This window comes from Rattus norvegicus, chromosome 3 (assembly GCF_036323735.1).
Source record: "Rattus norvegicus strain BN/NHsdMcwi chromosome 3, GRCr8, whole genome shotgun sequence".
Taxonomy (NCBI): Eukaryota; Metazoa; Chordata; class Mammalia; order Rodentia; family Muridae; genus Rattus; species Rattus norvegicus.
Genome location: NC_086021.1, coordinates 92,724,982 through 92,786,576, shown reverse-complemented (window position 1 = coordinate 92,786,576; position 61,595 = coordinate 92,724,982). Strand labels below are relative to the sequence as shown.

Sequence of the window (61,595 nt, the reverse complement as noted above, 5' to 3'; positions counted from 1 at the left end):
GATGTGGATGTGGATGTCAGAGGACAATTTTCAGAAATCCCTTTTCACACACTACCTTGTAGACACAGGATATTCCTTTCTACTCTCTCACTCTACTACTTATTTCAGGATAGCTGGCCCTTAAATTTAGGGATTTTCTTTCCTCCTTCGTATCTTGACCCAAGTATACTGGGATGTAGATGTATATTACAAATGAAGTGCATGATACAAGGGCTAAAATACACCACAAACCATTGTGTTAAGCAACAAGCACTCCCATCACGGAGTCACCCTCCTGGCTCAACTCTCTGGCCTTGGATGATGTAATCATTATAAACAGACATACTTATCTGCTCAAATTCATGAAGTACTTAACTCAATTTTTTCACATGTATCAATCTTTCCTACATATAAAACTGGAGAATAGTTACATTGACCTTAGAAAATTTATATTTACATTATAATCAGTCTTAACATTGGGCCAGTGTAGTATAAGTTAACATGAGAGAGGGCACTACTCAAAAACTGTATGTCCCAGATCACCTCATGTGAAAGGACATGGCAGCTCCTAAACACCTTTTTTGTAGAATGGTTTTTAGCTGTTTTATGGTTCTTCATTTTTCACAGTCTTTGTTCCTAATCACAGATTGCTAGCTTTAACCTACATGTCAATTGTTGACTATTAAATGAGAAACCCTTCATGCAGAGACACATTTGATCTTGAACTTTCTGACATGCAGATTAAGTACATTGATAGACCTTAAAATCAACCTCCTATTTTATCTATTTTTCAGTTTTTCAATCTTATTAAGTTACATGTCGCCATCAGAATTTAGAGGATTTAAAAATTAGTCTTTTTGTTTAAACTATTGGAAAAGATTGCTATAATTGTTAAAGAAAGCAAACAATTATAAATCACCACCACCCACTGAAAACTGTTTTACATACTTGTGTGGATTTCCACAGTCCTCACAAGGTGAAGTGGGCATTCGTTGCTCAGAATTTAAAGGTTTGTCAAAGTTAGACACAACAAAACACTCAAATTCCCCTTCCTCAAAATAATAAAGTAATATTTAATTAGTGGTTATCTCTATCATCAGTTTTAATGCTAGCTTCTATGTTTTGAAATAATTGCTTTCTAGTCACTTAGATAATTGAGAAGCAAACCAAAACTACAATTCCAGAAAATCGTACTGACACATCAGTTGTTACACAAATCTCTGACAGGTATATATATGGGGAAGAAGGTATAGAGAGATAGCAAAAGTGTACCGCTAATCTTCTCGCCTAACCTCCTGGCTTGAGAGAAAGGCTAGACAAGACTTTTTCACAAGCCTTTCTACCTATACTGAGGAGGGCTTGCTGGCTGGCCAGTCAAGTGTGAAAAGGCAAGCTCAAAGCCAGAATATTACATACCTACCACAGGAGTGGCCTTTTAGCTTTGTTTTTGTTTTTGTTATAGTTTTTTTTTCTAAACTGACCAATCTCAAATAAGGGAAAGGAGAAAGGAGACACACACTCCTGCCCACCAATTTTTTTTGAGATTATAGTGTAATTTCATCATTTCCTTCTTTCCTTTCCTTCCACTAACCTTCTCATATACCATTTGCAACTACCTCCATATTCAGTACTGTTAAGCATGAAACTGTCTCAGACTTGTTTGATATGTTAGGATCATCTTTGTTTAGTTCATATTTGAGAGGTCAGATCAGTAAAACTTTATGTGAGTAGCTTATAATAGTATTATGAGACACAACATCACAGTAAAAATCTCAATCTTATGACTCTCATACTCCTTGTATTCTTTCTTAGGCATTGCTCTCAGGGACCTAGATGAGTGAGTGTTTTATGGATACATTCTTGGGACTAGACCCCACAGGTCCTTATTCTTATAAGTTGTGTTTTAGTGTGGTATTCTCCATATGATGCAAAGTGAAATTTCTTTAAGAATGAACACTATGATCATCTGTATATATCTGTATCTATCTATAGATTGTTATAAAGGATTATGCTGGCTTAAAAATAAGAGGTTGAAGATTCTCTCCCAATGACTATGATTTCACTAGCAGTGTGTATTTAGTTAGGAACAGGAGCAGTGTATTTCTTGTTAAACAGGTCTTACGTCAAGTTAGAAGTGGTTGATTACTGCCAAAATACCCATTCCACTATTGTACAATTAAGATTTTTCTGCCATGCTGGTCATTAATGTGGATTATACGTGTCACAGATGGGTAGAACTGTTGGCTGCCTTCCTTCTTTGGAAGTTCATATGCTACCTTCTCAGAGAAGAGCCATTCAGCTCAACTTTTCATCTGGACTGACAATGCTCCTTCCAGGAACCAAAGGCTACCTAATAAAACCCCAAAGGAGAGGCATGAGAAGCCTCTGTTAAGCTGTCTAAGGGTTATCTAAGAGACTCTAAAATATGCAATGTTTGCACTTGTTTACCCTCTAAAATGTGAAGTTAGTTCCTATTGCTGAAAACGCCATGCCCCTGGAAATCAGAGCCTAAAATCTCCAGAAATGGAAGTGACCTAAAAGACGTTTAAATCTATTGATTCTGTGTGTTGTTCCTAAGATTTTCTCTGCTGCTACTTGTACTCAAGAGTCTTTTTCTTTCTGATTGAATTCTTTCACGAGCAGAGAAGATGATCAATTTTCTTAGCCAGTAACCTTCCAAACATCACTGAACCTCTACTGTGTTTTTCTCCTATAAGTGCATCCTTCAATACTTTTGTAGTAGTTGAAATCTCATTGAATATTTACAGAAACTACAGAGGCATGTCAAGGAGAAAACAAAGCTCTGCTGTTAGGGTTTATGATTAAATATCTCCTGTGATGTGAACACAAATGGGATGTTAATTCCTACACAAGAGTCAATCATGTTATCACTGTTCATTTTATTTCATTTTCAAGAACTCGGCTAAATCTTATCTCTGCAAAGAATAATTGCCTACACAGTTGTCCATAGGGATGGCAATTACTCTGGGATAATTCCCTACTTGTCATTGACTATAAGATAAATAGTGATCTCCAACAAGACTTATTTTCAAAACCTGTGGAGAAATATTGTCTCCAAAGGAAAATAGGTTTCACTGTTGAAAATCTTAGATGGTGCTGAGGTAAGTGTATTAATCCCTGATCTATCAATGGATATCCAAGGTAAATGTGACAAGCTGATACATATGCTTTTGATAATATGTCTTTATTGATTCCGTATGAGAGCCAGAGTTTATCTGTGCTAAGAGAACAAGGGTCAACAGACAGTGTGATATATCTAAGGTAGCCTCTCCTATGACAATTAAACCAAAACACTGAGTGGTCATTATTAACATACTACCAAGAGAAGATAGCTGACTTTTCATATTTTACAAACTTGAGAACCAATGGCAGAGAATCTCTTTAATTTTGTTCATGGAACAGGAGTTTCTCAATTCTTTAACATTTATTTGAACTTTTTGTTAATTTTTTAATAGATAACAAGAATACAAGAATAACTTTTATTAAGATTTTTATGTGTCTATCCTCTCTGTCCCAATCTTGTGTGGTCACTTGTTTTGTATCTTTTATAAATATCAGATAGTTGGCATTTCATTGTGTGGTACTGGCAGATACAATGGTCATGATGGAACAGAGTAATACAATCGTATAATGAGGAATGAAAGTGCTTCCATATATCCATACTATGTTGCAAAAGAAGGAATAGAGTAGGAACAGTTAAAATAATTGAAGAATATATTCCTTGTTGGGAGACTGTTTTCAAATTATTCAGACTTTTCATTTAAAAATTTACAAATATGGATTAGATATCCCTAAGCCTATACAACTGTAGTTAATATTCTTTTATCTTATAACTGAACCTAAAATTTTCACAGCAGTATAAAACAGTTCAAGATAATCAGCAGCATTGAAGTGAACTTGGATAAATTAATGATATCTTTTGTTTCAGTACAAGTGTGAAAACTGTTCTCTAATATTACATATGACAATCAAGAAATCTAAGTGAAATGAGATGTGCAAATAACTGTCCACTCTCCATACCTCATGATTTATACTAGTTATTTATTGCTTTTATCAGGACCATCATCACCATCATTCTTACCACTTACCATGTGTAAACGGATGGTGTATGAAACTGTACCCAAGCTCTAATTCTTACAAATAGGAATAATCATAATTGAAACAATGGAATATGGATACTATTCAGTGTTGGTTTATTCTTTCAGGGATGGTATTATACCTTATTTTCATATAGTGACATTTGTACAATTATTAATTTGCCTTGCCTGTATTTATGCTGTTGTTTCCAATAAAAGTAAAAAAATATCTTTTGATAAATGTGGCTTATTTTATGAAATTCTAACAGAATATTTTATGAATATACAAAGGGTTCTGACAAATTTCAGAGTTTAAGATATACTTGATCTAATTTTAGTCCAAACTTGTACCCCACCTTAAGTGGGTATTATTATAAGAAAGGAAATAATGATACATAGGTAAAATAATGCAGACTATCTTGTCTATTTAAAAATGTATATATCACATTTAAAATTTCTTCTTACATTCTTAGAAGAGAAAACAAGAACCTTGCTTCATCCATCACAGAGAGAACATTACATTGCTGGATATCATCAACTGCCAATGAGAAAAGCAAGAAGCCCAAGAAAATGCAGTACACGAACTATACCAAGCCAACAGAGTTTATATTTATCGGATTCACAGATTATCTGCCGTTAAGACTCATGCTATTTTTAGTGTTTCTCATAGTTTACATATTAACTTTGGTGGGAAATATGGGCTTAATAATCCTAGTCAATATTGACTTAAGTCTTCAAACCCCTATGTATCACTTTCTTAGCAATCTGTCTTTCTTAGATATCAGCTATTCAACAGCTATTGCACCTAAAATGCTGGTAGACTTCTTAGCCTCCAAGAAGAGTATCTCATTTTATGGATGTGCTATACAGATGTTTTTCTTTGCATGCTTTGCAGACGCGGAGTGCCTTATCCTGGCTGCGATGGCATATGACCGCTATGCAGCCATTTGCAACCCACTGCTTTATTCTACATTGGTGTCTCGCAAGGTCTCCTTCAGCCTTGTTGTATTGGCTTATTTTAGTGGAAGTGTGACCTCACTGGTGCATGTGTCACTCACGTTTATGCTTCCATACTGTAGGTCCAATATTGTCAACCATTTTTTTTGTGACATCCCACCTCTCCTTGCATTATCGTGTGCTGATACTCATATTAATGAGCTTCTGCTCTTTGCTTTATGTGGCACAATCCAGACCAGCACTTTCATGGTCATCCTTACTTCTTACGTCTGCATCCTCATTACTGTTTTGAGCATCAAGTCCTCAGGAGGCAGGAGCAAAACATTCTCCACCTGTGCTTCTCATCTCATAGCTGTCACCTTGTTCTATGGAACACTGCTCTTTATGTACTTGCGTCCCACCACCAGCTATTTCCCAGACACTGATAAGGTAGTTGCTCTGTTTTACACTGTTCTGTTTCCTATGTTGAATCCAATTATTTACAGCTTTAGAAACAAAGATGTGAAAAATGCACTCAAAAAATTGTTTGATAAACAAGGGACCTTCAGGTGAACGAGTATCCAAATTGTTTATAAATGTTAATTCCTGGTTGCCATTAAAGATGTATACTCTCATTATTAAAAAAACAAAACAAAACAACGAATAATTTACTTTTTTCTGTAACTTTATTTTTCTCTTTCATTTTTTAAAATTTACTCTTTTTTTCCAATCCTGATTTTATCCATCTCCAAGTCTACCGTCTGACTGTTCCATTTCCCATAACTCACCCCCCTACCCCTGTCTCCATAAGAATGCCCCAATCCCACTACCTCTACCCTACCAGACCTCCCCAGATCTTGGGGCCTCTAGTATTTCCAGGGTTAGGTGCAACTTCTCTCACTGGGGCCAGACCAGGCAGTTCTCTACTGTAGATGTCTTGAGGGTCTCCTATTAGCTGATGTATGCTGCCTGGTTTGTGGTTCTGTTTCTGAGAGATCTCGGGGGTCCAGGTTAATTGAGACTGCTAGTTTTCTTGTAGGGTTGTCCTCCTCCTCAGCTTCTTCCAGCATTTCCCAAATTTAACCACAGGAGTCAGCAGCTTTTGTCTATTGGTTGGGTGTAAATATCAGTATCTGGTTCTTTTTTCTGCTTGGTGGATCTTTCAGAGGTCAATCATGATAAGACCCTTTTTCATAAGCACACCATAGCATCAGTAATAGTGTCAGGCCTTGGGACCTCCCCTGGAACTGGATCCCAGTTTGGGCCTATCATTGGTCCTTCTTTTCCTTGGATTCTTCTCATTTTTTCCCCTGTAGTTCTTTTAGATAGGAATAATTCTGGGTCACAGTTTGTGACTGTGAAATGGCAACTCCATCCCTCCTCTTGATGCTCTGCCTTTCTACTACAGGACGGCTCTTCAAGTTCCCTTGCTCTACTGTAGGGCATTTCATTTTTGATCCCTGGCTTTAATTTTTAAGAGTCTCTAACCTTCTAGGTCTCTGGTACTTTCTAGAGAGTCCCTACCTCTTACCTCCTGATGTTGCCTGTTTCCATTCTTTCTGAAAAAAAATTTACGAATGTTTTACTTTTATAATATAATTTTACCACTTTATTTACTCCAGATGCAAAGAGATTGATAGGTGTTTATTCTTCCATTAACTGAGATATTTCTCCATTTATTCACATCTTCAATTACTTTCTTTAAGATTTCACAATTTCATTCAATATTGGTTACATTTAAACGAATTATTTGACTGTATTTACTAAGACACTTTTTTTACTTCTTTTTCCAATCATTTGCAACTGGTATTTATGAAGACTATTCAATTTTAACACTAACAATTAGTCTTAAACTTCTATTGCATATATTACAACAGTCATTTTTATAATGTATAAATTATTTTGTGCAAGAGGTCATGAAATTTTTAAACAGAAAAATTTTAATGTTCCACTTTTCAAAATAGAAGATATTTTCATCCTTTTCTGAATAATTATGACTACAAATTGTATTACTATGTTACTTAATAATCGCATATATATGTGTCCATTGAGAAAAATATCAGTTGTTGCTTTTCTATACATAGCTTTAATATGATTTAAGATAACTAATTTTTGATTCAACACTACTGAATTTATTCATATAATTCACCTAAAATATTTTTTGCTACAATTAAAAGTCTTTTAAAGAAATCATTGAGAAAATTTAAGAATTAAATTCTAAATTTAATCTACTAAATCATTGATATTCACCATAAGCTTTCCACTCCAGCGTAAATTGTATTTTTTGTATTTTTAATATTATTAATATTGTCATCATATTTTAATGTCAAATATACAAAATGAATAGAACATTTGTGAGAAATAACTCACAGTTTTAAGTTAAATATGACAAGTACATTTACACATTTGAAATTTACAACATCTGATTGTATGAGTGTCCATATGTGTGTGCATATATGTCAATACAAGTTCATATTCACAGATGTACATATGCATATGCAGTTCAAGGATTGACAATGGGCGTTTCTTTCAGTTGGACAGAATCTTCATTTTTCTCTCCCTGCGATATGGGACTCTCTCAATTCAACAACACAGGTTGACAAGCAGTCCTCAAGGACTCTCCTCTTTACCTTTTTAGGTCTGTGATTTCAGGTTCAAGCCATCATGCTGATCTTTTCTGTCAGTGATGGGATAAACTATGTCATATTTGTGGCAAATAGTTGATTTTTTTTTCTTTTTTGGTTCTAGCCCACAAGCCCCTGTGTATCTATGGCTGCCAATGTTCTACATGCAGAGTATTAATTCCTTGATGCATCTTCATAAATCACACTAGCAACATCACAATTTCACAGCAAGGATACATTATGAACTTTAATGAACATGATGTTATATTCATCATCCTGATCATTAAACTATAACTTGGCATCAAACTATAATTTCCAAAGTCAGAAAAACATAAATTCTCTCAAATAAACAGGGTGATTAACAAAGAAACATAAATTAGCTACTTAGTTGAAGAACTAATGAACAGATATAAACTTTAATAGATGTAAGGAAAATTAAAATTTACACAGTAATGTAATGTGCAGTTCTGTGAAAGTAAATGTGACAATGAGATATTATCTCGTGGTGAAATTTTAAATCCATCCAAAAAGCATTCTGTTCTACTTATTTATCTCACTTTTATAAACCTATGCAGTCGCTCACACCCAGCAGTGAACTGAGTTTGTTTCCTATTGCAATACAAAAATAAAGCAAGGGACAAATATTTTTTAAAGGCCATCATAAGTTTTATTAGACATTAAATTTACTTACATTTCAAATGTTATCTCTTGTCCTGGTTTCCCATTTTGAAACCCTTTATCCCATCCTCACTCCCCATACTTCTATGAAGGTGCTCCCCCACCCACACACCCACTCCCACCTCCTGGCCTCGGCATTTCCCTACACTGGGGTATCAAGCATCCCAGAACCAAGGGCCTCTTTTCCCACTGATGTCCAACAATGCCACCCTCTGCAACATATGCTGCTAGAGCTATTCTTCCCCTCATGTGCACTCCTAGGTTGGTGGTTTAGTCCCAGAAAGCTTTGGGGGGGGGTGTCTGGTTGGTTGCTATTGTTGTGTTTCCTATGGTTTGCAAACCCCTTCAGTTCCTTCAGTCCTTTTTCTATCTCCTCCATTAGGGACCCTGTTCTCAGTCCAATGGTTGGCTGTGAGCACTTGCCTCTGTATTTGTCATGCTCTGGCAAAGCCACTCAAGAGACAGCTATATCAGGCTCCCTTCACCAACCCCTTCTTGGCATCTGCAATAATATCTGTGTTTGTTGTCTATAAATGGGATGGATCCCCAGGTAGGGTAATCTTTGGATAGCCTTTCCTTCAGTTTCTGCCCCATACTTTGTCTCTGTATTTCCTCCCTCGAGTATTTTGTTCCCCCTTCTAAGATGGACTAAGAAATCAACTCTTTGGTTTTCCATCTTGTTGAGCTTCATATGGTCTGGGAATTGTATCTTGGGTATTCTGAGCTATTGGGATAATATCCACTTATCAGTAGGAAGCTACCATGTGTGTTCTTCAGTGACTGGATTACCTCACTCAGGATGATATTTTCTGGTTCCATCCATTTGCCAAAGAATTTCATGAAGTCAGTGTTTTTAATAGCTGAGTAGCACTCCATTGTGTAATATACCACATTTTCTGTATACATTCCTCCATTGAAGGACATCTTCCTTCCCCCCTAGTTTCTGGCTATTATAAATATGGCTACTATGAACATAGTGGAGCATGTGTCTTGTTATATGTTGGAGCATCTTTTGGGTATATGCTCAGGAGTGGTATAGCTGGGTAGTCAGGTGGCACTATGTATAATTTTCTGAGGAATCGCCAGACTGATTTCATAGTGGTAGTATCAGCTTTCAAAGCCATCAACAATAGAGGTGTGTTCCTCTTTCTCCACATCCTGCTTTTACCTGAGTTTTTTATCTTAACCTTTGTGACTGGTTTGTGATGGAATCTCAATGTTGTTTTGGTTTGCATTTTCCTGATGACTAAGGATGTTGAACACTTCTTTAGGTACTTTTCAGCCATTTGATATCCCTCAGCTGAGAATTCTTTGTTTAGGTCTGTACACCATTTTTTTAAATAGTGTTATTTGACTCTCTAGAGTCTAATTACTTGACTTCTTTGTATGCATTATATATTAGCCATCTATCAGTTCTTTTCCCAATCTGCTGCTTGCCGTTTTGTCCTATTGACAGTGTCTATTGTCTTACAGAACCTTTTCATGTGGCTCAAAGAACAAATGAGGTAGTATTCCTTCTGTTTCAATTTTTTGGAATAGTATGAAGAATATTAGTACTAGGTCTTCTTTGAAGGTCTTCTAGAATTCTCACTTAATGCATTCACAGCAAATATTTTCTCATGTTAGAGTCAGGGATAGTGGGATGAGTGGGGTGAAGGAATTTTGAAGGCGAAGGTCTTGTGAACCATTGGTTATGGGGTTAGACAAGAAAGGAAAGGGACACCACATAAGGCTTTCTGATACAGAGCTTGGGATAAGAATGTGGGGAATAGTCCTCAACCATAGTAGGAGAGGCAGAATTTTACCTTTAGCTTATTTTTTTGCCATGGAAGGAAAGGAACTTGAATTAGCACAGCATGCCTGCTGTAGGTCTGGCCTGTCACAAACCCAGGAACTGAGAAAAGGAGGAAACAAGGAAGAGATCAGTAGGATCTACATAAAAAAGGAGGAGAAGGGCAGGGAAGGCTGCCATAGATGTTCTCCTGCATAGCTGTGGCCGATAATGAAGGATTGTATTTAGGGAAACACAGCTAGAAAGCAGACATAAAGATTATATTCAGGGAGAAGAAGTAATGGAGATGGTTTTCAGCTTTAGCATACATGTTTCCCTGTTCTGTTAAACTGGTATTACTTGCTACTGTTGGAGGATATCATAATGCAATGAGTTGGTGTAAAGGATGATGGGGGAGAAGATCTTTGTGATCTATTGGGGATATCAGAAAAAAAAACTGGTGTTCACAGCAGGTTTTCTCTTGCAGAACTATGTATTAATGTATTGGATATTAGTCCTCTATTGGATGTAGGATTCGTAAAGATCTTTTCCCAATCAGTTACTTGCCATTTTGTCCTAATGACAGTGTCCTTTACCTTACAGAAGCTTTACAGTTTTATGAGGACCCATTTGTAGATTCTTGATCTTAGAGCATAAACCATTGGTATTTTGTTCAGGAAAATTTCCCCTTTTTTTGGAGGCACTCCGAGCTATGAGTTTTCCTCTTAGCACTGCTTTCATTGTGTCCCATAAGATTAGGTATGTTGTGGCTTCATTTTCATTAAATTCTAAAAACTCTTTAATTTCTTTCTTTATTTCTTCCTTAAACAAATTATCATTGAGTAGATCATTGTTCCACTTCTATGTGAATGCAGGCTTTCTGTCTTTTTTTGTTTATTTGTTTGTTTTTGTTTTTGTTATTGAAGACCAGTCTTTGTCCATGGTGATCTGATATGGGATTATTTTAATCTTCTTGCATCTGTTCAGGCCTGTTTTGTGACTGATTATATGGTCAGTTTTGGAGAAGGTACCATGAAGTGCTGAGAAGAAGGTATATTCTTTTGTTTTAGGATGAAATGTTCTATAGATATCTGTTAAATCCATTTGGTTTTTATCTTCTGTTAGTTTCACTATGTCTCTGTTTAATTTCTGTTTCCATGTTCTGTCCATTTATGAAAGTGGGGTGTTGAAGTCTCTCATTATTATTGTGTGAAGTGCAATATGTGCTTTGTCTTGTAGTAAATTTTCTTTTATGAATGTGGGTGACATTGCATTTGGAGAATAGATATTCAGAATCGAGAGTTCATCTTGGTGGCTATTTTCTTTGACAACCATGAAGTGTCCTCCCTTACCTTTTTTTAAACTTTTGGTTAAAAGTCAATTTTATATGAAATTAGAATGGCCCCTTCAGCTTGTTCCTTGGTACAATTTGCATGAAAAAATATTTTCCTGCCTTTTACTGTAAGGCTATGTCTGTCTTTGTCACTAACCGAGCAAAATGCTGGGTCCTGTTTACATATCCCATCTGTTAGTCTATGTCTTTTTATTGGAGAATAGAGTGCATTGATGTTGAGAGCTATGAGCAAACAATGATGATTTAATTAAAGTTTTTTTTTTCTTTCTTTTTTTTTTTTTCAGAGCTGGGGACAGAACCCAGGGCCTTGCGCTTGCTAGGCAAGCGCTCTACCACTGAGCTAAATCCCCAACCCCGCAAACAATGATTATTGTTTTCTATTTGTTGTTATTGTTGTTGTTGTTGTTGTTGTTGTTGTGGTCGTGGTGGTGGTGGATAGAGGTGGTATTATTTTTGTGTGGCTATCTTCTTTGGGGTTAATTAAAATTAGATTACTTTCTTGCTTTTTCTAGGGTATAGCTTTCCTCCTTTTTGAAAAATATAGATCACTTCATGAATTTATATGCTATCCTTGCACAAGGGACATCTATTCTTCTCTGTATTGTTCCAATTTTAGTATGTGTACTGCTGAATCACACACTTCTCTTGGTATTGCATGAGCCTTGAGTTGAGTGATTTATTGGAGACATTCCTTTCAGTGCTCAGTGTTCCAAGGTCTTCCACTGTTTGTGTAATAATATCTGTCTATGGATTTCTAAATTTGTTTTTATTTTGCACTATGAAACTTCTCTGTTTATAGGTACATTACACACTGATCTTTGAGTATAGAAAATATGATTATAAATAACTTTATTACTACATATTTTTTCTTCCTTCCTTCTGTTTTTAGAGTGGTATTATTTGGCTTTTCTCTTTCTTTTTTTATCTTTATTAACTTGAGTATTTCTTATTTACATTTCTATTGTTATTCCCCTTCTAAGTCAAGTGTCTATCTAGTCTCTGGTTCTTGGTTATCAATGCAGTGTCATAATAAAAGGTAGAAAGCCAGGTAGAAACCAGAGAGAAAAGAGTACAACAAAAACAGTGGGTACTTTAAGTCAACATGAACATTAGCTCATGAGAACTCACAAAGACTGAACAAGCTTGTTAGTCTCTGCCTATATCTTTCCCTTCTGATTTCATGTTTTCATGGGATTGCTAAGGAAGAAAATGAGTTGTTTTCTTTTCTTTCTGTTGATTTGTCTTGTCCAACTCTGAAGTGATAATTTTTTATAGACTTAGGTTTTTCAAAACCTACTGTAACAAGGGTTGTTAAACATTTCAACCTTCCTTGTTGCCCACACCCTACAAGATGTAGGAGAAAATAAGGGTTAATAGGGCAAAGGGGGATGTGAACCTGTTTAGATATAGTTCTTTGGGGTCTTTTTCCAGCTTCCTTATCAGGATATCATCAGTTCAGTCTGTTAGCAAACCACCAAACATGAATCAGTAGATACAGACTTGTCAACTTAGAGGAAAACACAAACAAATCAGTAGCAGCAGTTCGATCCAGGAGAAACCATGGACCTCCACCAAGTTTAAGCGAGTACATAAAAATGTCAAGAAACTGCCAGAATATCATGAGAAGTTCTTTGTTGTTATTATCTATGAAGTTATGACAAGCTAAGATCAGCAACACTGTGGAAGACCAAACAGTGCCAGAGTGTTGTCAGAGGAGATTAATGAAGCAGTGCAAGAAGTACCAAAGCACAAGCCTGTCACACTCTGTCCGGTCATATTTATATACTTTCTAAACATCACATGTCTTCCAATATGTCTGGTTCAGCAAAATATTTATTCAACTTGGTCTTCTAAGCAAAATTTTTTTCATTTGTCTGCTTTTGCAAAACATCCTCTCACCCATGTTGCCTTCAGCAAATCATTAACATGACTGCCCCAATGAAACATCATTATGTCCTGAGTATCCTAAAATTTTCACTTCAGTTTTTGCTTTATATTATACATTATTTTGCTATATTGTTAGAAGCTGAATAAATAAATGAGTGAGTGGAATGGATGAAAGAAAACAAACATAGTCAGGGAAAGGTTAACAACTGAACAATTTATTATACCTGCTGCAAGAGGGAAAATCAGTTTTCTCCAATAGAGTAACACTAGGTATGTCAAACACTCTAGGACAGGCTTCATGTTCAGTAATAGATAATCAATATAGAATGGACTGCATAGGACTATTTTTGTTTTCTCTTTTGTTTGTGTGTATTTATATTTATTTATATACAGTTTGTTTGTTTATAGCTTTTGTTTGTTTAATGTTAGTTTTTGTATTTTTTGTCTTCTTTTGAAAAGTGGCTTATATAAGTGTGTATATGTGTTTATAAATTATTTGATTTATTTATATCCTAATTGTTGCCTCCCATCTTCATTACCCTTCCCATAGTTCCCTCCCCTTAGTTTCTAAGAGAGTTCTCCCCACCTACCCTCCCCCCATCTCCCCTTTCCTAGGGCATCAAGTCTCTAGTCACATCATCTTCCACTGAGGTCAGACAAGGCAGTCCTCTGCTACATATGTGCCAGGGGCATCATCACATCAGCCTGTGTATGCTAGTTGGCTGGTAGCTTAGTGTCTGGGAGCTCTCAGGGGTCCAGGTGAGTTGAAAATGTTTGTCTTCCTATGGGGCTGCCATCCCCTTCAGCTCCTTCAATCCTTCCTCTAATTCTTCCATAGAGATCCCTCTCTCAGAGAACAGTCATGCTAGCCTCCTCTCTGCAAGCATATTATTGCATCAGTAATAGTTCCAAGGTTTAATGCCTGCCTGTGGAATGAATCCCAAGTTGGGCTGATCACTAGTCAGCCATTCCTTCACTCTATGCTCTACTATTGCCTCTGCATTTCTTTTAGAGAAGAAAAATTCTGAGTCAAAATTTTGAATGTGGGTTAGTGTGCCCTTCCTTTTACTGAGAGCCCTGTCTATTTATTGTAAGTGGTCTCTTTAGGTTCCATTTCCCCACTGTTGGGCATTTTGCATAAGGTGATCCCCATTGACTCCTGGAAACCTTTTGCATCCCAGGTCTCTGGGACTTTCTAGAGGTTACCCCCAACATGAAAACTCTCAAGCCCCATCCATGCCTCCACATGTTTCCCTTCATTTGGCTGGCACTCTGAGCTTCTATCCTTTTTACCACCCACCCATACCAGATCCCCACCTCCCCTTTCTTCTACTCCTGATCTGTGGCACTTTCTTCTGCCTCCCATGATTATTTTGTTTCCCTTTCTAAGTGGGATTTAAGCATCTTCACTTGGGATTTTCTTCCTGTTTAACTTCTTAGGATCTGTGAAGTATGTCATGGGCATTCTCTACTTTGTGCCTAATATCCACTTATCAGTGAGTATGTACCACGTCCCTTTTGGTCAGGTTACTTCACTCAGGATGATTTTCACTCAGGATATTTACTAGTTCCACCCATTCACCTACAAAATTCACGATGTCATTTTTTAATAGCTGAAGAGTATTGCATTGTATAAGTGAATTACATTTCTGTATTTGTTCTTCAAATTAGGGAGATCTTGGTTGCTTACAGTTTCTGGCTATAACAAATAAGGCTACTATGAATATAGTGGAGAAGATGTCCTTGTGGTATCTTTTAGGTATATGCCCAGGTTTCTCCTGGTTTTGTTCTTATACTGTTTTTTATAAAATGTAAAAAAAAAGGAAGAAAGAAAATAAAAGTAAAGAAGGTATTCTCCAGAAAAAAGTAGATAGTAACAATCTACTTTAATAGAAGACCATGTGATAGGTATGCCTAAGCCTCCCTACATAAATCTACCTTCACCCCTAAGCAAGCATATGGACATAATTTCTTACAATTTTACAGGCATGCACACATAAAAAATTTTGTACTTTAACCACGTTATAATTAAGACTTCAGAAATCTGTAAGAACTTTATCTCCCTATATATGTGTAAGATCATGTGTGTTTTCATGTGTTGAATTCAGGAATATGTACGCTATTGTAAGGCTTCTACTATGGAGCCACCTATTGTGTGTGTGTGTGTGTGTGTGTGTGTGTGTGTGTGCGCGCACACACACACACATGTACAAGCACTTAAGCTGTGGCAAAAAAAGGCTGGTAAGTAAAGTCAAAGATATAAGTAATAATCTTTTGACATTTTCACAAATCTAATCTCCAGGGATGATATTAAAAGGTGTTTAATGTGAAATGTGATGCATTGTGAGCACTACTCAAAATTTCTGTTTGCTTGGTCTCAGGAAACAATGCATAATAGTTTCAGGTTTTAAAACTTAAAGTGAAACAAAACTTTAAGGAATACAAAAACCTCTTGGCAAATTGTCTTTGCTATAGTTTTAGAGTCTGCTCAATTTTCTCTATGCAAGAAATTTGTATTTGTCTGTTCCAACAGTGTTTCCTCTAAGACTTTTAACTTGCATATTAAAATGTCAAATGTAAAGAAACATACAATACACACTGGCTTATATTATACCCTTGGCAACTCTCAGAGACTAAACCACCAACCAAAGAACATACAAAGACTGGACTGATGCCCTAGGTATATAAGACTCTCTTGTTTGGCCTAAGTGGGAGAGGATGTGCCTAACTCTGCAGAGACTTGACGGGCTGGGAGACAGGAGATAACTGGGGGATGGGACACATTCTCAGAGAAGAAGGGTAGATGTCATCAACAGAGGGACTCTGGGAGGATGAACTGGGAGGAAAGACAGCATCTTGTATGTAAAAAAATAAATTAATTAATTGTAAAAGGAAAATAAAGTTGTTCATTTTCTTAGATGGTATGTTTTCGATTCTTATTTTGAGTAATATGCAGTGCTTGAGGATGAACTTAATGTACTATTTTGACTTGTTCTAAATCATTTTCCACATACTTATCCCCAGTGATAGGCATAGTGTGCCACTAACTTTCTCAAACTTCATTAAAATGAACTTGTATTCCTCTCAACAATTCCTTGTCAGGATTTAAAATAGTCGTAACTTTATTTACTGAACTTTATCTTCATACCTAAAGATATTGTATCATATTTGTTTATTTCTTATTTCCCCGGTTTTGCTTATTTTAAAAACAGAGCATTGGTAGTCTAAAGGACCAAAGGCACCTACCTATAACTTAAATGGGGTAGACTACATAGGTTTAACTGTGTCATGGAATAATTGAGCACAATTAATTTTATTTCTATATAATCAAGGAAACTCATGAAATATAAGCAAAATTATCAATATTTCCAGGTCCCATGGAAAAAGAACACATGCTCTTTTGTTTTGTTTTTTTTTGAAACTACAGTTTTTCTAACATGCCCTAATTAAGGTTTTTTTCTGCCTGAATTCATTCAGTTTCTTCCTATCTCGACTCACAACCAGATCCATTCCAATTAAGTCCCTCATTAGGGGAAAAAAGCTTCTATGTAATAAAATAAGTTATAATAGAATATAATTTAAAATATAACAACTTAAACAATAATGCAACATGCTAACACTAAACCTGGCAAGTATAATTGGAAAAAAATGAATGATCAGAAGGAAAAATCTCAACAGAAGTCATAAGGAGTACCCCCCCATTTGCCTACTTAGGAATACCATAATAATACTGTACTGGATACTACAATGATCTGGTACAAAACAGTGTAGATTCTATGTTTGTGCTTAGCCTATATCTTCATATTATCTTTAATCATGTTAATGTATAGGATATTGTGTTCTTGGTGTCCTCCATCATCTATGTCACTTCCACTATTTCTCTATCCTCTTCCACGGGATTGTCTGAGTGCCAAGAAATGGATTTTATATACAATTTTATATCTAAATGGAGTGAAGTATTCCAAGGTTCATCTAGATGTTCTCAATGTTTTAAGTGTGTTTCTGTACATATTGTCTGCCCGTATGTCTCTTTATTTCCCCTGCTGCAGAGGAAGGTACTTTGATGTTGTCTAAGAATAGCACGTATCTGCGACTATATAAGATATCTTTAGGAATAGTTTGTATTGCTACACTTTTTGGTAGAAGAGCAGTGTTTAGTTTTACCCTTGGTCTTTTGGCTACCAAATATCAGGATCTTGTTCATGGCAGTTTTATGCATGGATTCTCTCTTTACTTAAAAGGGTCTCGTAACAGTCAAACATATATGGTTACCCAGAAAAATCTCTCTTCTATCCCTAATAGTTTTAATTCCACATCTTTACATTTCCTTTTTACCAAAATTGTCACAATATAGGATTTCCTAGAAGTCAGTTTATTTAAAAATTTGTCATAAACTTTATTTCTTGTGCAGCCATTTACCATACCAATAAAATTGTATGCAAAATGATACATAGTTATTCCACTTTATGGGGACATTTGTAGAAACAAGTTAAAGAATTTATAAAAGCCAGGCTATTTTAAGCACTGTAAGTTTTCTGTGAAACACTAATGTTATTAATAGAGATTATTAGAATATTCCTTTGAATTAAGTTTGTATCTGACTCCTCTAAAGGGACAATATCCCTAAGATTTTAACATGAAATATTTATCTTAAGTATTTTTTAAGTTTCATAATAATGTAGATTTTTGCGGTTTTTTGTTTTGGGGTTAAATTGAAGATTTTTGCCTGATGTGTCATAAGAATGAATCAACTATTGTTTATTTTAGATGTGCCACTAATATAATTTTAAATAAAGTGGGTCTGAATATTCATGTACAGTTTTCAGTAACAGGAAATATTCAAGAGGCACTGTCCTCCCTACATATCAACCTCTCTGCTGCTTACTTCATATTCTTATTTCTCAGCTGTAATCAGAGGGTTCTACATGGGGATGACCAAGGTGTAAAATAGAAAAGTGCTTTTCCTTGGAGTACTGAGAGCTTGGCAGGATATAATTACAAGTGAAAGGCCCATAAAATAAAGTCACATCTGTCAAATGTGAGGCACAATGAGAAGGTTTTGTGCCTTCCCTCAACTGAACAGATTACACCAAGGCAGGGAGGAACCAGATCAAATGAAATGAGATGAAATGAAATATAAAATAAAAAACCCAAGTCTGGTTTATACAGTATTATAGATTGATTCTGAACTTGGTGATGCTAGAACAGTATGTTCTGTATCCACTACTATATTGAAATTCATTGCCAAGAAATACCAAAAATTATGATGTCAATGTACCAAGAAGATATGGTTTTTTGTAGTTCATTAGACTCCATAGTGATCCTATGTTACATTTATACGGGGAACATGATATGCTCACCTGCCTTTCACCATATTCTATCACTTATGAATGTTCTTCTTCATTGCTATCTTGTCATATCTGGGATAACAAAACATAAATTGAAAAATTACCTATGCCAGATAAGTCTGTGGGTCTGTCTGTGGATATATTTTCTTGATTTCTAATTGATATGAGAAGTTCCAGCCATCTGTGAATGATGCATGTTTTAGACAGGTGGTCCTTGGTTACATATGAAAGATACCTTAACACAAGCTTGGACGAAAGACAGACTAACGCAGTGTTTGTATTGTTTAGGATTACTAACTTATTACATCCACAAAAAGCAAAACGTAAGAGAAATTAGTCTCACTACAAGATGTTGCTGTGATGGAATGGAGCATGTGCTTTTTTAAGGATTATGAAAATATTTGGTACATTGGATAAGAAAAGGCACTGGATACTTAGCTTAGTGTGCTGTTATGGGAACCAGGAAGATCATGATGAGAGTAGTTTAGAGAGTGAAAGCTTGTGCAGTTTTAAGTGCAAGCAAAGACTCTATCATCGTCATTTGTATGATATGTTGGATTAACAATCAGTGGGAATAACCCTGTAATTCACTGGGTCAATGTATTTTGGTCTTCGGGGTAGTAATTTTTAGAGTGAGCACAAAGAAACTATAGTCAGTAGTTAAGAGCAGAACTCATGTCTACATCTCCAGCTAGCTGATGAACTAAGTAACATTTAATAACTTCCTACATGGCACTAGTTTTGACAGCATGAAAACTATTAAATTTAAGATGATATCAAGATAACTTGATAGTGTATATCAGGATTAGAGTACCTTAAGAAAGCCAGGAGAGGTGATTCAGCCTCATTAGCAATTGAGGTTACAGGATATTGGATATACCAGAAACATTGGCTATCTGTCCATGGAATCAGCAGGTATGCATAAGAGCCAGCAATAACCTACTAAACAATGTTTGTGTGCTGAGGATATCAGGAATCAAAAAGGGGACCTGTCCAATTCTTTTATAGCCCAGAATGTTTTGAATGACTCTAAGATTCTAAGATGCCAGGCATTGAGCTCCAAGATTTAGAGTTTACAATGCTGTACTTTGGTTTGCAATGTATGATTAGTTTAATGCTCTTGTTTTTCATGTTAGGAATAAAAATATTTTAGCTTAATACAATTTTTATAAGAGCCCACAAATAAGAGACAAAAATTTCTAACATTGAAAAATTTGAAGAATGTGAGACTTTTAAAGTTGACTACGTTTTATATTGGGATACCGAAAGATCTTGGGGTAAAGGAAGGGTTATGGATCAACTGATAGATTTATAGCAAGTTGTCAGGTGGTAGAGTTATTATGAATAATCTGCCTTGTCAACTTGACTATCCCATTGAAAGGCAATCAATTTAAATATTGTGCTCATCTGATTATCCTGGAGATATGTCTGTGAGACATTTCATTGGTGCTCAAGGATGTAAGATGGTCAACCACACTATAGATAGACCTATTACTAGGCAGGAAAAACTATGCCATGTAAGAAAGTTAGCTGATTGCACACCTGAAAGCAAGCCAATGAGCAATGACTTCAATGGTTTCTGCTTCAAGCTCCTCCTTCAAATTTTTGATCTGACTTCTGTGATAATAGACTGTTTCCTATAAAATGAAATAAGCCCTTTCATAATCATGTTTCTTTTAGTCCTGGTGTTTTTCAAAGCAAGAAAATCCAAACTAGATTACTTGGTTAAGATAATATTTGGGGTCTCTATCTGTGCTGCAGAGTTATTTAACCCTGTGGTACAAACAACTTTCCATATTCAAATACTGCCTAGAGAGAGCTGCTCTCTGAGGAGTGCAGTCACTCCTAAGGCCATATGTGAGAAGAAATTATTTTCTCTTCTAACTGGCCAAAGAGGGAATTGCTAGGCGACCACAGGGCTCAGGTATTCTGGACCAACTGTGGCCTTGATCCTTCCAGGATCCATCTGTGTCCCACAGTGAAATCTCTGCCACAGCTCTCTGCAAACCAATTCAGCCAGGAGAAAGGTGGTCTTTCAAGAGTGCTGAAACATTGAAATATTGAAATATCACAAGATCAGAGGCACACAGAAGTGGCAGTCTCCTATCAGAAACAGCAAGAATATCTAACAACAGAGATAATCAAATACTAAGAGGCAAGCACAAGAACATAAGCAACAGAAACCAAGGTTACTAGGCATCATTGGAACCTACTTCTCTCACTATATCAAGTTCTAGATACCCCAACACACACCAGAAAAGCACAATTTGGATTTAAAATCACATCTCATGATGGTGATAGAGGACTGTAAAAAGGACAAAAAAACTCTCTTAAAGAAATACAGGAGAACACGGGGAAACAAGTAGGAGCCCTTAAAGAGGACACACAAAAGTCCCTTAAAGAATTAAACGAAGACACATTCAAACAGATGAAAGGATGGAACACATAATAATAATCAAGACACTAAATACACAAAACAGGAAAGAATGTTAAAAGCAGTAAGGGAAAAAGTTCAAATAATATATAAAGGTAGCACTATCAAATTATACCAGACTTCTAACCAAAGACACTAAAAGCTAGAAGATCCTGTGAAGATGTCATACAGATCCTAAGAGAACACAAATGCCAGCCCAAGCTACTATATCCAGAAAAGTTTCCAATTGACATAGATGGAGAAACCAAGGTATTCCATGAAAAACTAAATTTATACAATATCTTTCTACAAATAGAGTCCTACAAAGGATAATAGTTGGAAAACTACAACACAAGGAGGAAGACTGCACCATAAAAAAACTAGCAAAAAAGTAATCTTTGGGTTTGCAACAAATGCAAATGAAGAGAGATGCACAAACATAATTCCACCTCTAATAACAAAAATAACAGGAAACAACAATCACTATTCCTTTATATCTCTCAATATCAATGGATTCAATTCCCCAATAAAAAGACATAGACTAACAAACTGGATAGTTAAAGAGGACCCAGCATTTTTCTGCATAGAGGAAACACACCTCAGAGACAAAGGCAGACACTACCTCAGAGTAAATAGGTGGTAGACAACTTTCCAAGCAAATGGTCCCAAGAAACAAGCTGGAATAGCCATTCTAATATCCAATAATATCGACTTTCAACCAAAATCTATCAAAAAAGATAAGGAAGGACACTTTATATTCATCAAAGGAAAAGTCCACCAAGATGAACTCTCAATCCTGAATATTTATGCTCCAAACGCACGGGCATCTACATTCATAAAAGAAACTTTACTAAGCTCAAAGCATACATTGCACCTCAGACTATAATAGTGGGAGACTTCAACACCACACTCCCAGCAATGGAAAGATAAGGGAAACAGAACCTGAACAAGGACACAGAGAAAATAACCGAAGTTATGAACAAAATGGATTTGACAGATATCTATATGACATTTCATCCTAAAACAAAAGAAAAATACCTTCTTCTAAACAACTCATGGTACCTTTTACAAAAGTGACATATAAGAGACCTTAACACTCTCTGCTCCCAGACCCTGTGAGAGAGAGACCCAACTGCCTGGTCAGGTGGGCACTCCTGAGGCTGCAGAGCAGAAGAGGCCACCAACACTGCTCACCCCTGCCCGCATCCCTGGCCCAAGAGGAAACTGTATAAGGCCTCTGGGCTCCCGTGGGGGAGGGCTCAGGAGCGGCAGGACCCCTGTGCCTGAGACACCACCAGAACCAGAAGGAAACAGACCGGATAAACAGTTCTCTGCACCCAAATCCCGTGGGAGGGAGAGCTAAACCTTCAGAGAGGCAGACAAGCCTGGGAAACCAGAAGAGACTGCTCCCTGCACACACATCTCGGACGCCAGAGGAAAAAGCCAAAGACCATCTGGAACCCTGGTGCACTGAAGATCCCGGGAGGGGCGGCACAGGTCTTCCTGGTTGCTGCCGCTGCAGAGAGCCCGTGGGCAGCACCCCACGAGCGAACTTGAGCCTCAGGACCACAGGTAAGACCAAATTTTCTGCTGCAAGAAAGCTGCCTGGTGAACTCAAGACACAGGCCCACAGGAACAGCTGAAGACCTGTAGAGAGGAAAAACTACACGCCCGAAAGCAGAACACACTGTCCCATAACTGACTGAAAGAGAGTAAAACAGGTCTACAGCACTCCTGACACACAGGCTTATAGGACAGTCTAGCCACTGTCAGAAATAGCAGAACAAAGTAACACTAAAGATAATCTGATGGTGAGAGGCAAGCGCAGGAACCCAAGCAACAGAAACCAAGACTACATGGCACCATCGGAGCCCAATTCTCCCATCAAAACAAACATGAAATATCCAAACACACCAGAAAAGCAAGATCTATTGTCAAAATCATATATGATCATGATGCTGGAGGACTTCAAGAAAGACGTGAAGAACTCCCTTAGAGAACAAGTAGAAGCCTACAGAGAGGAATCACAAAAATGCCTGAAAGAATCGCAAAAATCCCTGAAAGAATTCCAGGAAAACATAAATAAAAAAGTAGAAGCCCATAGAGAGGAGACACAAAAATCCCTGAAAGAATTCCAGGAAAACACAATCAAACAGTTGAAGGAATTAAAAATGGAAATAGAAGCAATCAAGAAAGAACACATGGAAACAACCCTGGATATAGAAAACCAAAAGAAGAGACAAGGAGCTGTAGATACAAGCTTCACCAACAGAATACAAGAGATGGAAGAGAGAATATCAGGAGCAGAAGATTCTATAGAAATCATTGACTCAACTGTCAAAGATAATGTAAAGCGGAAAAAGCTACTGGTCCAAAACATACAGGAAATCCAGGACTCAATGAGAAGATCAAACCTAAGGATAATAGGTATAGAAGAGAGTGAAGATTCCCAGCTCAAAGGACCAGTAAATATCTTCAACAAAATCATAGAAGAAAACTTCCCTAATCTAAAAAAAGTGCTACCCATAGGCATACAAGAAGCCTACAGAACTCCAAATAGATTGGACCAGAAAAGAAACACCTCCCGTCACATAATAGTCAAAACACCAAACGCACAAAATAAAGAAAGAATATTAAAAGCAGTAAGGGAAAAAGGTCAAGTAACATATAAAGGCAGACCTATCAGAATCACACCAGACTTCTCGCCAGAAACTATGAAGGCCAGAAGATCCTGGACTGATGTCATACAGACCCTAAGAGAACACAAATGCCAGCCCAGGTTACTGTATCCTGCAAAACTCTCAATTAACATAGATGGAGAAACCAAGATATTCCATGACAAAACCAAATTTACACAATATCTTTCTACAAATCCAGCACTACAAAGGATAATAAATGGTAAAGCCCAACATAAGGAGGCAAGCTATAACCTAGAAGAAGCAAGAAAATAATCGTCTTGGCAACAAAACAAAGAGAATGAAAGCAAACAAACATAACCTCACATCTAAATATGAATATAACGGGAAGCAATAATCACTATTCCTTAATATCTCTCAACATCAATGGCCTCAACTCCCCAATAAAAAGACATAGATTAACAAACTGGATACGCAATGAGGACCCTGCATTCTGCTGCCTACAGGAAACACACCTCAGAGACAAAGACAGACATTACCTCAAGGTGAAAGGCTGGAAAACAACTTTCCAAGCAAATGGTCAGAAGAAGCAAGCTGGAGTAGCCATTCTAATATCAAATAAAATCAATTTTCAATTAAAAGTCATCAAAAAAGATAAGGAAGGATACTTCATATTCATCAAAGGAAAAATCCACCAAGATGAACTCTCAATCGTAAATATCTATGCCCCAAATACAAGGGCACCTACATATGTAAAAGAAACCTTACTAAAGCTCAAAACACACATTGCACCTCACACAATAATAGTGGGAGATTTCAACACCCCACTCTCATCAATGGACAGATCATGGAAACAGAAATTGAACAGAGATGTAGACAGACTAAGAGAAGTCATGAGCCAAATGGACTTAAGGATATTTATAGAACATTCTATCCCAAAGCAAAAGGATATACCTTCTTCTCAGCTCCTCATGGTACTTTCTCCAAAACTGACCATATAATTGGTCAAAAAACGCCCTCAACAGGTACAGAAAGATAGAAATAATCCCATGCGTGCTATCGGACCACCACGGCCTAAAACTGGTCTTCAATAACAATCAAGGAAGAATGCCCACATATACTTGGAAATTGAACAACGTTCTACTCAATGATAAACTGGTCAAGGAAGAAATAAAGAAAGAAATTAAAAACTTTTTAGAATTTAATGAAAATGAAGGTACAATATACCCAAACTTATGGGACACAATGAAAGCTGTGCTAAGAGGAAATCTCATAGCGCTGAGTGCCTGCAGAAAGAAACAGGAAAGAGCATATGTCAGCAGCTTGACAGCACACCTAAAAGCTCTAGAACAAAAAGAAGCACATACACCCAGGAGGAGTAGAAGGCAGGAAATAATCAAACTCAGAGCAGAAATCAACCAAGTAGAAACAAAAAGGACCATAGAAAGAATCAACAGAACCAAAAGTTGGTTCTTTGAGAAAATCAACAAGATAGATAAACCCTTAGCCAGACTAACGAGAGGACACAGAGAGTGTGTCCAAATTAACAAAATCAGAAATGAAAAGGGAGACATAACTACAGATTCAGAGGAAATTCAAAAAATCATCAGATCTTACTATAAAAACCTATATTCAACAAAACTTGAAAATCTTCAGGAAATGGATAATTTCCTAGACAGATACCAGGTACCGAAGTTAAATCAGGAACAGATAAACCAGTTAAACAACCCCATAACTCCTAAGGAAATAGAAGCAGTCATTAAAGGTCTCCCAACCAAAAAGAGCTCAGGTCCAGACGGGTTTAGTGCAGAATTCTACCAAACCTTCATAGAAGACCTCATACCAATATTATCCAAACTATTCCACAAAATTGAAACAGATGGATCACTACTGAATACCTTCTACGAAGCCACAATTACTCTTATACCTAAACCACACAAAGACACAACAAAGAAAGAGAACTTCAGACCAATTTCCCTTATGAATATCGATGCAAAAATACTCAACAAAATTCTGGCAAACCGAATCCAAGAGCACATCAAAACAATCATCCACCATGACCAAGTAGGCTTCATCCCAGGCATGCAGGGATGGTTTAATATATGGAAAACCATCAACATTATCCATTATACAAACAAACTGAAAGAACAAAACCACATGATCATTTCATTAGACGCTGAGAAAGCATTTGACAAAATTCAACACCCCTTCATTATAAAAGTCCTGGAAAGAATAGGAATTCAAGGCCCATACCTGAACATAGTAAAAGCCATATACAGCAAACCAGTTGCTAACATTAAACTAAATGGAGAGAAACTCGAAGCAATCCCACTAAAATCAGGGACTAGACAAGGCTGCCCACTCTCTCCCTACTTATTCAATATAGTTCTTGAAGTTCTAGCCAGAGCAATCAGGCAACAAAAGGAGGTCAAGGGGATACAGTAGTCAAAATATCACTGTTTGCAGATGATATGATAGTGTATTTAAGTGATCCCAAAAGTTCCACCAGAGAACTACTAAAGCTGATAAACAACTTCAGCAAAGTGGCTGGGTATAAAATTAACTCAAATAAATCAGTTGCCTTCCTCTACACAAAAGAGAAACAAGCCGAGAAAGAAATTAGGGAAACGACACCCTGCATAATAGACCCAAATAATATAAAGTACCTCGGTGTGACTTTAACCAAGCAAGTAAAAGATCTGTACATTAAGAACTACAAGACACTGAAGAAGGAAATTGAAGAAGACCTCAGAAGATGGAAAGATCTCCCATGCTCATGGATTGGCAGGATTAATATAGTAAAAATGGCAATTTTACCAAAAGCAATCTACAGATTCAATGCAATCCCCATCAAAATACCAATCCAATTCTTCAAAGAGTTAGACAGAACAATTTGCAAATTCATCTGGAATAACAAAAACCCAGGATAGCTAAAGCTATCCTCAACAATAAAAGGACTTCAGGGGGAATCACTATCCCTGAACTCAAGCAGTATTACAGAGCAATAGTGATAAAAACTGCATGGTATTGGTACAGAGACAGACAGATAGACCAATGGAATAGAATTGAAGACCCAGAAATGAACCCACACACCTATGGTCACTTGATTTTTGACAAAGGAGCCAAACCATCAAATGGAAAAAGATAGCATTTTCAGCAAATGGTGCTGGTTCAACTGGAGGTCAACATGTAGAAGAATGCAGATCGATCCATGCTTATCACCCTGTACAAAGCTTAAGTCTAAGTGGATCAAGGACCTCCACATCAAACCAGACACACTCAAACTAATAGAAGAAAAACTAGGGAAGCATCTGGAACACATGGGCACTGGAAAAAATTTCCTGAAGAAAACACCAATGGCTTATGCTCTAAGATCAAGAATCGACAAATGGGATCTCATAAAACTGCAAAGCTTCTGTAAGGCAAAGGACACTGTGGTTAGGACAAAACGGCAACCAATAGATTGGGAAAAGATCTTTACCAATCCTACAACAGATAGAGGCCTTATATCCAAAATATACAAAGAACTCAAGAAGTTAGACCGCAGGGAAACAAATAACCCTATTAAAAAATGGGGTTCAGAGCTAAACAAAGAATTCACAGCTGAGGAATGCCGAATGGCTGAGAAACACCTAAAGAAATGTTCAACATCTTTAGTCATAAGGGAAATGCAAATCAAAACAACCCTCAGATTTCACCTCACACCAGTGAGAATGGCTAAGATCAAAAACTCAGGGGACAACAGATGCTGGTGAGGATGTGGAGGAAGAGGAACACTCCTCCATTGTTGGTGGGATTGCAAACTGGTACAACCATTCTGGAAATCAGTCTGGAGAATCCTCAGAAAATTGGACATTGAACTGCTTGAGGATCCAGCTATACCTCTCTTGGGCATATACCCAAAAGATGCCCCAACATATAAAAAAGACACGTGCTCCACTATGTTCATTGCAGCCTTATTTATAATAGCCAGAAGCTGGAAAGAACCCAGATGCCCTTCAACAGAGGAATGAATACAGAAAATGTGGTACATCTACACAATGGAATATTACTCAGCTATCAAAAACAACGACTTTATGAAATTCGTAGGCAAATGGTGGAACTGGAAAACATCATCCTGAGTGAGCTAACCCAATCACAGAAAGACATACATGGTATGCACTCATTGATAAGTGGCTATTAGCCCAAATGCTTGAATTACCCTAAATGCCTAGAGCAAATGAAACTCAAGACCGATGATCAAAATGTGAATGCTTCACTCCTTCTTTAAAAGGGGAACAAGAATACCCTTGGCAGGGAAGAGAGAGGCAAAGATTAAAACTGAGACTGAAGGAACACCCATTCAGAGTCTGCCCCACATGTGGCCCATACATAGATAGCCACCCAATTAGACAAGGTGGATGAAGCAAAGAAGTGCAGACCGACAGGAGCCGGATGTAGATCGCTCCTGAGAGACACAGCCAGAATACAGCAAATACAGAGGCGAATGCCAGCAGCAAACCACTGAACTGAGAATAGGAGCCCCGTTGAAGGAATCAGAGAAAGAACTGGAAGAGCTTGAAGGGGCTCGAGGCCCCATATGTACAACAATGCCAAGCAACCAGAGCTTCCAGGGACTAAGCCCCTACCCAAAGACTATACATGGACTGACCCTGGACTCTGACCTCATAGGTAGCAATGCATATCCTAGTAAGAGCACCAGTGGAAGGGGAATCCCTGGGTCCTGCTAAGACTGAACCCCCAGTGAACTTGACTGGTGGGGGGAGGGCGGCAATGGGGGGAGGGTTGGGAGGGGAACACCCATAAGGAAGGGGAGGGGGGAGGGGGATGTTTGCCCGGATACAGGCAAATGGAATAACACTTGTTGAAATGTATATAAGAAATACTCAAGTTAATAAAAAAAAAGAGATCTTAACAGATACAAGAATACTGAAATAATCCCACCCATCCTATCAGAGAACCACAGCCTAAGGCTGGTCTTCAATAAAAACAAAAATGACAGAATACCCACATACACATGGAAGTTGAACAATGCTTTGCTCAATGATAACTTGGTGAAGAAATAAATAAAAATTTAAAGACGTTTTAGAATTTAATGAAAATGAACAAACAACATACCCAAACTTATAGAACAAAATGAAAGCAGTGCTAAGAGGAAAACCCACAGTTCTGAGTGCCTCGAAAAGGAAACTGTATAAAACATACAAGAGCAGCTTGACAGCATACCTAAAAGATATAAAACAAAAAGAAGTAAATATACCCAAGAGGAGCAGACAGCAGGAAATAATCAAACTCAGCGCTAAAATCAACCATGTAGAAACAAACAAACAAACAAAAAAAAAACTATTCAAAGAATCAATAAAACCAGGAGCTGATTTTTCAAAAATCAACAAGATAGATAAACCTTTAGCCAGACTAACCACAGGGCAATTAGAGAGTATCCAAATTAAAAACACCAGAAATGAAAAGGGACACATAATAACTGAAATGGATGAAATCCAAAATATCATCAGATCCTCCTACACAATCCTATACTTAACAAACTGGAATATCTGGATGAAATAGACAATTTTCTACAAAGATACCAGGTCCCAAAGTTAAGTCAGGATCAGATAAACTATCAACACAGTACCATAACTCTTAAAGAAATAGAAACAGTAATTAAAAGTCTCCCAAACAAAAAAGTCCAGGACCAGATTCTACCAGAACTTTACATAAGACTTGATATCAGTACTCTCCAAATTCCTGCACAGAATAGAAGGAAGGAACACTACCTAATTCATTCATTGAAGTCAATATTCTGCTTATATCTAAACCACAGAAAGGCCCTACAAAGAAAGAGAACCTCAGACCAAATTCTCTCATGAAAATTGATGCAAAAAATACTCAATAAAATCCTTGCAAACGGAATCCAAGAACACATCAAAATGATCATCCATCATGATCAAATAGGCTCCATCCTTGGGATGCAGGGATGGTTCAATATATGGAAATCCATTAATGTAATCTACTATATAAATGAACCCAAATTGGGAATAAAGCACATGACCATCTCATTACATGTTAAAAAAATCATTTGACAGGGTTGGGGATTTAGCTCAGTGGTAGAGCGCTTGCCTAGGAAGCGTAAGGCCCAGGGTTCGGTCCCCAGCTCCAAAAAAAAAAAAAAAAAAAAAAAAAAAACAAAAAAAAAAAAAAAAACAAAATAAAATCATTTAACAAAATTCAACACCACTTCATGTAAAATGACTTGGAAAGATAAGAAATTCAAGGCCCATACTTAAAGTAACAGTAGCCAACATACACTGACCAGAAACTAGAATGTCTGACAGTTTTCTGCTTAGTTTCACACTAGAGATATAAGAAAAATGCTAATGACAATCCTGTGGACAGCTGAGACCTATGCGCGCGCACACACACACACACACACACACACACACACACACACACACACACACACACAAGGGGTTACAGAGTCTTTCCCCCATAGAGTAGAAACTACCATCAGCAACCTTCTTCCAAATAATAAGTCCTTAAAGATTGATTAAAAGCCAGGTCTCTATATAATGTTCATTCTTATTTTATCACCAAGTAAAAGGTGCCAGATGTGTTGCTGCTTCAAGCTTTAGTAAGTTGTAAGTGCTCAGTTTATATTTGAAGATTTTGACATTTTCCTGAACACTAATGGAAGCTCATTGCCATCGGTACAACTGAAGAAACAACACAGTCAAGAATATAAAGCATAATGTTCTAACTTGTAGGTTTGTTCTCTGATTGTGATTCTGACCAAACAATTGAAATAGCTGTACAACAAGAACTTCCCCATCAAAATACCAAAAGAATACTTTTTGGATATTTTTAAATTTTCATTTCAATGTTATTCCCTTTCCCAGTTTCTTGTCCATAAACACCCTATCCTCCATGACATCCCCAACCCCCGCTTCTTCTCTGAGGGTATTTCCCTACCTACATATCCTCTCCTTCCTGCCTCCCTGTTCCGGCATTCCAGTATACTGGGGCATTGAGCCTTGGCAGGACCAAGGGCTTCTCCACCTATTGACGCCCAAAAAGGCCATTCTCTGCTATATATGCAGCTGGAACCATGGGTCTGTCTCTGTGGATTCTTTGGATGTTGTTTTAGTTCCTGGGAGCCTGGTTGGTTGGTAGTATTGTTCTTATGGGCTTTCAAACTCCTTCAGCGCCTTCAGTCCTTTCTCTAACTCCTCCAACAGGGACTCCATTCTCAGTGCAATGGTTAGCTACTAGGATTTGCCTCTGTATTTTTCATGCTCTGGCAGAGCCTCTCAGAAGATAGTAATACCAGGCTCCTGTCAGCATGCACTTCTTGGCATCAACAATATTGTCTGGGTTTGGTGGTAATATATATATGGGCAGGATCCCCATGTAGGGCAGTCTCTGTATGACCTTTTCTTCAGTCTCAGGTCCAAATTTTGTCTTCGTATCTCCTGTATGAATATGTTTTTCCCTCTCTACGGAGGACTGAAGCATCCACACTTTGATAGTCCCTCTTCTTGAGCTTTATGTGGTCTGTGGATTGTATTTTGGGTAATCCAAGCTTTTGGGATAATAACCACTTATTAGTGAATGTATAACATGTGTGTTTTTTTGTGATTGGGTTACCTCACTTAAAATGATATTTTATAGTTCCATCCATTTGTCTATGAATGTTATGAAGTCATTGCTTTTAGTAGCTGAGTAGTACACACACACACACACACACACACACACACACACACACACACACACACACACAATTTGCTATAGCTAAGGATATAGAACCAAACATTCTAGACCAGTACGGTAAGATCTGGAAGCAGTAGGAAATTTTATATAATAATATCTGATGGGATTAGACATTATAAAAGCTAAAATATTTGTAATTTTAGACCTACTTTCAAGAAGTGAAGACTGAATATGTATTGAATATTATCATATGTATTTTTAATTTTGCAAAAATTTAACAATATGTGTGATTCTTATTTTTAGAATGAATTGGAATTTATTAGCTATTCCAAATTCTTCTTGCAATTTAAACCATTATCATGTTTCAAAGTGCTATTTATCAATTATACAAGTAAAGGAGAACCAAAATGTAAAATTACATGTTATGTGGTATCCAGGGAAATAAAATTTAAAGTATGTTTCTGATCTTCCACATTTGTAGCTTATGAAAATTAAACACCAATATATTTGCAAACTAGTGAAAATTTTATGATTTTGTACAGTGTAATGCATCTCAAAAGAGTCACCATTAAAGATTTTAGAGTATGTTGATGAAATGCTTTACTTGGTGTCAAAAGAAGAATGAACATTTATAGGAAATACATGTATACCTACAGTAATTTTGGAGACATTTGTATCAATTTAAGTTGCTTTATTACCAGAACATTTTTAACAATCTTTCAAGTGATGTACATAGAATTACAATATCTTTGTTCTTAACTCCTGCTTCTTCTTGACATGTCTTTATTGACCATTAAAGCAAGATGCTTTATAGAAAGTTCCAGATGATTTTAAGATGTATGTGAAGGATAGCATTTTACTTTTTCATTCTTGCAGGAAGAATCAAACTGACCAGACACCAGAAGGTCTGACAGTTTTCTGGTTAATTTCACACTTGAGATATAAGAAAAATTCTAATTATAATCCTGTGGACAGCTGAGACTTATGCACACACATACACACACACACACACACACACACACACACACACACACACACATACACACACACACACACAAGGGGTTACAGAGTCTTTCCCCCATAGAATAGAAACTACCATCAGCAACCTTCTTCCAAATAATAAGTCCTTAAAGATTGATTAAAAGCCAGGTCTCTATATAATGTTCATTCTTATTTTATCACCAAGTAAAAGGTGCCAGATGGGTTGCTGCTTCAAGCTTTAATAAGTTGTAAGTTCTCAGTTTATATTTAAAGATTTTGACATTTTCCTGAACACTAATGGAAGCTCATTGCCATCGATACAACTGGAGAAACAACACAGTCAAGAATATAAAGCATAATGTTCTAACTTGTAGGTTTGTTCTCTCTATATATTTCAAGTCATATCTAATAGACAAGAGCACTATTTAAATTTTATTTATTTACATTAATATATTTATATGTTTATTTATATATTAAGGTTTTTGAATATGTTATTTACATATTGAACAAATATATTAATTTTATTGTTACATATTTTGCTGAATATTGTAAGTACAACTGTGCATTTAATATTATATTCATCCATTCCTTTAAAGATATTTAAATGCTACAAGTTTAAGAACCAGACAATATATATCAATTTATATATATTATACATGATTTATTACCAATTTAATAAAATAACACAACTTATTTTTTCAGAAACATTTGTATATATTTATTGAAAAATGAACTAGAATTTTGGCCAATTGTTCACAAAACAATTTTTACATATTTTATAATTTTTATAAAAGAGCAGAACATATAAACAATTTAATATGCATTTTTTAAGAATTTCAGTCTAAGGATATTTTCTATTTCCTTCCCTTTGTTTTTACATCCTAGTGAATGTTCATAGTTCTGATTTTATTTTTTACTTTTTAAAAACAGAATTATTTTATTTATGTATAAATGTAAGTGAATCACATGTGTATGTGAGCACAGAGGTTGGAAGAGTGTGATATCCCAAAGAGCTGAAGTTGACTTTAGGAGCACTCAGAGTCTTTGTCAACAGCTGTTCAATTCTTCCCCATGATGTAATTTGTAGTTTTGTCTCATTTACTTTTTTTTATTGATACTGATTATAGGACTTAAAAGTTTATTTAGTCACAGTGTTAAATTCTATAATACCATAAATGTTATGTAATATTTTTCTTCATTTTTTTAAATTTTCAAGTATTAAGTAGTCAATATGTATTGTTTTTATGTCTATAAACATAAATTGACATAATTTTGAATGTATATAAAATATTTCATGTATAACATAGTTATTTTTTAAGTTTAAAACATGAATAGTATATTAATCACACACACATACTTTATAAAAGAGTTTTGATAAATACATGTCAACTTGCTCATATATTTAGAGGTTATATGTCTAATTGCTTGAACAGCTCTGTCCCTGCTTATGAAGGTAATAACTTGTTGATAATCATTAACTCATTTAATAAGATTTTCTGGATTCCTTTTTTAACTATAGTGAAAAACATTCAATGGTTCTATCTATTCTCACTGTGTTCTTCTTCATCAATGAACATGCATTCAGATTTTTGTTCTGGAATAATAAAGCAGCTGTGAAGGAATTCTATAATATTTTTAAAAATTAATTAATTAATTTTTACACTCCAGATTTTATTCCCCTCCCAGTACATCACCCAAGGGTTCCATATCCCATAACCCACCCCCTGAACTCTTCCCTTCTCCACAAGGATGTCCCCACCCCACCCACCCTACCAGACCTCTAAACTTCCTGGGGCCTCCAGTCTCTTGAGTATTAGGTGCTTCTTCTCTGACTGAACCCAGACCCAGGCGTCCTCTGCTGTATATGTGTTGGAGGCCTTGTCTCAGCTAGTGTATGCTGTCTGTTTGGTGATCCAATGTCTAAGAGAACTCACAGGTCCAGGTTAATTGAGACCACTGGTCCCCCTACAGGGTTGCTCTCCTCCTTAGCTTCTACCAGCTTTTCTCTAATTGAACCAGAGGAGTCAGCAACTTCTATTCTTCTATTCTATTCTTCTATTCATCTGACCCTTTCATCTAGCTGCCTCTTGGGTCTTTCAGAGGACAGTCATGATATGTCCTTACTTCTAAGTTTTCCATAGCCTCAGTAATAGTGTCAGGCCTCAGGGCCTCTGCTTGAGCTGGATCATCCTATGGACCTGTTGCTGGACCTTCTTTTCCTCAAGCCATTCTCCATTTCAATCCCTGCATTTCTTTCAGAAAAGAAAAATTATGAATCAGAGCTTTGGCTGTAGATAGCAACCTCATCCGTCACTTTATGCCCTGTCTTTCTGCTGGAGGTGGGTTCAATAAGTTCTCTCTCCCCATTTTAGGGCCTTTCATCTATGGTTACCCTCTTTGAGTCCTGAGAATCTCTGACTTTGCAGGTCTTCGCATTCTATAGGGTGTTCTTAACCTCCCTCTTCCCAATGTTGCCTGTTTCTATTCTTTGTCCTGGCCTTCAAGGCTTCCATCCTTTTCTCCCACCCCACACCAGATCATGTTACTCTCTCATCACAACCCCATTCCCTTTCCCTTCCATGTCCTTTCCTCCCTCTCACTTTGTGGTTGCTTTCTTCTCCCTCTCAAGTAGAACTGTGGCATCCTTACTTGGGCCCTTCAGCTTGTTAGCCTTTTTGAGTTCTGTGAACTCTGTCTTGGGTATTCTGTACTCATTCTTTTAAACAGGTTTATTTGTAATGATATAAATAATGATATATCAGCCTGGTTAAATGACGGTTTCAAATCAAAATGAATATCTTTTTAGAAGTAAATTTTTTGGGACAGAGTACTCACAGTTGTTAGTGATGTGAATTAGCCCTTTATTTCTGTCAAGAGGACCAGGTCAAGTAGAGAAAAGCCCCAAATTTAATCTTAAGAGGCACTTAGGTTCTAGTTATAAAAATGACACCACAGAGGTTCTCCATATATGACAGATGATGATACATTTCTGTATTTATAATTTTCTACTTTGAGCGTAGTGGATAATGCCATACATCAAACTGAAGCATACTGTCATCACACATGTTTTTCTGTCCTTCTATTGAGGTAATCACCAATCAAGTCATCTTTTTACATACAATATGAAAGTTCAGACATAAAAAAACTTCCCACTGCACTTTCCCCTCCCCCTTCTCTCTGTCTCTCTCTCTCTCTCTCTCTCTCTCTCTCTCTCTCTCTGTCTCTCTCTCTCTCTCTCTCTCTCTGTCTCTCTCTCTCTCAGTATATACTTGGTATTAACTGGTAATATTATACACACAGTGACGTCTTTAGTGTTTATTTGGGGATATAGATTTAAGAAAAATATACTGATGTTCAAAAGAGGGACTGTAAAATTCTATAGACTGGGGAAGTTGGATTTATATATTTAGGAAAATATGTTTATGTGCCTACATACATAACAACAATAAGTGGAAAAGAGGCCATGGATTTGAAAGAGAACAAGTTGGATATATAGGAGGGTTGAGAGAGAGGAAAGGGAGGGGGAATGATTATAGTACATTATAATCTCAGAAAAATAAAAAAATTTAAAAAAAATCATTGATGTTTGAAATGCATCTTTTTTGTCCATAGGATATAAAGAAATTGGATTCACTATTCTTCCTAAGGCCACTGACAGAGAACATAGACTGTGATTAAGGTACATTTCTACATTTTAATAGTCTGGGCTTATGCTGATCATTTCAATGTTGCTGCATCAATGTATATCAATGTAGAAGTGTATGGAAGCCATACCTATATCCGGACTAGTAAAGGAAATTATTTTACTGAAGTCTCAAATTCCTCACCTACTGCCATAAATAAATGATGTATTAAACAGATTGTAAAATACTGTGCTTATACTGTGCTTAATGATGTAAACACTCTCCCCAAGTAAAACAGATGAATTTACATTCATCTGTAAAATTCAATACAGGAGTTTATTTGAGTAAAAACATCCATTTTATGAAAAATTTTATTTTTATACATAGTAAAAATATAAAATGGTAAAAGAGAGGGTGGAAAACAAAATACTTTTGTCAGCTTGAAATGAAATTTCTGATCTGTGATATCTCATGCAAATATTTTCCCAATTTCATTGTGGTCACATTTCAATGAACACAGAAACAATACCTTTAATCCTCCATATTTACTCTTGCTTTTCTTTTCATTAAAAAAATATTCAGAACTGTTTCTATTACAGAAAATTCTACTGTAGGTTTTAAACATGCTGTATTGTTTTATTGGGTCACTTTTTTAAACACATGAATATTTCATTAAATTACTTGATCATGACTTTAATCAGTCCTTCTTTGGATATGTTACATGATATAGACTTAATGATGCTTCCTCTTATTGTTTGAATCTCAGTCTCTAGGATCCATAAATGCTATCACATGAGGAAAAACAGAACTTTGACATGTGAATCACAGCAAGACTATAAGAGACAAAGATTACCTTGGATTATGAAAGGAGGATTTATACATAGTTCTATTGCCTTTTCAATCTGAAAAATGAAGAAAGCACAGTGATCAAGGCCTGGAACATTTTATTCATGTCCTAGAAGAAAAAGTCAGGTTCTGCAAACATAATCATCTGAGGCCCAAACAGGGCATTGGATGACAAAAATGCTTCCTCTCTTAAGGCCTCTAATAGGAGTATAGCCTTGTAGCTATGTAGATTCCACTTAGAAAATCAAATAGTGCCTTGCTTCCAAATTCCACACTGTAAGTAAAGGAATATTTGTTACTTTAAGCCACAGATTTTTCAGTGAATTCCTGTAAAAACTGAAATAAAACAGGAAATTAATGCTACTTATAATACAACATTTAACATTTGTTTCTATTCCCTGTCGTACTTTTTCTAAAACAGAGTTTTAGAAAACCTGACTTTTTCTTCTAGGACATGAATAAAATGTTCCAGGTCTTGATCACTGTGCTTTCTTTCTTCCTCAGACTGAAAAGGCAACAGAACTATGTATAAATCCTCCTTTCATAATCCAAGGTAATCTTTGTCTCTTATAGTCTTGCAGTGATTCACATGTCAAAATTCTGGTTTTAGTTCTTTTTCTAGTTATATTTTTTATATCGACACATATATTTTTCTAGAAAGATATCATCTCTTTTAAGACAATATGTTGATGATTTAAATGCTCCATCTTTTCATAAAGGTGGTGATATATGGTTATGGTCAACTGTGTGCTTAAGCTGGCAATTAAGGATCTGATTTCTGATGATTATAGGTCTTGATAGCAGTCAGGGTTTTTCTTTGATGGGTAGGTGCCTTGTTCCTTGATTCCTGTTTTCTTTTTGGTCTTCTAGTTGGTGTAACCCGTGGTTGAGCATAGGGTCTCTGCCTGAGTTGTGGGCAGGAACTGATTCTGGTTACTAGTGTGGTCTCTTATCACAGGGGTCAAGTCTAAGTTCTCTAAATTGAGGGTTTGACTAATGCTAGAAACCCAGTAAGGAGTGTCTACTCATCAGGGTGATGAGAAAGGAAGTAGGACTTGGGATAGGATATGGAACCTATTTTGTCTTCTCTCAGGCATAGATGGCAGGAGTTGTCTACTCAAGGAGAGCAAGATAATCAGGAAGCTACAGTTAGTTCTTTACTAGTTTCTCACAGGCAAAACCTATTGTTGAGCAAGGGCTGTATAGTTTTCTGTCAGGCATGGTCTGTGGTTGGGATTTTAGGGAGGTACTAGTTTTTTGCCTGAGGTAACCCAAAATGTGATGAGACCCATGGAAATACTATGCCTGCCGGAAAACTATCCCCTACCTCTGGTGGGGCTCCCTGTTGGATCAGAACCAGAGACATGAGTTTAAACTATGCCTTTTTTGATGAATTCTTTGTTTTTTTTTTCTTTTTTTCTTTTTTTTTCTTTTTCTTTTTTTTTTTTTTTTAGTTTGGAGATTTTGTGGGAGTACTAGTGTGACTCTGACTCTTGTCTGCCCATGGGATGTTTATCTTCCTGCTGGATTATTATAGTTCAGCTTTGATATGAGGGTAATATGCATAATCTCATTGCCTCTTATTGTGTCCTGTTTGGTTTAGTCAGGGAGATCTGAACTTATCTGAAAGAAAATCCAGGATCTGTGAATACTGGAGAGAGAGGAGGTTTAGTGTGTATATGGTATGGTGAAAGGTTAAGAAGTCTGTGATGGGATACATTTGATAATAAAGGGAAATATTAAATCAAAAATAAATATCATTAGGAAACTAATGAGAAGAAAGAAGGAAGGGAGGGAGGGAGGTAGAAAAAAAGGAAAGAAGGAAGGAAGAATTTTTTTTTATTAACTTGAGTATTTCTTATTTACATTTTGAATGTTATTCCCTTTCCCAGTTTCCGGGCCAACATCCCCCTATCCCCTCCCCCTCCCCTTCATTATGGGTGTTCCCCTCCCCAGCCTCCCCCCATTGCCACCCTCCCCTCAACAATCACGTTCACTGGGTGTTCAGTCTTAGCAGGACCCAGGGCTTCCCCTTACACTGGTGCTCTTACTAGGATATTCAATGCTACCTATGAGGTCAGAGTCCAGGGTCAGTCCATGAGGAATGAAGAAATTTACTGGCTCATAGTATTAAGAAATGCATATTATCAGCTCTTTGAGGAAGGGGGAAATAATTTACTTCTCTGAGATTTACATTAACTATTCTTGTGTTGAAAATAAATAATTTTTCAAACTTAAGCAAAGTTCTACCTTATCTTTTTGTAAGGAAAATATATAGATAATTGAAGGTTTTAGTGTTTCACCAATTTATTTCATCCTTAAAATATATGTTCTACTGGAAGAGCTTGAAGGGGCTCGAGACCCCATATGTACAACAATGCCAAGCAACCAGAGCTTCCAGGGACTAAGCCACTACCTAAAGACTATACATGGACTGACCCTGGACTCTGACCCCATAGGTAGCAATGAATATCCTAGTAAGAGCACCAGTGGAAGGGGAAGCCCTGGGTCCTGCTAAGACTGAACCCCCAGTGAACTAGATTGTTGGGGGGAGGGGGGCAAGGGGGGGGAGGATGGGGAGGGGAACACCCATAAAGAAGGGGAGGGGGAGGGGGATGTTTGCCCAGAAACTGGGAAAGGGAATAACACTCGAAATGTATATAAGAAATACTCAAGTTAATAAAAAAAAAAGAAAGAAAAAAAATATATGTTCTAGATTGTTTTATTATGGTTAATTCTAAAAAACAACACTAATGATATGCAAAACATTGATAAAAATATGAAGGCAAAAAATTTTGCATATATGACATTTATGCTAATTAATAATTGCTAAAAGAAAAAAAATGAAAACATCCATCTGTATTTTTTCCAGTCCCTTTATAGGTCCTCTCAATATGTTGGAATTATTCACAGGAGTCACAAGATCCTGGAAGAGGTTGAAAATATATTTGAGGTGAGGTATTTGGAAAGGGGGATGTGACATGGTAGTGAAGCCACTGTTAATCAAATGAGGAATATGGAATATTTATCCAAAGAATTTTGGAAGTTCCCTTGTCACAAGACTGCAGCAAGTTTATATTCCATTTAGGCAAAGGCTGACATACAGGACAATAAGATTGTTGGGTATGTCTCTCTAATTTCTAATTTCAATTCTACCATTTCCGTGTTTTTTGATAAAACAAAGGTTATCTTACCGTTTTCTATTCTGAGATAATTGATGATGGAATAAAATGTGTAAGTTACAACCATTTGAGTCTCAGTGAATAGATTTAGTAGATTTCTTTTTTTTTTGCTTCATCTACCACTGGGCAACCACTCACAATAAGGCTATCAGATTCTGGAGAAAATCCTTTTATTTCATTATGGCTTAAGTCTCATGATCCTACCTTGTAACAAGGAACTGTAGACTATTGAAACTATGGAAGTTTGGAATCATACAGGTGTGAAAGAATTCATACTGGTTGGCTTAACAGAAAATCCTAATTGGCAGGTTCCTCTCTTTTTGCTTTTTTGCATAATTTATTTTATCATTCTTTTTGGTAATTGGGGGATGATCTTCCTGATCTGGTTGCATGCCCAACTTCATACCCCAATGTACTTCTTTCTTAGTAACCTCTCCTTCTGTGACATCTGCTACTCTACTATCATTGCTCCTAAAACGATCATCAATCTCCTATCAGAACACAAGTCTACTAGGCTGTTTGCCTGTATTCTGCAGAGTTTCTTTTTTGCAGTATATGTAACCACAGAAGTAGTCCTCCTGTCTATGATGGCTTATGATCGCTATGTGGCAATTGCAAACCCTTTAATGTATACAGTTATTATGACAAAGAGCATCTGCACTCAAATGGTTCTTGCAAGTTACTTGGCTGGTCTCATAAATTCCATGATTCACACAATAGGTTTACTCAAACTAGATTTCTGTGGTCCCAACATTGTGAATCACTTCTTCTGTGACGTTCCTCCTCTTTTGAAGCTTGCATGCTCTGATCCACACATCAATGAGATGCTACTCTTGGTCTTCTCTGGTATAATTGCTATTTCTACTTTCATCATCGTCATGGTATCCTATAGCCACATTATCATTGCCATCCTGAGAATCCGCTCCGCTGAGGGGAGACGCAAAGCCTTCTCAACTTGTGCCTCACACCTGACAGCTGTGGCATTATTTTATGGATCAGTGACATTTAGCTATATCCAGCCAAGTTCTCAGTACTCCATGGAACAGGAAAAAGTTTCTGCTGTGTTTTACACATTGGTCATCCCCATGTTGAACCCTCTGATTTACAGCCTGAGAAATAAGGATGTTAAAGAAGCAATCCAGAAGTTGATTTTTGGGAAGAGAAATGCCTGTTGAACCTGTCATTTGGTGTGAATCTTAAAACTGACATTGTTAAAATTTATTAGTTTTTTATGAGAGTAAAATGGAATGTAATCCATATATAGTTTACTAATTTTTATTATCAAATATTATATTATCTCAGAGAAATCTTAAAATTTTCAAATGGCATGATTTTTTTGTATCCTTTACTTTCATCTATATAAAGTCTCAGTAAAAGTTGATACAATTACATTCCGGTTTTCATATAATTGTAATAGTATGGTAACAGGATGCACAAAAATTAAGCTCATTACATACATTTTTAAATAAACTAATTTTAGGAAACATTTGCATTGTGTAGAATGATGTTCATATAATTATCTATCAGATGGAACTAAAATTGTTAGATGAATAACAAAGGAAGAGATGTTCTTCAGTTTGGCAGTCATTTGTTCCTTTTAAGTAAAGATATCATCCATTTCTGACAATGCCTAGGTAAGTAAGATCCTAAGACATACCCCAGAGACCAAGAGTAAAACGAAATACTGCAGTCCTGATAAAATAAGGTAACAATGAAAAATACTCCTCACAACACCATATGTAGTCTTAAGTGAGTGCCTTGGTCACCCATTCACAAAGAGGCTTCTCACTAAATCAGTTGGGAAAAACTATAGAGACCCAAACCAAGATAATACATTGGGTGTGAGAGATCTTGGAATCCTTACCATTATGTGGGATGTCTTGGTCAAATTTGACTTCTCAGGGCTTGGAGAACATTGGCGAAGACAAGGCAGAAGGATTACAAGAGCCAGAGATGATAGAAGACATTAAAAACACAAAGCTTATCGCTTCTCGACCTTTTGGCTAAGATCAAGTGTAAAAACACAAAGCTTTCTAAACAAACACAATCAAAGATCATGGGACACATGGGGGCTGAGAAAGAATGTGTAGAAGATGTACTTTTCTGTTCCACGTTATAAATTAAACCTAATACATACATATATACATACATACATATATACATACATACATATATACATACATACATATATACATACATACATATATACATACATACACACATATACATACATACACACATATACATACCTACATACATAAATACATACATACATACATACATACATAATTTACAGCATATAGTTTAGTGGTTTTGGTGTTTCCCAAGTGTGTAAATGAGAGAGTCTGTAGCTCTTCTGTATTCTGTTAAATTCATTTCCTTCTTTTTGCTTTTCTTTGTCCAATTACAATGTATTAGATTTCATTATCATCATACTATATTATTTGATTATGTTGTATTAGTAACTATCCATTAGAACCTGGTTATTTCTTATTGAGAGACAGAAATAGTTAATTTGGTGATTTGTGCACATAAATAAAAAAAAAAACAATGCATTTCATTATATGCTGGTCAACTATTTCTGAATATAGACCAATAAACTGATATTCCCACTTGTAGCATGTATTCCCCCCTCATACAGTTCAGTTGTTAAATTTACCATATTATCTTAGTTTCCATCCATTCATTCTTCCATTCATTCACATTTTAAAAATATAGCAAAATAAAATATAAAGTAAAACAAAAACTATCATATTGGACCTGGACAAAATAAATGCACAGAAAAAAACAAAGCCAAGAGAAGATACAAGAGTCATAGTTTAGCTCATTTGGTCACTCAGGAATCCCATAAAAACACTAAACAGAAAGCCTCAAAATAAAGAAGAGGTTCTGGTTCACACCTGTGAAGGCCTTACATATGTTATTTCAATCTTTGTGAATTCTTATGATTTTTGCTTATAAGATTGTTGGTCTAAAGGGCCTATTTTCTTGGTGATCTCTTTTTCCTCTGGCTCTAACAATATTTTTTACTTTTAAGCAAGGGGCCTTAAATAGCTCCAGTTTTCTTTATACGGTATTTCAGAACATTCAAACACACACAGTTTCAGATTGTCCTTAATCATTATCTAATAATCTCAGCAGTACTTATTAAAAATCCTTTTAAATTTTCCTTCTTTTTTGTAGGCAGTGATTAGTCTTTTTCCATAGCTAAGTAGTACAGTATTATAATCCAAAGGATTAAGTCATAACTCAGCACAACTGAATATTGTGAGAAAAACAATTGTATCTAATCAGACACATCTAGCTTGTGTACAGGCTGGCAGCAGACATGCAGTTACAAAATAAAAGACAAATGGAATTCAAACAAGTTTACACAGAAATATAACCTTTATGTTTTATCACCTACAATTTCAATATGCCCACTATGCATTGTAAATTGTCTTTTATATCATAATCTGTCCTAGTTTTATAGTAATCTTTATTTATTTATTTATTTATTTTATTTTTTATTAACTTGAGTATTTCTTATATACATTTCAAGTGTTATTCCCTTTCCCAGTTTCCGGGAAAACATTCCCCTCCCCCCTCCCCCTCCTTATGGGTGTTCCCCTCCAATCCGTCCCCCCATTGCCGCCCTCCCCCCATAGTCTAGTTCACTGGGGGTTCAGTCTTAGCAGGACCCAGGGCTTCCCCTTCCACTGGTGCTCTTACTAGGATATTCATTGCTACCTATGGGGTCAGAGTCCAGGGTCAGTCCATGTATAGTCTTTAGGTAGTGGCTTAGTCCCTGGAAGCTCTGGTTGCTTGACATTGTTGTACTTTTGGGGTCTCGAGCCCCTTCAAGCTCTTCCAGTTCTTTCTCTGATTCCTTCAATGGGGGACCTATTCTCAGTTCAGTGGTTTGCTGCTGGCATTCGCCTCTGTATTTGCTGTATTCTGGCTGTGTCTCTCAGGAGCGATCTACATCCGGCTCCTGTCGGTCTGCACTTCTTTGCTTCATCCATCTTGTCTAATTGGGTGGCTGTATATGTATGGACCACATGTGGGGCAGGCTCTGAATGGGTGTTCCTTCAGTCTCTGTTTTAATCTTTGCCTCTCCCTTCCCTGCCAAGGGTATTCTTGTTCTCCTTTTAAAGAAGGAGTGAAGCATTCACATTTTGATCATCCGTCTTGAGTTTCGTTTGTTCTAGGGATCTAGGGTAATTCAAGCATTTGGGCTAATAGCCACTTATCAATGAGTGCATACCATGTATGTCTTTCTGTGATTGGGTTAGCTCACTCAGGATGATATTTTCCAGTTCCAACCATTTGCCTAAAAATTTCATAAACTCGTTGTTTTTGATAGCTGAGTAAAATTCCATTGTGTAGATGTACCACATTTTCTGTATCCATTCCTCTGTTGAAGGGCATCTGGGTTCTTTCCAGCTTCTGGCTATTATAAATAAGGCTGCAATGAACATAGTGGAGCACGTGTCTCTTTTATATGTTGAGGCATCTTTTGGGTATATGCCCAAGAGAGGTATAGCTGGATCCTCAGGCAGTTCAATGTCCAATTTTCTGAGGGACCTCCAGACTGATTTCCAGAATGGTTTTACCAGTCTGCAATCCCACCAACAATGGAGGAGTGTTCCTCTTTCTCCACATCTTTGCCAGCATCTGCTGTCACCTGAGTTTTTGATCTTAGCCATTCTCACTGGTGTGAGGTGAAATCTCAGGGTTGTTTTGATTTGCTTTTCCCTTATGACTAAAGATGTTGAACATTTCTTTAGGTGTTTCTCAGCCATTTGGCATTCCTCAGCTGTGAATTCTTTGTTTAGCTCTGAACCCCATTTTTTAATAGGGTTATTTGTCTCCCTGCTGTCTAACTTCTTGAGTTCTTTGTATATTTTGGATATAAGGCCTCTATCTGTTGTAGGATTGGTAAAGACCTTTTCCCAATCTGTTGGTTGCTGTTTTGTCCTAACCACAGTGTTCTTTGCCTTACAGAAGCTTTGCAGTTTTATGAGATCACATTTGTCGATTCTTGATCTTAGAGCGTAATCCATTGGTGTTTTGTTCAGGAAATTTTTTCCAGTGCCCACGTGTTCCAGATGCTTCCCTAGTTTTTCTTCTATTAGTTTGAGTGTGTCTGGTTTCCTGTGGAGGTCCTTGATCCACTTGGACTTAAGCTTTGTATAGGGTGATAAGGATGGATCGATCTGCATTCTTCAACATGTTGCCCTCCAGTTGAACCAGCACCATTTGCTGAAAATGCTATCTTTTTTCCATTGGATGGTTTTGGCTCCTTTGTCAAAAATCAAGTGACCATAGGTGTGTGGGTTCATTTCTGGGTCTTCAATTCTATTCCATTGGTCTATCAGTCTGTCTCTGTACCAATACCATGCAGTTTTTATCACTATTGCTCTGTAATACTGCTTGAGTTCAGGGATAGTGATTCCCCCTGAAGTCCTTTTATTGTTGAGGATAGCTTTAGCTATCCTGGTTTTTTTGTTATTCCAGACGAATTTGCAAATTGTTCTGTCTAACTCTTTGAAGAATTGGATTGGTATTTTGATGGGGATTGCATTGAATCTGTAGATTGCTTTTGGTAAAATGGCCATTTTTACTATATTAATCCTGCCAATCCATGAGCATGGGAGATCTTTCCATCTTCTGAGGTCTTCTTCAATTTCTTTCCTCAGTGTCTTGAAGTTCTTATTGTACAGATCTTTTACTTGCTTGGTTAAAGTCACACCGAGGTACTTTATATTATTTGGGTCTATTATGAAGGGTGTCGTTTCTCTCATTTCTTTCTCGGCTTGTTTGTCTTTTGTATAGAGGAAGGCAACTGATTTATTTGAGTTAATTTTATACCCAGCCACTTTGCTGAAGTTGTTTATCAGCTTTAGTAGTTCTCTGGAGGAACTTTTGGGATCACTTAAATATACTATCATGTCATCTGCAAATAGTGATATTTTGCCCTCTTCTTTTCCGATCTGTATCCCCTTGATCTCCTTTTGTTGTCTGATTGCTCAGGCTAGAACTTCAAGAACCATATTGAATAAGTAGGGAGAGAGTGGGCAGCCTTGTCTAGTCCCTGATTTTAGTGGGATTGCTTCAAGTTTCTCTCCATTTAGTTTAATGTTAGCAACTGGTTTGCTGTATATGGCTTTTACTCTGTTTAGGTATGGGCCTTGAATTCCTATTCTTTCCAGGACTTTTATCATAAAGGGGTGTTGAATTTTGTCAAATGCTTTCTCAACATCTAATGAAATGATCATGTGGTTCTGTTCTTTCAGTTTGTTTATATAATGGATGACGTTGATGGTTTTCTGTATATTAAACCATCCCTGCATGCCTGGGATGAAGCCTACTTGATCATGGTGGATGATTGTTTTGATGTGCTCTTGAATTCGGTTTGCCAGAATTTTATTGAGTATTTTTGCGTCGATATTCATAAGGGAAATTGGTCTGAAGTTCTCTTTCTTTGTTGTGTCTTTGTGTGGTTTAGGTATAAGAGTAATTGTGGCTTCGTAGAAGGAATTCGGTAGTGCTCCATCTGTTTCAATTTTGTGGAATAGTTTGGATAATATTGGTATGAGGTCTTCTATGATGGTTTGATAGAATTCTGCACTAAACCTGTCTGGACCTGGACTCTTTTTGGTTGGGAGACCTTTAATGACTGCTTCTATTTCCTTAGGAGTTATGGGGTTGTTTAAATGGATGATCTGTTCTTGATTTAACTTCGATACCTGGTATCTGTCTAGGAAATTGTCCATTTCCTGAAGATTTTCAAGTTTTGTTGAATATAGGTTTTTATAGTAAGATCTGATGATTTTTTGAATTTCCTCTGAATCTGTAGTTATGTCTCCCTTTTCATTTCTGATTTTGTTAATTTGGACGCACTCTCTGTGTCCTCTTGTTAGTCTGGCTAAGGGTTTATCTATCTTGTTGATTTTCTCAAAGAACCAACTTTTGGTTCTGTTGATTCTTTCTATGGTCCTTTTTGTTTCTACTTGGTTGATTTCAGCTCTGAGTTTGATTATTTCCTGCCTTCTACTCCTCCTGGGTGTATTTGCTTCTTTTTGTTCTAGAGCTTTTAGGTGTGCTGTCAAGCTGCTGACATATGCTCTTTCCTGTTTCTTTCTGCAGGCACTCAGCGCTATGAGTTTTCCTCTTAGCACAGCTTTCATTGTGTCCCATAAGTTTGGGTATGTTGTACCTTCATTTTCATTAAATTCTAAAAAGTTTTTAATTTCTTTCTTTATTTCTTCCTTGACCAGGTTATCTTTGAGTAGAGCATTGTTCAATTTCCACGTATATGTGGGCATTCTTCCCTTATTGTTATTGAAGACCAGTTTTAGGCCGTGGTGGTCCGATAGCACGCATGGGATTATTTCTATCTTTCTGTACCTGTTGAGGCCCGTTTTTTGACCAATTATATGGTCAATTTTGGAGAAAGTACCATGAGGAGCTGAGAAGAAGGTATATCCTTTTGCTTTAGGATAGAATGTTCTATAAATATCCGTTAAGTCCATTTGGCTCATGACTTCCCTTAGTCTGTCGACATCACTGTTTAATTTCTGTTTCCATGATCTGTACATTGATGAGAGTGGGGTGTTGAAATCTCCCACTATTATTGTGTGAGGTGCAATGTGTGTTTTGAGCTTTAGCAAGGTTTCTTTTACGTATGTAGGTGCCCTTGTATTTGGGGCATAGATAATTAGGATTGAGAGTTCATCTTGGTGGATTTTTCCTTTGATGAATATGAAGTGTCCTTCCTTATCTTTTTTGATGACTTTTAGTTGGAAATTGATTTTATTTGATATTAGAATGGCTACTCCAGCTTGCTTCTTCTGACCATTTGCTTGGAAAGTTGTTTTCCAGCCTTTCACTCTGAGGTAGTGTCTGTCTTTGTCTCTGAGGTGTGTTTCCTGTAGGCAGCAGAATGCAGGGTCCTCGTTGCATATCCAGTTTGTTAATCTATGTCTTTTTATTGGGGAGTTGAGGCCATTTATATTGAGAGATATTAAGGAATAGTGATTATTGCTTCCCGTTATATTCATATTTGGATGTGAGGTTATGTTTGTGTGCTTTCATTCTCTTTGTTTTGTTGCCAAGACGATTAGTTTCTTGCTTCTTCTAGGGTATAGCATGCCTCCTTATGTTGGGCTTTACCCTTTCTTACCCTTTGTAGTGCTGGATTTGTAGAAAGATATTGTGTAAATTTTATTTTGTCATGGAATATCTTGGTTTCTCCATCTATGTTAATTGAGAGTTTTGCAGGATACAGTAACCTGGGCTGGCATTTGTGTTCTCTTAGGGTCTGTATGACATCAGTCCAGGATCTTCTGGCCTTCATAGTTTCTGTCGAGAAGTCTGGTGTGATTCTGATAGGTCTGCCTTTATATGTTACTTGACCTTTTTCCCTTACTGCTTTTAATATTCTTTCTTTATTTTGTGCGTTTGATGTTTTGACAATTATGTGACGGGAGGTGTTTCTTTTCTGGTCCAATCTATTTGGAGTTCTGTAGGCTTCTTGTATGTCTATGGGTATCTCTTTTTTTAGGTTAGGGATGTTTTCTTCTATGATTTTGTTGAAGATATTTACTGGTCCTTTGAGCTGGGATTCTTCACTCTCTTCTATACCTATTATCCTTAGGTTTGATCTTCTCATTGAGTCCTGGATTTCCTGTATGTTTTGGACCAGTAGCTTTTTCCTCTTTACATTATCTTTGACAGTTGAGTCAATGATTTCTATGGAATCTTCTGCTCCTGAGATTCTCTCTTCCATCTCTTTTATTCTGTTGGTGAAGCTTGTATCTACAGCTCCTTGTCTCTTCTTTTGGTTTTCTATATCCAGGGTTGTTTCCATGTGTTCTTTCTTGATTGCTTCTATTTCCATTTTTAATTCCTTCAACTGTTTGATTGTGTTTTCCTGGAATTCTTTCATGGATTTTTGTGTCTCCTCTCTATGGGCTTCTACTTGTTTATTTATGTTTTCCTGGAATTCTTTCAGGCATTTTTGTGATTCCTCTCTGTAGGCTTCTACTTGTTCTCTAAGGGAGTTCTTCACGTCTTTCTTGAAGTCCTCCAGCATCATGATCCAATATGATTTTGAAACTAGATCTTGCTTTTCTGGTGTGTTTGGATATTCCATGTTTGTTTTGATGGGAGAATTGGGCTCCGATGATGCCATGTAGTCTTGGTTTCTGTTGCTTGGGTTCCTGTGCTTGCCTCTCGCCATCAGATTATCTCTAGTGTTACTTTATTCTGCTGTTTCTGACAGTGGCTAGACTGTCCTATAAGCCTGTGTGTCAGGAGTGCTGTAGACCTGTTTTCCTCTCTTTCAGTCAGTTATGGGGACAGAGTGTTCTGCTTTTGGGCGTGTAGTTTTTCCTCTCTACAAGTCTTCAGCTGTTCCTGTGGGCCTGTGTCTTGTGTTCACCAGGCAGCTTTCTTGCAGCAGAAAATTTGGTCTTACCTGTGGTCCCGAGGCTCAAGTTCACTTGTGGGGTGCTGCCCACGGGCTCTCTGCAGCGGCAGCAACCAGGAAGACCTGTGCCGCCCCTTCTGGGAGCTTCAGTGCACCAGGGTTCCAGATGGTCTTTGGCTTTTTCCTCTGGCGTCCGAGATGTGTGTGCAGAGAGCAGTCTCTTCTGGTTTCCCAGGCTTGTCTGCCTCTCTGAAGGTTCAGCTCTCCCTCCCACGGGATTTGGGTGCAGAGAACTGTTTATCTGGTCTGTTTCCTTCAGGTTCTGGTGGTGTCTCAGGCAGGGGTCCTGCCGCTCCTGTGCCCTCCCCCACGGGAGCCCAGAGGCCTCATACAATTTCCTCTTGGGCCAGGGATGTGGGCAGGGGTGAGCAGTGTTGGTGGTCTCTTCCGCTCTGCAGCCTCAGGAGTGCCCACCTGACCAGGCGGTTGGGTCTCTCTCTCACCGGGTCTGGGAGCAGAGAGCTGCTGCGAGCTGGATCTTATAGTAATTTTTATTGGATATTTTATGTATTTTCATTTCAAATGTTATCATCTTTCCTGGTTCCCTCTTCAGAACCTCCCTCTCACATGCCCCCAATCCCTCCTTCTATCAGGATGCGCCCCACACATCAAACCATTTCCACATCAGTGCGCTAGCATTCACCTACACTAGACCAAGGGCATTCACCTCCTGTTGATGCCAGACAATGCAATATTCTGCTAAATATACAGCTGGAGCCATGAGTGCCTCCATTTGTGCCCTTTGGTTGACTGTTTAGTCCTTGGCAGCTCTTGGTGGGGGTCTGGTTGGTTGATAATGTTGTTCTTTCTATGGGGTTGCAAACCCTTCCACTCCTTTGGTACTTTCTCTACCTCTTCCAACAGCGTCTCCATGCTCAATCTGATGGTGAGCTGCAAGCATACTCATCTGTATCAGTACTGCTCTGCCAGAGCCTCTCAGGAGCTCTATATCAGGTTCCTGACAGCAAGCACTTCTTGGCATCAGCAATAGAGACTGGGTTTGGTGACTGCATATGGGCTGGATCTCTAGGCGGGTCAGTCTCTGTGTGACCTTTCCTTCAGTATCTGCTCCACTCTTTGTCCCTGTATTTCCTCCCGTGAGCATTTTGTTCACCCTCCTGAGAAGGAATGATACATGCACATTTTGGTCATCCTTCTTGTTGATCTTCATATGGTCTGTGAATTGTATCTTCAGTGTTCTAAGCTTTGGGTTAATATCCACATATCAGTGAGTGCATATCATGTGTATTCTTTTGTGCTTGGGTTACCTCACTCAGGGTATTATTTTCTAGTTCCATCCATTACCATAAGAATTTCATGAAGTCACTGTTTTTAAGAGCTGAGTAGTTCTCCATTGTGTAAATGAACCACATTTTCTGTATCCATTAATCTGTTGAAGGAAATCTGAGTTCTTTCCAGCTTCTGGCTACTATAAATAAGGGTGCTATAAACATAGTGAAGTATGTGTCCTTGTTATATATTGGAGCATCTTTTGGGTATATGTGCAGAAGTGCTACAGCTGGGTCCTCAGGTAGTATTATGTCCAATTTTCTGAGGAACCATGAGACTGATTTTCAGAGTGGTTGTACCAGCTTTCAATCCCACAAAAATAGAAGAGTGTTTCTATTTCTTCACATCCTACCCACCATCTGTGGCCACCTGAATTTTTGTTCTTAGCCATTCTGACTGGTCTGAGGTAGAACCTCAGGTCTGTTTTGATTTGCATTTCCCCGATGACACAGGATGTTGAACATTTCTTTAGGTGCTTCTGGGTCATTCGAGAGTTGTCAGTTGAGCATTCTTTGTTTAGCTCTGTATGCTATTTTTAATAGGATTATTTGGTTCTCTGGAGTCTAACCTCTTGAATGTTATATATTAGATATAAGGCCTCTATCAATGTAGGATGGGTTAAGAACTTTTCTGAATATGTCGGTTGCTATTTTGTCCTACTGAGAGTGTTCGTTGACTTACAGACACTTTTCAGTTTGATGAGGTACCATTTGTTGATTTTTTTTAATTTATTTTTTATTTTTTATTAATGGATATTGTTTATTTACATTTCAAATGTTATTCCCTTTCCCAGTTTCCTGGCCTATCCTATTCTGTCTCCCCTTCCCCAACCACTCCCTTCCTGCCTTCCCCCTGACATTCCCCTACACTGGGGGGGGGTACAGCCTTGTCAGGACCAAGGGCTTCTCCTCCCATTGTTGACCCACAAGGTCATTCTCTGCTACATATGCAGCTGGAGTCATGCGTCTATCCATATGTGGTCTATAGGTAATGGTTTAGCCCCTGGGAACTCTGGTTGGTAGGTATTATTGTTCTTGTGGGGTTGCAAGCCTTTCAGCTCTTTCAAACTTGTTCTAATTCCTCCAATGGGGACTCCATTCTCAGTTCAGTGGTTTGCTGGTAGCATTTTCCTCTGTATTTGACATGTTCTGGCTGATTAAGCCATTAGTGTTCTGTTTAGAAAATTTTCCCTTATGCCTATGTGTTTGAGGATTTTCCCAACTTTCTTTTTATTAGTTTGAGTGTATCTAGTTTTATGGAAGGTTCTTGATCCACTTGAGCTTTTTACAAGGAGATAGGAATGGGTCAAATTGCATTTTTGTACAGCTGACCTCTAGTTGAACCTGCGCCATTTGTTGAAAATTTGTCATTTTCTACTGGATGGTTTTAGCTCCTTTGTCAAAGATCAAGTGACCATAGGTGCGGGGTCTTTTCTAGGTCTTCATACTGGTCTCTGTATGAATAGCACACAGTTTTATCACTATTGCTTTGTAATAGAGCTTGAGTTCAGGGATGGTGATTCCTCCAGAAGTTCCTTTATTGTTAAGAATAATTTTGCTATTCTGGGGTTTCTGTTATTCCACGAATATGCAAATTGCTCTTTCTAACTCTACAAAATATCAAGTTGGAATTTCGATGGGAATTGCATTGAATCTGTAGATGGCTTTTGGCAACATGAACATTTTTACTATATTAATCCTGCCAATTCATGAGAATGTGAGGTCTTTCCATCTTCTGAGATCTTCAGTTTCTTTCTTCAGGGACTTGAAGTTCTTGACATGTAGATTTTTCACTTGTTTGGTTAGAGTGATACCAATGTATTTTATATTATTTGTAACTATTGTTAAGGGTGTCATTCCCCTAATTTCTTTCTCAGTCTGTTTATCCTTAAGTAGAGTAAGGCTACTGATTTGTTTCAGTCAATTTTATACCTGGCCACTTTACTGAAGTTGTTTATGAGGCTTAGTAGTCCTCTGGTGGAAACTTTTGCTGTCACTTAAGTATACTATCAGATCATCTGCAAATAGTTTTATTTTGACTTCTTCCTGTCAAATTTGTATCTGTTGTCTGATTGCTCTGGTCAGGTCGTTGAATACTCTATTGAATAAGTAGGGAGAAAGGGGGCAGCCTTGTTTAGTCAGTGATTTCAGTGGGATTATTTCAATTTTTTCTACCTTTAGTTTGATGCTTCCTATTGGTTTGATGTATATTGCTTTCACTACGTTCAGTTATGCACCTCGAATTCTTCATCATTCCAAGACTTTTATCATGATGAGGTATTGAATTTTGTCAACTGCTTTCTTAGCATCTAATGTGATGTTCCCCTATTTTTTTTTGTTTTTGTTTTTTGAGTTGTTTATATAGTGGATTAATTTGATGGATTTCCATATATTGAATCATCCCTGCATCCCTGAAACGAAACCTACTTGAACAAATGAATTATCCTTTGTTCTTAGACTCAGTTTGTGAGAGTAATGTGGAGTATTTTTGCACCAATATTCACAAGAGAAACTAGTCTAATTTTTCTTTCTTTTCAGGGTCTTTCTGTAGTTTAGGTATAAGCATTATTGTGGTTTCATAGAATGAGTTGGGTAGAATTCTTTCTGTTTCTATTTTGTGGAATAGTTTGAAGAACAATGGCCTTAAGTCTTTGAAGATGTTAGAATTCTGCACTAAACCCATCTACTCCTGAGGTTTGGTTTTTTTTGTTTTTTTTTGTTTTTTGTTTTTTGTTTTTTTTCCGGTTGGGAGACTTGTAATGATTCCGTCTATTTCTTTATATGTAATGGGATTGTTTAGATGGTTTATCTGATACTGATTTAACTTTGGCACCTGGTTTCTGTGTAGAAAATTGGCCATTTCATCCAGATTCTCCAGTTTTGTTGATTATAGGATTTTGTAGTAGGATCTAATGATTTTTTTTTTATTCCTCAGATTCTGTTGTTATGTCTCCCTTTACATTTCTAATTTTGTTAATTTGCATATTCTCTCTTTGCCATCTATTTAGTCTGGCTAAGGGTTTATTTATCTTGTTGATTTTCTCCTAGAATCAGCCCCTGGTTTTGTATAGTTCTTTTTGTTTCTATGTGGGTGATTTCATCTCTGAGTTTGATTATTTCCTGCCCTCTACTCATCTTGGATGTATTTGATTCTTTTTGTTCTAGAGATTACTGGTGTGCTGTCAAGGTGTTAGTGTATGGTCTCTCCACTTTCTTTTTGGAGTCACTCAGAACTATGTGTTTTCCTTTTAGCACTGCTTTCATTGTGTCCCATAAGTTTGGGTATGTTGTACCTTCATTCTCATTAAATTCTAAAAAGTCTTTCTGTTCATTCTTTATTTCTATCTTGACCAAGTTATCATTGAATAGAGTGTTTTTAAGCTTCCATATGTATGTGTGTGAGCTTTCTTTTGTATTTTTATTAAATGATAGCCTTAGTCTATGGTGATCTATAAGCTACATGGGCTTATTTCATTCCTTTCATATCTGTTGAGGCCTGTTTTGTGACTGATTATACGGTCAATTTTCGAGAAGGTACCATGAGGTGCTGAGAAGAATATATATATATATATATATATATATATATATATATATATATTTGTTTTAGGAAGAAATGTTCTATAGATATTTTGTTCTTAACTACTGGCATATTGAAGTCTCTCACTATTATTGTGTGTGGTACAATATATATTTTGAGTTTTAGTGAAGTTTCTTTTGTGAATGTGGGTGCCCTTGTATATGGAGCACAGATGTTCAAAAGAGAGAGTTCATCTTGGTAGATTTTTCTTTTGATGGTATAAAGTTCCTTATCTTTTTTTGATAACTTTTGGTTGAGAGTCCATTCTATTTGATATTTGAAATGATGATCCAATTTGTTTCTTGGGACCATTTGCTTGAAAATTTTTCCCAGACTTTTACTCTGAGGTAGTATCTGTCTTTGTCACTGAAATGTGTTCACTGTATACAGCAAAAGTCCGTGTCCTGTTTACATATCCAGTCAGATAGTCTATTTTTATTTATTGTGGAACTGATGATGTTAAGAGATATTAAAGAACAGTGCTTTTTGTTTCCTGTTATTTTCGTTTTTTTATAAGAATTACATTTCTATGGCTATGTTCTTCCCGGTTTGTTGTTAGAAGATTAATTTCTTGCTTTTTCTAATGTGTTGTCTTCCTCCATTTGTTAGAATTTTCCATCCATTATACTATGTATGGCTGGCTGTGTGGAAAAATATTATGTAAATTTAGTTTTTTCTTCGAATATCTTGGTTTCTCCATTTATGTTAATTGAGAGTTTTGCTGGATATAGTAGCTTGGGTTGGCATTTGTGTTCTCTTAGGGTCGTTATGACATCTATGCAGGATCTTCTGGCTTTCATAGTCTCTATTGAGAAGCCTTATGTAATTCGTATAAGTCTGCTTTCATATGTTACTTGACATTTTTTTCCATTTCTGCTTTTAATATTCTTTCTTTGTTTTGTGCATTTGCTGTTTTGACTATTGTGTGATGGAGAGGAATTTCTTTTCTGTTCCAATCTATTTGGGGTTTTGTAGGCTTCTTGTAGACTCACTTTCTCTAGGTTTTGGAAGTTTTCTTCTATAATTTTGTTGAAGATATTTACTGGCCCTTTAAGTTGGAAATCTTTGCTCTCTTCTATACTTATTATCCTTAGGTTTGAACTTCTCATTGTGTTCTGGATTTCCTGGATGTTTTGGTTAGGAGCTTTTGGCATTTTACATTTTCTTTTCCTGTTGTATCAATATATGCTATAGCATTTTCTGTTCCAGAGACTCTCTCTTCAATCTCTTGTATTCTGTTAATGATGACAGAGTAACAGAATCTATGACTCCTGATCTCTATCCTAGGTTTTCTATCCCCAGCGTTGTCTTTCTTTGTGATTTCTTTATTGTTTTTCTATTTCCATTTTTAGATACTAGATGATTTTGATCAAGTTCTTATGGTCTTCTACTTGTTTACCTGTGTTCTCTTATACTTCTTTAAGCGAGTTATTTATTTTCTTCTTAAAGTCCACTGTCAACATCATGAGATGTGATTTTAAATCCAAAACTTGCTTTTCTTGTGTGTTGGTATATCCAGAACTTGCTGTGGTGGGAGAACTGAGTTCTCACTATGCCAAGTAATCTTGTTTTCTGTTGCTCATATTCTTGCTCTTGCCCCTTGCCATCTGGTTTTCTCTGTTGATAGTTGCTCTTGATGTGTTTGACTGGAGTTTGTCCCTCCTGTGGGCCTGTGAGCCTGTATTCTTAGGAGTGACAGCACTTCTTGGATACTAGATCTGTCTAAGCATGCTTGCAGGTGGAGACAGGAAAGATCCTGTCCCAGGCTACTAGGTGGTTTCTGTGCCCTGTGTGCTCCCTGTGGATCCCTCTTTGAACAGTTAGTGGAACAAAAGTTGGGTGTTACCTCTGGGCTTAGAAGTGACAGCACTCCTGGGAGACCAGCTATCTTTGGTCAGGTTTTCTGTCTGGAGGGCTGTGGGAAAGCCTTAACTCTTGGTTCAGATGGAGAATGGAAGCAATTCTAACAATTTTTAGCTCTATTCTTCTAACACTGTATATTTGACCAGAACATGAGTGTAGGTAGAAGGTGGAACTAAGAGAACAGCAATTAATATTGTTTTAAAATTGAGTAATAATGTGACCCATATTTCCTGTTCTCATAGACCAATGTTCCTCATATGAACAGAGAAGACTGAAAATCAGAGAAACTTCCTTGTGCAGCAGATAGCACCAAATATAGAGATCCACAGCCAAAATTTAAAAAATGATAGATCTTTAAGCACTCAGACATAATTGAATGTTTCCATCAAATTATTCACCTCAGAGACCAAAGAATCCTAAGGGCAACATAGTTTATGATACACTGTGTTTCTTGATATTTCTAACATTAGCTACTTTTCATGATCAAATACTTCCAGGACTGTTTCACTGGAAATGAAGATTAAATTTACATCATCAGTTCTGTGTCATCAACTAGGAATTTTATTTTTATAAAGATCCATTTTAGACTTTATGTGCATATTAATTATAATACTTAAATGTAACATTTTGCTATTGGTTTATTTTTATTTACATTAATTTTCTAAGAAAAAAATTAAGTGACCAGTGTTTCAAAAACATAGAAAACTTTTAGTTTGTATGTTTATATGCAGGAAAATCAGGATAGAAAATATTTTAATTCTCTAGTTTCAGATATTCCACTATTGCTGTCAATTTACCTGAATTTCTACTATTAACTGATTTCAATACACACAATTAGACAGCAGATGTCAACTTCACATTAGTGAATGAGTTGTACTTTTAGGACTGAAGATTCTGATGAACTAGTATGTTTTGATTCATATTGTTCCTTTTGGTCTATGTCATCTCCTATGTCCTCTGATCCTTTCATTTACAAACTCCACACATCCATGTGCTACTTTATTCTCTTTTCCAATACTTTGCCTTCATGAACACTTGTATAACATTACAAATTTGAAATTTTTGTTACTTTAGTCTCACATATACTGACAAGTGTTTGTCCTTCTTAGATACTTCTCCATTTGTTTACATCTTCAATCACTTTTCAACATTTCATAACTTAAAAATATTTTTTACAATTAATTTAGTATTTAGGTATATACACTATGAATTACTTCTTCCTAATTTCCCAACTTTTTCCAGCTTGAATCTACAAATGCTATTTGTTCTAACTATATATCTAGAAACTCCACTTGATTTATTGATATTAGCTGTCTTTTTTTAAACATAGTCTTCAATATTTTCTGTACATAGGTCAATGTCATTTTTAAGCAGAGGGAACTTACGTTTCATCTTTCCAAAAGAGGTTTATAATTTCTACAGTATAATTATTTTGTCTAGCACTTCTATTATTCTATTACACAGAAATAACAGATATAGCTGTCAACTTGAAAAATTATCATCTGTTATTTTGTTATACCCAGTTTTACTGGTCGAAGATAATCAATTTTTAACTCAAAATATTGATTATATGTATTCACATTAGTCATCTTAAAATACACCTTAAAATTTCATTGAGATAATAAAAAAGTCATTAAGTAAATTTTATAATTATTATCCTACATCACTGAATTACTTAGATAGGCCTAATATCACCTCATCCAATGAAAATAACTCATTGGATATATTTTCAGTATTATGACTTTTTTTTTTTATTTTGTTTCAGGTTAAGTGAAAAAATTCAATGAAAGCTCTTGAGTAGTAAATTGAATTTCATAAATTGCATTTACACATTTGAAATCTATAAAACTCCAATTTGTGCGTGTGTGTGTGTGTGTGTGTGTGTGTGTGTGTGTGTGTGTGTGGTGTGTGTGCGCTTCTCTATGTGTTAGTATAGGTATATATATACAGGTAAACATTCACCTGTGTTCATGTGCAAATTTAGACCAACAATGGATGATAAGTGTTTTTTTCTTCAGATAAACTCCATCTTCACTAAGTGTGAGGATACCATTGTTCAATGACACAGGGTAACCCACAACCTCCTAGAATTCTCCTGTCTCTATCTGTTTAGTTCTATGATTGGCAATGCAAACCCACCATGTCAATCTTTTGTATTGCTGCTCAGGGTCAGATTTAATTTGTCCTGTTTGATTGGCAAATATTTTCTGACAGAGCTATTGCTTTAGTTTTGACCCACTATTAATCTATAGGTATCAATGTCATGGACACCATATTAAAGGGATTATGTTGAAATACTGTGAAAACTCTTTATAATTAATGTCATAAATTTAACAACCTGATTATCTGCATATGACAATATGTTAACTACTTTGAAACTTGTATAATTCTGTCATCAAACTTTAATCATGAAAGTTAGAAAGATATCAATTTTCCAAGATGAACATTCAGTTTAATAGAGAGTTAAGTTATCTTCTAAACTAAGAGACTAACTAGATATATAGAGGTATATGCCCATAGGGGACCAGGTAGGTAATGAAATTTCACAATAAATAATAATGAGAAGTTTCCCAGTCTATTCATATATTTGTGATTATGAAGCTCTATTATAAGATAATTTTGAATCTTTCTTAAGGCATTCATTCTACTATTATTTATGTTTAAATGGAAATATGTGGTCTGTGATACACAGTGGTCACCTGATTTTATATCACATTCTAGTGCATGATTAAAGCGAAAAAATTGCTTTGCTATGATAAACAGAATGAACAAAAGCAACTTGAGGTTGGAAGTGTTTATTTCATTTAAAGTGATGTCAGCACACTGGAGAGAGGTAGATCTAGAAATGTGACACGGTGGTGAGAGAATAGAAGGTATTTGGGATTCAAAACACTGAATCTGCTTCCAGTTCCCATTTGTGCCCTGGAGCTGTCCCTGTGCTTTCTGTACCCAAATCCCTCCAGAAAAGAGCTGGTCTCTCAGGAGTGCTGCACACCTGAAAGAGCTAACTCCTGAGAGACTGTGACGGATCCAGACAAATATATATGTGGTTGCTTGAAGCCAACAATCAAACTGATCACAGGGTCCTCAACGGAGGAGTTATAGGAAGGAATAAAGGAGCTGAAGGGGTTTATATCTGGCATCAATAGGAGGGGAGGCTTTTGGTCCTGTGAAGGTTTGATGCCCCGATATAGAGGAATGCTAGGGTGGTGAGGTAGGAAGGGATGGGTGGGTTGCGCAGAACCCTCATAGAAGCAGGGTAAGTGGGAATGGGATAGGGAATGTGAAGAGCAGAAACTTGGAAATGGGATAATATTTGAAATGTTAATAAATAAAATATCTAGATAAGGATGCTTGCAGCTAACCATGGCACTGAGCATGGGGACCCCAATGGAAGACTTAGAGAAAGAATTGAAGAAGCTGAAGGGATATGCAACCTTATAGGAAGAACAATAGTATCAACCGACCAGACACCCCAGAACTCCCAGGGACTAAACCACTAACCAAAGAGTACACACGGAGAGTCCTATGGCTCCAGCCACATATGTAGCAGAGGATTGCATAGTCTTGGTCCCGTGAAGGATTTTTTCCCCAGTATATGAGAGTGCAGGAGCATTGAGGTAGGAGTGGGTGTGTGGGAGAGAGAGCATCTTTGTAGAAGCAGAAGGCAGGCTGGAAGAGGGAACCAGGGAAAGAAGATAACATCTGACATGTAAATACTTAAAATAGTCAATAATATAAAAACAACAATATTGGTTTTGTTATGGAATTTATTGGATTCATCCTTTATGTTAATTCAGAGTTTTCCTAGGTATAGTAGACTGAGCTGGTATTTTTGTTCTTTTAAGGTCTGCATAACATTTGTCCAAGATCTTCTAGCTTTTAGAGTCTCTTTTGATCAGTCTGCTTTAATTCTGATGGGTCTCCCTTTATAAGTAACTTGACCATTTTCCCTTTCTGCTCTCAATGTTCTTTCTTTATTCTGTGCATTTGGTCTTTTAATTATTATGTGGCTGGGGAATTTCATTTCTGGTACCATCTGTTTGGTGGTCTATAGGCTTCTCGTGTGTTTATGGGTATGTCTTTCTTTAGGTGAGGAAGTTTTCTTCTACAATTTTGTTGAAGTATTTGCTGTCCCTTTGAGTTTGGAATGTTCACTCTCTTCTATACCTATACCTTAGTTTCGTTCTTCTCATTGTGTTCTGGATTTCTTGAATGTTTTGAGTTAGAAACTTTTTGCTTTTTTGTACTTACTTCAACTGCTGTGTCAGTGTCTTCTAGGGTATCTTCTATGCCTGAAATTCTCTTTTCTATCCCTTATATTCTCTTAGTAACGCTTCCATCTATGACCCCTAATCTCTTTCCTAGGTTTTCTTTCTTCATGGTTGTGTCCCTTTGTGATTTCTTTATTTTTTCTATTTTTATCCTTATATCCTGAATCGTTTTCTTCAATTACTTTACCTGTTTGGTTGTGTTTTCCTATATCTCTTTAAAAGATGTATAAGTTTCCCCCACAAGGACTTCTACCATTTTACCTGTGTTCTCCTGTTTTTCTTTAAGGGAGTTATTTATTTTCTTCTTAAAGTCCTCTATCATCATCATGAGATGTGATTTTCAATCAAAATCTTGCTTTTTCGTGTGTTGGGTTATTCAGAACTTGCTCTGGTAGGAGAACTGGGCTCTGATGATGCCAAGTAGCCTTGGTTTCTGTTGCTTAGGTTCTTTTGCTTGCCTCTCACCAACTGATTATCTCTGGTATCAGTTGGTCTTGCTGTCTCTAACTGGAACTTGTTCCTCCTGTGAACATGTGAGCCTGTAATATTAGGTGTGTTAGCACTCCTGGGAAACCAACTCTCTCCAGGCAGGATTTGGGTGTGGAAAGCTGTGGCAGAGGATTAGCTCAAGGGTGCAGACGAAAACTGTAAGGATCCTCTCCCAGGCTACCCAGTGGTTCTTGTGTCTTGTGCTCTCCAGGTGGTTCCCATTTGGGCTAGGTATAGGAGCAGTAGTTGTGATCTCCTCTGAAGATTTAGGTGTGTCAGTACTCCTGGGATATCAGCTCTCTCCAGGCTGGATTTGAGTGTGGAGAGGTATGGGACAATGTTATTTCCAATATGCAATTTTATTAATTTCTGTTAGGGTAAAAGTATACACTAGGTTCCGATTCATTAATAAAGATACCAGAAGACAATAGCTAGGGAGGACAAACAGCAGTGAGATTTTAGGCTTTTCCTAGTACATGGAGGAGAGGAGTAGGAAATCCACAATACTTTAAGACAGAGAGGCATGGGAAAGAGAACGAAGAAGAGCATCGTAGGTTCTGAGCCAAGAG

General features: G+C 36.9%; 2 protein-coding genes, 1 non-coding gene and 1 pseudogene across 3 annotated transcripts; 2 read left to right on the top strand and 2 right to left on the bottom strand.

The window, feature by feature from the left end:
- The first annotated feature begins 4,646 nt into the window (after positions 1 to 4,646).
- Positions 4,647 to 5,585, top strand: Or5as1 (olfactory receptor family 5 subfamily AS member 1). Its single transcript, NM_001001052.1, has one exon. It carries the CDS (start codon positions 4,647 to 4,649, stop codon positions 5,583 to 5,585), a length of 939 nt encoding a protein of 312 aa, NP_001001052.1.
- A 6,388-nt stretch (positions 5,586 to 11,973) lies between these two features.
- On the bottom strand, positions 11,974 to 12,077 carry LOC120101961 (U6 spliceosomal RNA). The gene has a single exon (XR_005503014.1). It is a non-coding gene; the product is annotated as a U6 spliceosomal RNA (small nuclear RNA).
- Olr543-ps (olfactory receptor pseudogene 543) lies at positions 18,208 to 18,525 on the bottom strand (annotated as a pseudogene).
- Positions 40,296 to 41,234, top strand: Or5aq7 (olfactory receptor family 5 subfamily AQ member 7). The gene has a single exon (NM_001000566.1). It carries the CDS (start codon positions 40,296 to 40,298, stop codon positions 41,232 to 41,234), a length of 939 nt encoding a protein of 312 aa, NP_001000566.1.
- The last annotated feature ends 20,361 nt before the right edge of the window (positions 41,235 to 61,595 follow it).

Excerpts from the sequence above, each read along its gene's own strand:
- Or5as1 (NM_001001052.1), top strand. The coding sequence starts at position 4,647 with ATGCAGTACACGAACTATACCAAGCCAACAGAGTTTATATTTATCGGA.
- Or5aq7 (NM_001000566.1), top strand. The coding sequence starts at position 40,296 with ATGGAAGTTTGGAATCATACAGGTGTGAAAGAATTCATACTGGTTGGC.